A 69,746-nucleotide genomic window follows, 5' to 3' on the forward strand; every position below is an offset into this window, starting at 1 on the left:
CATTCCTGCAACTGCAATACGACTTTATAATAAATCACCTCTGGCCAGATCCTCCTCAAAACTAACATCAATAAACCTTTCACTTTATATTGTAAATGAAGTGCTACACACTGTAGCTTTAAATACCACACAATGTACCTTTTAAATACTATAAACTGTACCTTTAAATGCCACACTGTACCTTTTAAATACTACAAACTGTACCTTTAAATGCCACACTGTACCTTTAAATACTATAAACTGTACATTTAAATGCCACACTGTACCTTTAAATCCTATATACTGTACCTTTAAATGCTATATATTGTATATCTTTAAATATTATAAACTATACCTTTAAGTGCTACACTGTACTTTTAAATCCTGTATACTGTAACTTTAAATATTATAAATTGTACCTTTAAATACTACATACTATAAACTGTACCTTTTAATCCTATACACTGTATCTTTAAATACTATCAAATGTACCTTGAAATACTATAAAGTGTACCTTTAAATGCTACACTGTGCCTTTAAATACTATAAAGTGTACCTTTAAATGCTACACTGTACCTTTAAATACTATAAAGTGTACCTTTAAATGCGATACACTGTACCTTTAAATACTATAAAGTGTACCTTTAAATGCTACACTGTACCTTTAAATACTATAAAGTGTACCTTTAAATGCTACACTGCCTTTAAAAACACCGCCACGTGACTTTAACGTGCCCCGTGAGTGCCGTTCTTCCCGGGGAAGCCAACACGGCAGCTCATGGAGTCCCGGTCCAGCCGGACCTGGACTCCGCTCCGGGTTTCCCCGCCGCCTCCGGTCTCTTTTTTAAAAAGCGCCGTGGCTGTGGGACCAGTGGAGAGTCCCAGTCCGCCCGCAGGAGCAGATGACCCGGCGCAGCGCAGCGGAGGATGGGGGGCACCGGCAGCAGCTGAACCCCGCGGACCCGGACCAGGGGCCGAGGAGGGTCCAGAACCGCTCACTCTTTGGGTCACTTTCTCTTCCCTTTGGATTTACCGGACCCGAACCGACACCATGCCGTTCCCCAAGCGACTCGTGGAGCCGCAGCTGCTGTGCAGGCAGCGGCCCGCGGACCCGGACGCGCCGCCGGCCGAGGACCTGGTCTCCGTGAGTAACGCGGCTCTGGCCCGGGTCCTGCGCCAGCTGTCGGACCTGGCCCGGCACGCGTGCTCCGTGTTCCAGGAGCTGGAGGACGAGCTGGTGGCCATCGGCCTGCGGGTCCGCGGGCTGCAGGGCCGGATCCCCGGGGTCCAGCAGGGCTGCGCGGACCTGGACCCGAAGCAGGAGGCAGTGCGTGAGTGGACCTTCTGTGTTATTGCGCACGCGCACGAGAGTTTACCTCAAGTTGTATACCTGTAGTTAAACCTCCACACGAACTCCTACAGGCGGCTACTCTTATTGTTGTTATCACGCGTTCCCACGCTGAGGGGCGTGGCCTGCGCGGTAGTTACCGGTATTACAGGTTCGACTTTACGTTAATGATCCGTCTTTAAATGACGTCACTGAGTACACAGATCGAACAATAAGGACATGATAATATGAGACCACATGCAGGTATTACAGGGAAACAAAGTGTGTATTGTTCCTGGAACAGGTAAACATATGTATGAATGTATGACATAAATATATTATACTCTTCTTATTGTTCTTAAATAATATGAAGTCTTTAAAAAATAAGCTTGATGCCAGAATGAATAAGCGTGAGAACCAAACTGAAGTTTTTGGGGGCATTTCTGCTTTGACGGAAATATTGTTACTATTATCCTATTTCTTTATAGTATATAACAAGTATATAACTCATGTCTTTTTAAACACATGTAAAGCTAGTGTGTTGTTGTTGTTGTTACCTGTGTGACCTCCGTCAGTAGTTCACCTGGTTTCTGATATAATATTGATTATAGATTGAAAACACAAGTTGTGCTCCTCATGTTCAACTGTGGTTGGCCCGCTGGTGAGAATTCATTACCCTGATAACACAGCCCCCCCCCCCTACCCCCTGACAGGAGGGGGTATTTATGTTTAAACTCTCCAGGAAGCACTTAGGGGACCGATGTGCCTCCCCCCCCCCAGACTGCCCTCCCTCGCTGGGACCGACCCGCAGGATTCACCCCGTTTTAGTTGAGGTTCAGCAAGTCCTTGCATGCCCCCCAGGCCCCCCTGTCTCTGGTCTGGTGGTCTGGGACAGGGTTAGTCCGCCTGCAGGTATTCATCAATAAGCCAGGCCCTGGGCCCTCTTGGACCCGGTCCCGGCGGCTCCACGTCTGCCGAGCCTTTCAGGGTCTCGTTTGCGTCGAGATTTGTAGAATTTTTGTTCACACGGTCGTAAAAAGTCTAAAAAAAGACTAAGCTGAATATTTGGGTGAACTCCTGAGCTGCTGGGTCTGAGGACCAGATGAGAGACTCCTGGTTCCTGAGCCGTTCACCGTAGTTCTGTTCCCAACGTGTTATTAATCTGTGACTCGTGATGAAAGAGGTTGTTACAGCTGAGCCATGTGGAGGAATGAAGTCGAGCTGCAAATTAAATATCACAATAACAACATGACTTTTAATTCATTTAACGGATGCTTTCTGACACTTTAAGTATTCCTGCTTCAAATTAAACAATGTAAAGATATATTTCCGACATTCTTTAGTTTCTTCGTGTCACGTAATGTTTCTTCGTTTCACATAATGTTTCTTCGTGTCACGTAATGTTTCTTCGTTTCACATGTTTCTTCGTGTCACATAATGTTTCTTCGAGTCATGTAGTCAGTTTCTTCGTGTCACGTAATGTTTCTTCGTGTCACGTAATGTTTCTCCGTGTCATGTAATCCGTTTCTTCGTGTCACGTAGTCAGTTTCTTCGTGCCACGTACTCTGTTTCTTCGTGTCACATAGTCGTTTCTTCATGTCACGTAGTCTGTTTCTTCGTGTCACGTAATGTTTCTCTGTGTCACGTAATCCGTTTCTTCGCGTCACATAGTCCGTTTCTTCATGTCACGTAATGTTTCTCCGTGTCACGTAGTCCGTTACGAACAACAGGACCTCATCTGAATGACAATCGGTGTAAATGGGGCAGTTGAAGGCCTGAGAGCTTAGCAGAAGGGGGATGGGGGGCTTTTATTGTGATTCTTGATTGATCCACCATTTTGGATTGTGCATCGATATGAGATATGGACTTCATTGGTTTGGCTTCACCGGCCTGCTGTCTGCTGCTGAGCCTTTAAGTCTTTACCAACAGCACCAGCTGGATGACAGCTGCCGGCCCATATTATATATGTATATATATACACATGCATTCAAAAATATATATATATACATATACAGTATATATATATAAACAGTGTGAAGAAAGGCGGGAGGAGAGATGCATGTGCAGCTTTTTGCAGAGCTTTGGAAACAACTTGGTGGAAATATTGTGTTTTGAGAGATAAAAAGGAAAATCTTGTTCATGAAAAAGTCGTCACACACGTGCACACACACACATGCACACGCACACACACACACCATCACCGTCTGTGTTTACGACCATCGGGGCTCCGTAGTGCCCCCATGTTCAAACACTCTGCTGGGTCTTAGGTTACACCGGCTCGGGGCGGGGGGGTCTGGGTGTGGGGTGGAGGTCTGGGTGGGGGGGCACGGGGCTGGAGGTTCACCACATTCCTCCAGCAGGCTCCAGAGACGGTCTGAATCTAAACAGGGGAGAGTCTCTCGGCTCCACTCAGGAAACAGCTGCTCTACACACAATATATTTAATAAGTCAGAATCACTCTGCAGATATTACGAGCGGCACCGCGGTCCATTTTCTGACCCGTCGGGCGATTCAGAGCCGGTTTTACCCATCATGCATCAGTCGTCTCACAGGAGAGACGTAATCGTAATAAGTATAAATGTGTGACCGTCACGTCGGCTTTAGACTCGTCTCCTCAGCGTTGCGCAACCCCCAAGAATCCCCCGTGGCGGTGGAGCTTCGCCTCCGTCTCGTGAGGCGGAGGAAGGGAAGGAGCGTCCGTCCTCCACGGCCCTCGTCTTCTTCAGCTGCTCTGTGGCTCGAGGCCGGTCCATGGCTGATGCAGGAATTAAAAGGTTTTTATCAGGAATGCAAACAACTAAAATCTATTTAAATGCACCAGTTGGCCGAGAGGTCACCTCTAAAAATAGAATATACCATTTATAATGACAACATTCTGCATCTGTCCTTTTTCTAAGCATGCAGAAACGATTATATACCACAGGATATTGAACCTTTGATTTTTTTCTAACATAACTTGTTTCTCTACTTAAAGGTCATGAAGTAGTTCATGAGGTCTGGGTCTCCAGCTGCTGATGACCTCCTCTAGTGGAGGTGGTTCATGGAGTTTAGAGATTACACCTTCAGTCGGGGTTCATACATCTGGGTTACAGTCCCAGGTCATCTGTGTGATCGCCCCCTGGTGGTGAGGAGGATAACGCGATAACTAAGTCACCGCTTCTTTAAAGAGCCGTGTGGGTCCAGGGTCTCTGGAGCTCTGACTGGGGGGGTCGTTCCTCAGGTGGATGAGCTGAATATGAGTGGATGAATGTGAATGGGGGAACACGGCGTGGGGGCACATGCGTTCCCCGATGGCGTGGAGCCTGGGGGAACAAAGCCTTCAAAGAGCCGTTGCTCCTCGTCTCTTTCATTACAGAACCGTGAGCCGACTCCTGCAGGTCCAGACAGCCTGCCGTGATATCGTACCCGGATAATTATAGAGCGCCTTTCAAAGGCTTCTCATTTACACCCCCCCCAGACAGACGGGGGCGGCCCAGACCTCCGCTATGGGGATCGGCCCGGGGGCGATCACCACGTCAGGAGAAGTCCATTCAGTCAATAACCTGAGAGGCAGAGAAGAGGGCGGAGCCACGGTGAGTCACTTCCATCGCGATGAGGTCAGACATCCGGATGTCCTGATTGGTCCATTTATATTTATTTAATGAGTAAATATTGTGAGCTGAGCGATGATGAAATAACTCAACATAGCGACGCCGCGTCTCCTGGAAGAAAGAAACGGATCAGAAGTATAAAGTCTCTGATTTCTTCATGAAGAAGAGGTGAAGGATAACACAAACTGTGGCTTTTGGAGAAACAACTTTCACTATTTTCTGACACATTTAATGTATAATGAGTAATTCCCCCCCCCCCCTACACACTCACACACACTCTCACCTCCATCAGCTCTGCATGGGTCCCGCTTGTTGAAGTGGTTTTCTGCTTGTCAAGTCAAACATTCAAGAAAGCCACAGCCCCCCCCCACCCCCCCGCCACACATAAACACACACACACACACACAAAAATCCCGCCCACACACACACAAAAACAAACACACACCCTTAAGTTGTCCTGGGTGGTTTGTGTGATGAGGGGAGATGAGAGAGAGAGGGAGGGAGAGGGAGGGAGAGAGAGACCGAGAGACCGACCCTCTGAGGGTTCTTCAGGCTCCTGCAGGTGAACCCTCAGATGAGGGTCTCCGAGGTGTTTTATTCAATAACATTCTCCAGGGGTCATTACTCTTTATGGAGTGGAGAGTGAGTGGGGGGGGGGGGGCAAGTCGTTTACCCCCCGACCTCAAAAGCCTGCTGACCCCCCCCCCCCCCTTCCAACACACAAAAGAACAACCACCCCGCCCTCCATCTTGCTCTTCAATGGGCTTCTAAAGACTCGACCAGCCAATTAGAGAAGACTTGATACGAGGAGCCGCTGAGAATGATTAAACCCTGAAGGTCAACCAGAGGTCGCCCAGAGGTCACCGAGCCGGGACCCATGACCAGAGTTAGTTTATTACTTCCTCATCGGGGGAGGAAGAACCATAAACTCATGTTTACAACGTTAACTGAGGGAATACATCAAGAGAAGTAGAGTCACTATAGAGACTTCTATACAACCAGAGGAGCCCCCTGGTGGTCAGGAGAGAGAATGCAGCTTTAACACATGAAGCATATACTTCTATACAACCAGAGGAGTCGCCCCCTGGTGGTCAGGAGAGAGAATGCAGCTTTAACACATGAAGCATAGACTTCTATACAACCAGATGAGTCGCCCCCTGGTGGTCAGGAGAGGGAATGCAGCTTTAACACATGAAGCATAGACTTCTATACAACCAGAGGAGTCGCCCCCTGGTGGTCAGGAGAGAGAATGCAGCTTTAACACATGAAGCATAGACTTCTATACAACCAGAGGAGCCCCCTGCTGGTCAGGAGAGAGAATGCAGCTTTAACACATGAAGCATAGACTTCTATACAACCAGAGGAGTCTCCCCCTGGTGGTCAGGAGAGAGAATGCAGCTTTAACACATGAAGCATAGACTTCTATACAACCAGAGGAGTCGCCCCCTGGTGGTCAGGAGAGAGAATGAAGGTGGGTGTGACCTCTCCATCCAGCAGACACATATTCCACAACATCTGCTCAGACCTCTGTTCCCCGTGTGTGTGTGTGTGTGTGTGTGTTATTGCTGATCCTGAAGCTTATTTAAATAAATATCTCGTTGCCGTGGCGTCGGCGTTTACGACCTCGTCGCCACATTCCTTCTGCGCGGCAACGCGGTGAAACCTGTGAAGCTTCTCGGGGCCACCTGGATCTCCTCTCCGACTGACCCCGCCCCTCTAGCCCCGCCCCCTCACACCCACACGAAGACTGACTTAAGTATTACGCAACGGGTTCAGTCTGAAAGGATCTCGTGGCGGCGGCAGGAAGAGAAGATCACGCCGTATCAAAGTGCAATTCTTTTATTACAGTGGATGCTCTTGGTCCATCTGGTGGGATAAAGGTTCCCGTTGCCGTGGCGACGCCCTGAGGGGCTCCGCTGGGGAAGTCCAACAGGAAGGAGGAGCTGCAGGTGTTTAGTCTGGATGCTCTGGAATGTCAGCCGGGCGACTCATCACTCATCTGAACGCCACGCACCGCCACACAAGAGGAGGAAACGAGGGAACAAGGGATCAAGGGAACACCTGGGGCGAGCTGAAGGTGTGAAGACGGCTCTCTCTCTCCGAGCTCTCAGGCAGGAGATTCAAACTGAGACCTTTATTTTGAAGGAGAAGGTCGCGTGAAGCTGAGAGGACGCTGGGATCTGATGACGAGGTGTGGAGCTCATGTAGCTCACCAAGTTCACCCTCCTCCTTTTTTCATACCCGCTTCCTCCTCTTCTTTTTTCATAGCCTCCTCCTCTTCCTCACCATCCTGATCCATCTTTTATTCCTGCCAGTAGTTTCTGTGGCTGCTCTTCTCCCTCAGGACTTTACTTTGTTCTTCTCTTCTGCCTCTGAGCTTCTAGGTCTCTCTCTCTCTTCCCCTTCCCCCCCCCCCTCTCTCTCTCTCTTTCCCCCTCTCTCTCTTTCCCTCTCTCTCTCTTTCTCTCTCTCTCTCTCTCTCTCTTCCCCTCTCTCTCTTTCTCTCTCTCTCTTTCCCTCTCTCTCTTTCCCTCTCTCTCTGTCTTTCTCTCTCTCTCTCTTCCCCTCTCTCTCTCCCTCTCTCTCTCTTCCCTCTCTCCCCTCCGCAATCTCTCTCTCTCTTCTCTCCCTCTCTCTCTCCCTCTCTGCATCACAGTTTATATTTGGGGCTCGTCCCTCTGGACTGGTGACCTTCTCTCTGTTGTGCTTTTAATTAGAAGTCGAGTTATCTCATAGAGACTTCTATACAACCAGAGGATTCGCCCCCTGGTGGTCAGGAGAGAGAATGCAGCTTTAACACATGAAGCATAGACTTCTATACAACCAGAGGAGTCGCCCCCTGGTGGTCAGCAGGGAGAATGCAGCTTTAACACATGAAGCATTGACTTCTATACAACCAGAGGAGCCCCCTGGTGGTCAGGAGAGAGAATGCAGCTTTAACACATGAAGCATAGACTTCTATACAACCAGAGGAGCCCCCTGGTGGTCAGGAGAGAGAATGCAGCTTTAACACATGAAGCATTGACTTCTATACAACCAGAGGAGCCCCCTGGTGGTCAGGAGAGTCATGTTCTATAGACTTCTATACAACCGGAGGCCCAGTGTATTTTGGTCATGAAGCACCAATCAGATGAAGAGAAAACATGAAAGCCCGGCCACCTCGAGGGGTCAAGGTCACTGGGGGGCGTGGCCAATCGGGGCGCGGCGATCACGGGACTCCTGTGACTCGGCAGCCGGTGTTTGCACAGTTACCGCGGCAACGCGGCGGCCATTGATTTAAACGTCATCAAAGTCTCATTGAGCTCTTTTTATGGCCTCTTGTTCTCGTTTATCATGACGCCTCCATTTACTAAAGGCACGAGGGCGTCGGCTCGCTGGTCAGGAGGAGGAGGAGGAGGAGAAGAAGAAGATGTTAGTTTTTCTAGCGCAGTGTGTTTTATTTTGAAAGGGCCTTTGGAGGTGGATCAAAGACTGCTTTATTAATAACACTGAAATGAAAAGCACATGCAGGTAGTCGGCCGAGGTGTGTGTGTGTGTGTGTGTGTGTGTGTGTGTGTGTGTGTGTGTGTGTGTGTGTGTGTGTGTGTGTGTGTGTGTGTGTGTGTGTGTGTGTGTGTGTGTGTGTGTGTGTGTGTGTGTGTGTGTGTGTTGTTCTGGACCTGGAGACCATAATAAAGTGCATACCGGGCCAGATTACGCCGGTTTATCTGCAACAGTTTCTCAGCTTTTCTTTCAGCTCATCCGCGGTTCCTCCGGGCCGGAGCCCCGGGCCCGGGGGGCCCCTGCAGATGGCCCCGCTGGGTGAAGTGGGCCACGGTTAGGACCCCCAGGACGGGACAAGGGAGATTACGGGTGTCTGATCTCCTGGTTTTAGGGGGGAGGGGCACTGCCCTGATCTGTTGTTTACCCACTTGGTGGGGGGGGGGGGGGTCATGTGATTATGTAATCACTACAATCCACAGGGGGAGTTGATTGACGTAAACAGACACCTCCAAACCATCGCTGGTCAACTGCCAAAATAAAACTCACAGGAACACGTCATATTATTATTATATCTTCTGATTCAACTTTATTTAAACTGGACAGAAAGTAAATTAAACTCATCAACTCCGTCTTTGCATTTCATTTATTGATGATGAGGATGACTATGAACAGGATGAGTTCTCCTCCATCAGCTCATTGAACTTAATCTAATTACCTCAAATGAGCGTCCTCTTCCTCCCGTGAGGACTCACCTGAGACCTCCGCTCATGTAAACCTGCCGGTGGTTCTTGAGTGTTCTGGTGGATGTGGACCGTAGAGCGGTCGGACTCGACGCTCTACGGGCCTCAGCAGAACTTCTTCCTGCTCAGTGTTTTATCTTTCCTTTCCTCTGTTGGTTTGTTTGAAGTCAAACTCTTTATTCTCCGTTACAGGAGAAAGAAACACTTGTAATTCTTTCCTGAGAGCCGCCAGATGTTCATCTCATTATAAAACTAACTATTTCCAACTGGACACTGAATGGACTCCTCCAGCCGGGTGCTGCTCTCTGATTCCACAGGAAGAGTTTGAGTAAGAAACGTCATCAGAAACCGCTCTGTGTAAAGAACGTCTCCACGAGCTCTGTGGTGGAGGAGCTCTGTGGTGGAGGAGCTCTGTGGTGGAGGAGCTCTGTGGTGGAGGAGCTCTGTGGTGGAGCTCTGTGGTGGAGGAGCTCTCTGGAGGAGCTCTGTGGTGGAGGAGCTCTGTGGTGGAGGAGCTCTGTGGTGGAGGAGCTCTCTGGAGGAGCTCTGTGGTGGAGCTCTGTGGTGGAGGAGCTCTGTGGTGGAGGAGCTCTGTGGTGGAGGCGCTCTGGAAGCTCCTCTGGCTGCAGCGGTTTCTTTTCTTGGAGGCTGTTTACTTTTTGTCCGGTTGGATGAAAGAAGAAAAGAACGTTGAATGAACTCAGAGACACGGAGGCTCCTCCCCCTGCCACGCCAGAACGCTAACGTGACGCTGACTTAACTTTTCTTTCACTTTTCATTGAGATGTTGTTGTTGTTTGTGTTTTTTAGTGGCACATTTACACCTTTTTAGAAAAGTCTTTTCTTTTGAAAATACACTTCCTGTTTGACTTCGGAGCGTGAACGTAGCTGAGCAGGAGAAGTTGTTCAGCTTCTTCCCACAGACTCTTGTTTTCATGACCTCTGACCCCAGAACACCTGAGACATGTGATCTAGGATGAAGGGTCCAGAATGATGGATGTTGATGTATGTTGTTGATAGGGTTGGGTACCGAAACCCGGTGCCAATATGGTACCGGTTCCAATACAACCGGTATTACCCGGACCGAAACGCAACGCACATTTCGGTGCTTCTTTCCGGTGCCTGAGCCGATTGAAATTGAATATTGTTGTGAACTTCTCAGGTGACTCCGCCCTGTCAGCAGGTTGAGCCTCTCATATGTGACTCTGACAGCGGAGGCGTGGCCGTGTGTGACTGTGAGCCCGTGTGGAGCACACCAGCGTCAGGCTGGACGCGACGGGGAGACCGTCACCGGTCCCCTGAACACGGGGAGACCGATGATGATGAGCAGCCTGAACTCAGATTAGTACCGTATCGTTGATTGCAAGTCTTGCATTCATAAAAGTAGCCCAAGAAATAATAAATTAGCCATTATAACCATGCTTAAGCTAGCTCGTAGCTAGCGTTAGCTCGTAGCTAGCGCGAGCTACGAGCGTGACAGTCTGCTAGCAGATGTGTTGGTGTACAGCGGTCCCGGCTGTATACCCGGTGTTACCGGGAATATAATGACTGAGGAATAAAGACCGTGGGGCGTCACTTTGTTTCAGTGTAACTGGCTGTCAGAAGCAAAACTGTATTTGTCACGTGTCATCTTCAGTCCCTCTGATTGGTTGTTCTCTTTGCCCATCAACACAGTGACAGGATTAACACTATAAAGTCTGCACATGACGATACATATCACATATAATGGAGAACATTGTGTATGTTAACAGTCTGATATCCGTTGTGTGTCAGTGCTCCATGATAACAGCTTCTACAGGGAATATGGCCAAAGAGGTTTTTAATGTCCTCATTGTGCGTAAAAAAAAAAAAAGGCACCGTTTAGGCACCGGTATCGTTTTAAAAGTACCGGTTTAGCACCGGTATCGGAAAAAAACCCAAACGATACCCATCCCTAGTTGTTGATGTATGTTGTTGAGTCTGTTGTTGTTGTCTGTTGTTGAGTCTGTTGTTGTTGTATGTGAGCAGTAAACAGGCTCGTCGCGGTGCGTCTCACGGTCTGTTGCTCCGTCAGTGAGTTGAACCTTCAGCAGCGTCTTTATGATGTCCCAGGGGTCAGAGGTCAGGGGTCTCCTCTCATTTAAAGGTGCAGTACGCTTCTTCCTCATGAGGAGCTTCTCGTCTTCTTTTTCCTTTTTTATGTTCTTCAAACTTCTGCAGACTTGCTGCCGCCGCGTCGCTCCGTCACGCTGGGGAGGGGGGGGGGGCAGATGTGTCCCGTCCCATCTGGCCTGCTGCTCACCCTCGAAGGCGTCGTCTTGTCATTTCACTCGTGTTTCCTGTCGCATTTCGCACCTCGAACGCAACGTTTTTTGCGCCGTCAGCAGAGATCTTGTTTCCCTCTGTAAACAAACACACACACACACACATACACATACACACAAAGACACACACACACATACACACACACAAAGACACACACACAAAGACACACATACACACACACAAAGACACACACACACATACACAAAGACACACACACACACACTTTGGGTTATTGAAGTGTCCTATCTCATCTCAGAGCTGCACATGCTCAGTGTGAACCCGCCAGTGTCGTTGTTGTTGTGTAGTGTCAATTAACTTTTCTTTATTTCCTGGTACTTGAATCTGTATCGCTTTCATTTAATTTTTAAAAATGTCTATTTTTTAAAATACATTTATTTTACAGAAAAATATAAAATACATACAAAAATGTCATTAAAATATTTATTTTTATTATAAAATATTTTGGGGAATTTTTGTGTTTTAAAAATGTAGACGTACATGAAGGACAACGGGGATTTGAACTGAGACACGTTGATGACATCATGTCACGTGACGTCCTGTGACTTCCTGTCACGTGACATGTGGCCAACATGGCCTCTCAGTAAACAACACGGTTGTTTACCTCGGACTCTTTAATCCTTAATCTCTCGAGGTGACACACTTCTGTGAAGCATCTGTCTCCGGAATTAATATTCACCCACAAGCTCCGCCCCCAACACCAGTGAGTGACATCTGGTGCATTGTGGGTCACCGACCCAGAGCCTCACTGAAGCCACTCTATACTATCTACTGTAAATAGTTGTGAAACATAATGTTCTTTAAACTTATTTTAATTGAGCAGCTTTTATGAATCTTTAAATAAGTGAAATATGTTCACTCATATTTTAACCACCAACGATGTTAAAGTAACATTATGTAACAATTGTACCTTAAAATAACAGCTTGAAAAAAATTGTGCCGCTACAATGACTTTTAATATGGCGATGTGCGGCTCCGCCATCGGGGGTCTGTGGGGAAATAACTCCGCTCTGTAGGATTCTGGAGCCGCCCGCTCCGGGGCGGATGTACTAAGACCTGCTTTCTGGCAGTGATTACGCAATGTCATAAAGTGCCACTCCACGCTCGCAGCTACAGCATAAGGGGAGCTTTTTTATGTAGCTTTTTGGTGTTGTCAACAATATTGTATTCGATCACACGTACTCCACATTCAAACATTTAGAAAACAACGTATATAGGATGAAAACGCGATCGGTATTTCATCTAAACTAAATGTTGTCATTCTTTTGGTTATGTTGTTTCATTCGCCCTGAGCAAGGGAAAAGGTACAATACGCTAAAAAGGGAATGGGTGGATCTGCGAATTCTGGTGTTAACTCTCTCTGCTCAAATGGTCGTAAAAGAAAAACACACAGTCCATATGCGGAAACCCAAATGTTATTATATTAAATCAAATTCAATGCATCTGAAGCCCCCAAAATGAACACATACACTACAAACAATCAAACCCACTCAAAACGAAGTATAATCCCCGGATCCCGACAGTCCCCAAAGTCTTTGCAGTCCCCCAAAAAAAAAGTAAATGACTGCATGCACCCCCCCCCCAAAAGCCGGCAAACAGCTGACCGACCAGGCGGAAACGTGGCGAGGCGCCGCGTTCAATCCCCGCGCTACTTCACCCTGGTCCGGTCGGTGCTGGGCCAGTTCACAGTGTTCCTGCTCAGTCTTCGTATTCGTGATCCCGCCCGTTGGTATAAATCCAAAATAGAAACAGTCGCCGGATTGCTGCCGTTCTGAGTCCGCTCACAAGACCGCCGCCTGTCAGCGCGCTCCAAAGAAAACAAAAACTCGCGTCACCTCCCCCTCGTCACCTTTTATAACCCGTGACACGTACAAATAATAACAATAATAATAATAATTATTATAATACAGGACAACACATGATACCAACTCAATACAAGTGTATGCGAGGCAGCGTCTATCGTAACTGGTTATTTACGACACTGAAGTAAACGTTAAATACCTCAAAAACTGAAGGGGGCGCTAAAAGGGAAAAACTACATAATGGGGCTTTAAAAGCACATTTTGTGGCTTTTGAATGTAAATGTATGGAAGAAATAACAAAAGATATTTTAATAACATTTTCCTCAATTTAACTGACGGGAATTCAAAAGTCTTCTGGTCGTTTTTAAATAAAACCCAAATGATTATGAAATAAAGTTCTTCTAAAACATCTGATCCCCATCAGAGAGGAAATCATTTGATCTGGATGGAAGATAAAAAAACGTGAAAACGTGAAAACGTGACACCGAGATTCCAGAAGCTCCGCCTCCTCGACCTCGTCTGTCTTCAGGACGAGTTGTGAGAGCTTTGTTGGCTCAGCGCTCACATTCCTGCTGCTCGCTCTCCTTCTAGACCACGGGGGGGGGGGGGGGGAGAGGAGGAGGAGGAGGAAGAGGAAGAAGAAGAAGACCAGAGACATCAGGAGGCCGATCAGTGGGCACCTGACGGTCAATTGGTTCCATCCACAGGAACCCGGTTCCTCCATAACAGAACCGACCGCACAAAGAGACGTTAACGAGGGGGGGGGCCGTCACAGCTGAGCGATGGTCTTTGACGTGAGGAGACAGGAACACACACAGACTGCTGGTGGTCTAGAGACCCCCCTCAAGTCCTCCTGGACTCTGTGGTCCAAATATGTTTATATATATATATATATAATATTTATATACATATTTATTTATATATTTATTGATACATATGTATTTTTTGGGGGTTTTATTCATGAATACTTTCACACAGAATGTGAATATTAAAGTTGGATCCCGTATTCACCGCTGTACAACAGGCTCTCCACATCCACGTCCTCCTTTCACAATAAAAGCCCGAGGCGTAGAACAAAGGGACCTCCTGCTGGTCCTCGGCCTGAATGAATATGAAGACTTGCTTACTCGCATCTCTTTTCACTTGCAGTATGTTGTTGTTGTTGTTGTTGTTGTTTATCAGCCGGCCTCAAAGAGTGTAACTTGAAGTTGTCGTTGCATCTCCATCAAGAGGCTCCGAGTGTTTTAGGACGAGGAGCAGAGGAACTGTCACGGGGTCATCACACCACTTAGTCTGGAGTCTTTTAATTGTTACGGTCTTTTATTTTGGCGGGGCGGTACAGACGGTTGTAATCACTGGAAGCCGAAGGTCAGTCTGGATCCACTGTTTCAACATGGAGGAGGAGGAAGGACACCCAGATTGACTGCTACTCTACCTCTACCTCTCTCCCTCTCTCTCTCTCTCTACCTCTATCTCTCTCTCTCTACCTCTCTCTCTCTCTCTCTCTCTCTCTCTCTCTCTCTCTCAAGTTGGAGGAGGAGAGAAGGAATCTCTGGTTTAGGATCTGTGTGACGGTCTGGACGGGGTGTGAGTGTGTGTGTGTGTGTGTGAGTGTGTGTGACACAGACACACACACACACACACACACACACTCGCCCATGTTTGGTTTCAGAATGAGAACCAACAACAACAACTTTTCTTAAAGTGCTGATTCACTGTTTTTATTTGTTTTCCACTCGAGTGAAGAGATGTTGTTCATTTAAATGTTTAAAATGTTCATTTAAATGTTGATTGAAGTGGTTATGAGGAGATGATCGGAGGAGACAATGACATCATGACGCCTGGATGGCTTCAGGATGGAGGTCAAACCCCCCATGAAGACACACACACACACACACACAGACACACACCACACAGACACACACACACACCACACAGACACACACACAGACACACACCACACAGACACACACCACACACACCCACACAGACACACAGACACACACACACAGACACACACACACCCACAGACACACACACACCACACACAGACAGACACACACACGCACCACACACACACTGTAACAATGCAGAGCGATGCCATTGGCTGACAGGCCACGCTCTCCCGGCCAATAGCATCCCAGGACTGAGAATGTTCAGCCTCTCTTAGTTCCAAACATATAAAACATTTATATTTATGTATAAATCAAAAGCCTCTTCCTCTGGGAGGTGATGTGTTTATTATTTTAAATGCAATGAAACAATCTGACGGATCAATAATCTGCAGGAGGAGAGAGTTGATCAGCCTGGGCTTCACCTCGCTTACATAACGGGGGGGCGAGGGGGCGTGGCCTCCCTCTTCTCTTTCTGGGAAGTTGGATGTTTGAAACACGAGAACTGTGAAGGAAAAACCCTGAAACGCTTCTGTGGTGACGGGAAACTTCAGATGACGTCTATACAACCAGAGGAGTCGCCCCCTGGTGGTCAGGAGAGAGAATGCAGCTTTAACACATGAAGCATAGACTTCTATACAACCAGAGGAGCCCCCTGGTGGTCAGGAGAGAGAATGCAGCTTTAGTGGAGGGAAGAAACACTTATTTGTAGTTTCTTTTTCCTGACCAGCGTGACTAACGATGTGTGTAGAGACGGTTGCTAGAGACTCAGGATCCTTCACGCTTATATAGATAACACTCCTTAGAGAGAGAGAGAGAGAGAGAGAGAGAGAGAGAGAGAGAGAGAGAGAGAGAGAGAGAGAGAGAGAGAGAGAGAGAGAGAGAGAGAGAGAGAGAGAGAGAGAGAGAGAGAGAGAGATTTCTTCATTACGTTCTCTAACTTCTGAAGCGGCCTCGTTTCCCCTCAAAGACAGAAAGTCGCCTCGCTCACCGGACGTCTACGAGAAACGTGTTGCACCGCGTAGAGAACACACACACCAACACACACACACACACAAACCAACACTGTGTTTTTAATGGATTCCTTGGCTTGGGATTTAAATGCCGACTGGGCAAAGTCTGACCGCAGATTCCTGCAGCGAGACGCAGCCAAAGAGGAGCGTCACCGAGGGGAGAGGCTCCTCACTGCTGCACTCCCTCTCCTGACCACCAGGGGGCTCCTCTGGATGTATAGAAGTCTATGCTTCATGTGTTAGAGCTGCTTTCTCTCTCCTGACCACCAGGGGGCTCCTCTGGTTGTATAGAAGTCTATAGAAGCGTTTTACGGAGACGCCCCCCCCCCCCCGATGAGGAAGGTGGGCGTGTCCCTCGTGTGGTTATCTGGAGCTCAGCCAATCAGAGAAGACCGGTAACACCTGACTCCTCAGGTGAAACGTGACCCGGTGGGAACAGAAGTCTCTGGAACTCGACCCGCTCTGGAGAACAATGCATGTGGTGTTTGGGACGGGCAGCCGGGGGGACGCCCGGGGGTCCGCTGCAGATCTGGTTCCTGTTCCCTCCAACACGCCAGAACCTGGACCGGGTGCTGGCAGGAGAGCTGGCTTTAAACTACAGTCCTCCTCTTCCTCCTCCTCCTACTCCTCTTCTTCCTCCTCTTCCTCCTCCTCCTCTTCCTCCTCCTGTGGTTCCACAGAAAGCAGCGAGGCAGTAACAGATGTTGTGTTTTGGGGGCGGAGCTCTTTAAGAGCTCTGTGTGTTTTATTAGTGGAGCTCCACAGGTGCTTTGAGGGGGCGGAGCCTAACGCACTGGTTATTACCATGAAGACTTTCTCTGCTTTGGTGGAGGTTCTTTGTGACGACACACACACACATGTACACACACACAGACACACACACACATGTACACACACAGACACACACACACATGTACACACACACAGACACACACATATACAGATATACACACACAGACACACACTCGTGTTCCCTGCCTCAGAGCAGGGCGTCGTGCTGACCTCTGACCTCTGGATCTGTTGTTGAGCCACAGACTCCAGGTCAGTTGTACATGTGAGCGATGTCATGACCTTTAACCCTGCTCCCAGGAGCGGCCCTAGCACATTTGGCGCTCTAGGCGAGCTTCACGAGTGGCGCCAGCGGGGGGGGGTGCTAGTGAGAGGTGAGTGTGCTCACCTGTGTGCGCGCATCGCGGCTGAGTGGAGCAGCGCGTGCGCTCTGATCGCTCTTTTAATGAAGTCTAGATTTTTTTTAAACTGCCCCCTTTTTTTGCGCCCCCCCTCTGAATGGCGCCCTAGGCGGCCGCCTATACCGCCTGTAGGAAAAACCGCCCCTGCCTGCTCCTCCACCTCGAGGTCATACAGTAGGTCATGAGCATGAGGGGCTACAGGGGGTCTGGGGAGGTCTGAGGGGGTCTGGGGTTCCCTGGTTGGTGGTATCTGATCCTCGGGCATCGGACCCCTCAACATTCCTCTGGGGGTCCACGTGGGGGGTTAGGGACCTGGTCCACGTGGGGGGTTAGGGACCTGGTCCCCCAGGGGGGTTAGGGACCTGGTCCACGTTGTTTCAGTGGTTTGGATTAGAGTCCTCCTGCAGACCATAAACAGATTAGTGGGGGGGGGGTCGGCCATCTGGGGTGGGGGGGCATGAAGGGGGGGGGCAGCAGATGCTACAGTGGAGCTCGGAGGTCAGTGTGGCAGCGGGGGGGGCAAGTCCCACGGTAATGTTCAACTCCCCCGAGGTTGAAGAGAAGCTTTCACCTCCGTCACACGAGCTCCTCTTCCTCCTCCTGCTCTTCCTCCTCTTCCTCCTCCTGCTCCTCCTCCTCTTCCTCCTCCTCTTCATCCTCCTCCTCACAGTGAGACTTTATGACATCATCTTTGTCTTCTGGGTTCTCAGACCGACACTGTAGTTGTTGGAGACGTTCGGCTCAAGTCTGAGATTACAAGGCAGAGCGGAGTCCTGCTCCTCCTCCTCCTCCTCCTGCAGCCCGTGGAGGAGGAGGAGGAGGAGGAGGAGGAGCAGGAGCAGGAGTTGATTGATGGGTCACTTCACCTCTTGGTGAAAGTTCACAGTGACTCTAAATGAAAGAGAAAGAAGACTCAACGTGTTGCTTTGGTCTTCAGGGGGAGTCTGCCCTCCTTTCATGACTCCTCCCCCTCAGGGCTCCTCCCCTCATGACCCCTCCCCTCAGGGCTCCTCCCCTCATGACCCCTCCCTTCATGACTCCTTCAGTGTCTCCAGGCTCGGCTGCTTTGCCCTGACAGGCCGTGGCAGCGGAGCAGTGAGCTAACAGCTGATCTCCTGACTTCCCTGAACCAGAGAACCAAGAAGTTGATCAAGTTTAATAAAGTTTAATAAAACATATTTCACTAAATATGATGAAGACTCGTTCACACAGCATTCACAGCCTCGTGTATATTTGTATTTATATATTAATAGTGTATTAATGGAAGCTGCTGTCCTCCCAGCGGTGTCGGACCTGGATGTGGAGAGCAAGCTGACGGAGCACTTCAGGGCCCCGTGGCCCCTGCAGAGGAGCCTCCTGGGGGCCTCCAGCCGGCCACCCTGCCTGGCCGAGCTCCACCAGCAGGCCGGCCTCAGCCTGTGGACCCCCCACCGAGGTGAGGACCCGTGGGACAACATGGGGTTGTTCTGCCCCCTGGTGGCGGTCTGGAGCTACTGCACTCACATGCTCTCTTTTTTCTGTTGTGGTTGTATGAATTACATTTCTAAAGTTATTTTGTTGTTTAACAGAAATACTCTTAAAGGGCCAGTACGATGTTCTGAAGTGTTTCTATGAGCTTCCTTAAAGGGCCAGTACGATGTTCTGAAGTGTTTCTATGAGCTTCCTTAAAGGGCCAGTACGATGTTCTGAAGTGTTTCTTTGAGCTTCTTCTTCTCCAGAGGTGAAACATGTGGATATTGTTTCAGACCCCCAGAGGAGGCGACCGGGCAGCGCGGAGCGGAGAGTGACCATCTCCACCCCCCCGGTGTCCTCCTGCCCCCCCTCGCCCTCCGGCCAGCGACCGGAGACCCCCGACCCGACGCCGGTGAGACTCGCTTCATATTTAGTTCTTTATTCATTATGATATTAATATGTATTTGTATGTGATCATCAGAACATTTTACACAGTCACGTTTTTTTTCTTCTTCCAAACTTGTTATATAATTCCAATTTTATTCACAACATATATTAATTTATTTTGTTGGTTTTTTTACATTTGTTTTCTATATTTTTCTCTTTTCTTTGGGAATATATATTTTTACAGAATAATCTATTTTTTCAGCTTTTGCAATGAATACCTCAAAGATCGTGTCTAGCTCCCCCAGTGTTGTTGTTGTTGTTGTTGTTACATATCTCCATGCTCATTATTTGTGTTTGGTCTGTAGTTTGACTCCATCCGCTCATCCTCCCCCACCGAATGCTGCCGCTTCTCCCCCTGGAGCAGAAAGGTAGTGGTCCCTCCCTCCTCCTCCTGCTCCTCCTCCTCCTTCCTTCTCCCTCATCCTCCCTCCTCCTCCTCTGTCCTCTTCCTTCTCCTCCCGCCTCCACCTCCTCCTACACTGTGTGTGTGAGTGTGTGTGTGAGTGTGTGTGTGTGTGTGTGTGAGTGTGTGTGTGAGTGTGTGTGTGTGGTGACATGCTTCACTCACTCGTTCGATGGCCGCTGTAACGTCATCCACTCGTTTCCTTTCCTCTCTCCTTGAAACAAATCAGCAAATAAAAGTTCTCTTTTCCTTTTTTCACTTCCTGGTCTGGAGACGTTTCCACGGAAACCACTTTCTCCTCTTGTGACCTTTTCTCCTGCTGGTCTCTCATTGGTCCGTTGGGACCGGAGACAAAGAGCTGCTGGCTTTTAACTGGGGGGGGGGGTATGGGTGGGGGGGACCAGTTGAGCCTGAGAATCCCTCCCAGTCCTCAGCTCCTCTCTGGACCTCGAGGTAAGAAGTGACGAGCCGGTGGACGTTTACTCAGACTTTTACTTTTTGGAAACAACATTTCCTCTTGAACTTTCACTTCCTGTCACTTTGTCCGTGCTTTTCCATTTCCTGTCTCTGAAGCTTCTTTAACAGCTAATGAAACGGTCGAAGAAGATGAAGATGAAGAAGACCTCTGCATGTTTCTCTCTCCGTTTCCTCCTCAAAGCTCCCCGTAACCAAACCTCCTTCTGTTTCAGGCCGTGACCTCCGACCCCGACGCCGACCCGGCGTCTCTGGGCCAGCGGCACCGGTTCCCCGTCCCCAACCCGCCCACCACCCTGGACAAGCAGACCAACTGGGCCGGGGTTCTGCCGCTGCCCACCCCCGAGGACCGCATGAAGACCAGCTCCCTGGGGGTCTCCTCGAGTGTCATCCCCATCAACGTGACGGGTGAGCCGGCCGGGTTCTGTCTGCCGGGTTCTGTCTACTGGGTTCTGTCTGATAGGTTCTGTCTACTGGGTTCTGTCTGCTGGGTTCTGTCTGATAGGTTCTGTCTACTGGGTTCTGTCTACTGGGTTCTGTCTACTGGGTTCTGTCTGATAGGTTCTGTCTGCTGGGTTCTGTCTACTGGGTTCTGTCTGATAGGTTCTGTCTGCTGGGTTCTGTCTGATAGGTTCTGTCTGCTGGGTTCTGTCTGATAGGTTCTGTCTACTGGGTTCTGTCTGCTGGGTTCTGTCTGATAGGTTCTGTCTGCTGGGTTCTGTCTACTGGGTTCTGTCTGCTGGGTTCTGTCTGATAGGTTCTGTCTACTGGGTTCTGTCTGCTGGGTTCTGTCTACTGGGTTCTGTCTGCTGGGTTCTGTCTGATAGGTTCTGTCTACTGGGTTCTGTCTGCTGGGTTCTGTCTGCTGGGTTCTGTCTACTGGGTTCTGTCTGATAGGTTCTGTCTGCTGGGTTCTGTCTGCTGGGTTCTGTCTGCTGGGTTCTGTCTACTGGGTTCTGTCTGATAGGTTCTGTCTGCTGGGTTCTGTCTGATAGGTTCTGTCTACTGGGTTCTGTCTGATAGGTTCTGTCTGCTGGGTTCTGTCTGCTGGGTTCTGTCTGATAGGTGCTGTCTGCTGGGTTCTGTCTGCTGGGTTCTGTCTACTGGGTTCTGTCTACTGGGTTCTGTCTGATAGGTTCTGTCTGATAGGTTCTGTCTGCTGGGTTCAGTCTACTGGGTTCTGTCTACTGGGTTCTGTCTGATAGGTTCTGTCTGCTGGGTTCTGTCTACTGGGTTCTGTCTACTGGGTTCTGTCTACTGGGTTCTGTCTGATAGGTTCTGTCTGCTGGGTTCTGTCTACTGGGTTCTGTCTGCTGGGTTCTGTCAGATAGGTTCTGTCTGCTGGGTTCTGTCTACTGGGTTCTGTCTACTGGGTTCTGTCTGATAGGTTCTGTCTGCTGGGTTCTGTCTACTGGGTTCTGTCTGCTGGGTTCTGTCATGACGCTCAGAACTACTGGGTTCTGGTCTGCTGGGTTCTGTCTGTTTCTGCCCCCCCCGTGACCTTTGTCCTGCTGACGCTGCGACACGAATGACAATTAGTTCGCTCTGAAAAGGCCGAAGCCGTTAATTTACTGTTCACGGAGAAATGAAGGAGTTGTTCCTCCTCCCGAGAGGAAACAGCTTCCTCTGCGTCGTGATAACTTTCTGCACGTGACTCTGAGGCTCTGTGGCTTTAGTCGAGCGTTAGAGAGCCGGAGGAGGAGGAGGAGGAGGAGTAAGAGGAGGAGGAGTAAGAGGAGGAGTAAGAGGAGGAGGAGGAGGAGTAAGAAGAGGAGGAGGAGGAGGAGGAGGAGGAGGAGGAGGAGGAGGAGTAAGAAGAGGAGGAGGAGTAAGAAGAGGAGGAGGAGGAAGAAGGAGGAGGAGGAGGAGTAAGAAGAGGAGGAGGAGGAGGAGAAGAGGAGGAGGAGGAGGAAGAATAAGAAGAGGAGGAGGAGTAAGAAGAGGAGGAGGAGGAGGAGGAAGAGGAGGAGGAGTAAGAAGAGGAGGAGGAGTAAGAGGAGGAGGAGGAGTAAGAAGAGGAGGAGGAGGAGGAGTAAGAAGAGGAGGAGGAGGAGGAGTAAGAAGAGGAGGAGGAGTAAGAGGAGGAGGAGGAGGAGGAAGAAGAGGAGGAGGAGGAGGAGTAAGAAGAGGAGGAGGAGGAGTAAGAAGAGGAGGAGGAGTAAGAAGAGGAGGAGGAGGAGTAAGAAGAGGAGGAGGAGGAGGAGGAGGAGGAGGAGGAGGAGTAAGAAGAGGAGGAGGAGGAGGAGGAGTAAGAAGAAGAGGAGGAGGAGGAGGAGGAGGAGGAGTAAGAAGAGAAGGAGGAGGAGGAGTAAGAAGAGGAGGAGGAGGAGGAGTAAGAAGAGGAGGAGGAGTAAGAGGAGGAGGAGGAGGAGTAAGAAGAGGAGGAGGAGTAAGAAGAAGAGGAGGAGGAGGAGTAAGAGGAGGAGGAGGAGGAGTAAGAAGAGGAGGAGGAGTAAGAGGAGGAGGAGGAGAGAGGAGGAGGAGGTGTAAGAGGAGGAGGAGGAGGAGGTGTAAGAGGAGGAGGAGGAGGTGTAAGAGGAGGAGGAGGTGTAAGAGGAGGAGGAGGAGGAGGAAGAAGAGGAGGAGGAGTAAGAGGAGGAGGAGGAGGAGGAGGAGGAGGAGTAAGAGGAGGAGGAGTAAGAAGAGGAGGAGGAAGAGGAGGAGGAGGAGGAGGAGTAGTAAGAAGAGGAGGAGGAGGAGTAAGAGGAGGAGGAGGAGGAGGCGGCTCATGAGCTCGTCTCAGATTCCTCTCACGCGTGTGGTTTGTAGGCGTCGGCTTCGACAGAGACGCCAGTGTGCGCTGCTCGCTCGTCCACTCGCAGTCGGTGCTCCAGAGGAGGAGGAAGCTGAGGAGGAGGAGGACGGTGGCCGGGGTGCCCCGACAGGTGCAGAGGGATCTGGGTAAGTGACTCCTCTCTCTCTCTCTCTCATTCGGAGCTGCTGCTGTTGAAAGAAAAGAAAAGTTATTCATGTGCCACTGAAACAAGAAGCGTCCCGTTCCCACGCTTCATGTCGTGGAGGTCAGTGTTCTGAAGTAGGTCGACCACGTGAGGAACGACGTCTTCTCAGAATTATTTTGGGTTCTTTTCATGCCGGACAATGAGAAGGATGAGAAGGATGAGAAGAGAAGAGAAGAGATGAGAAGAGAAGAGATGAGTTAATATGATCAAATAAGATGAGATAAGATACAATTAAATAAGGTGAGACAATATGAGGTGAGAGATGAGATGAAATAAAACAAAAGATACGATACGATGAAATAAGATGAGAGCGATAGAAGAGCGATGAGATGAGATCATGTAGATCTCTTAATCCTGAAGCTTCACATCAGAAGAATAAATAAGACCTCAACATACATGAACCCTGTCGTCGTGACTCAGAGGAGCAGAAGTCACTGACATGTGAAACACATCAACACTCATCACCACAACACCGATGTGCCTCAGTGAGGCGGCTGCGTGTCGTCGTGTCCTTAAAGGGCCAGTACTGATGTCCTGAAGTGTTCCTCGTGTTGTAGTACTCTAACGTTCCACTTGGCGGCGCCTCCAGACTCCGACGACTCTCCCGGCTCCAGGCAGCGAGCGGCGGGCGCTCGCCTCGCCGCCTCCACCGAGGATCTGCACCGCCACCTCGGCACCAGAGACTCCGGCTGCCAGACCGAGGACCCGGCGGCCCCGGGGCCGGCGTCCCGGAGGAGGCTCCGGTCCCAGAGGGGCCCGGCGGTCTCCCTCTCGGCGGGCAACATCCTGTTCCTGTCGGACGCCGCCGACGCCATGTTCACCGCCTCCGTGGGCGCACGCCTGCGCTCCCGGAGTCTGCCCAGAGACGGCGGCCGGGCCACGGACGACGGGCGCAGCGACGAAGACGACGACGAGGAAGAAGAGGAGGAAGACCTCTCGCCGTTCGACGCCGAGGACTTCCCGCCCGGCCCCGGGGATCGGATCCTGAAGGACGGGGAGGCGAGCGCGGGCGAGCGGGCGGCGTGCGACCGCCACCTGAAGTACACGCCGCTCCCGGAGAGTCCGGAGCGCGGCTGGACGGCGAGGACCGGGTCCCGGCGGCCCAGGAACGCCGACATGGGCAGCCGCGAGATCTCGTCCAGCTCGGACACCTTCGGCAGCCCCGTGCACTCCGTGTCCGCCGCCGGCGTCCGGACGGAGCACAAGGAGGAGCACCAGTCCTCCAGCGGGAACTGGAGCGGGAGCAGCTCCACCTGCCCGTCTCAGACCTCGGAGACCGTCCCGCCGCCGCCGCCGGGCTCCTCGCACTGCGACTCGGAGCTCTCGCTGAACGCCGCCGCTCACCACCAGGACGACCACGCCGGCTTCCTGCTGGACCACTACCAGGGGCTCAGGACCCACCGGGCCGGCTCCTTCTCCTCCGCGGCCATGGACATATTAGAGGAGGCGGGGGTCGGCGCCCCCGCGGAGGAGGGGTGGAGTTACCCCGATGCGGCGCCGCTCCGGCCCCCCCGGGACTTCAGCCCCGAGCCGAGCCGGGAGGTGGAGAGCAGCCTGGGCTGCCCCAGCTTCACCAGCATGGCCACCTGCGAGAGCAGCTTCTCCGACAAGCCGCCGTCGGAGAAGGCGGACGCCGTGTCGCACTACTCGGTGGACACCGAGGGGTACTACACCTCCATGCACTTTGACTGCGGCATCCAGGGGAGCCGGAGCTTCTCCTACGGCGGCTCCGAGTCCGACGTGACTCTGGGGCGCCGCTGCCTCTCGCTGAGGAAACCGAAGGCGAAGCCGAGTCCGCCGAAGAGGAGCTCGTCCTTGAGGAAGATCTGCGGCGAGGGACACGCCCCCGACGACCGCGAACCAAAGACGTCTTCCAAGGAGAGGAAGCTGCAGCTGGTTCTGTCCAACCCGGCGGTCGGAGAGCCTCTCGCGGTCTGGGGCGCCGGGGGCTTCGGCAATCTGCCCGACTTGGGCGCGTTCGGCGCCACGGACGCGTGTTCCTTTAAGGACGAGGGCGCCGTACAGGCGGACTACGCCGATCTGTGGCTCCCGAACGACCTAAAGTCCAGCGACCCGTACCGGTCTCTGTCCAACTCCAGCACGGCGACGGGCACCACCGTGGTGGACTGCATCAAGTCTCAGGAGAGCTCCGGGTCCCAGTCCTCGCGGTCCGGCTCCGGCGCCACCACCCCCTCCCTCCCGTCGGCGGAGGGCGACTTCCTGCCGACGTCACCGGAGAAGCCGACGGGGCTGACCAGTCCGTCCAGCGGCTACTCCAGCCAGTCGGAGACGCCCACCTCCTCGCTCCCCGCCGCCTTCTTCCCCGGACCGCTGTCGCCGCCCGGCGGCAAGAGGAAGCCCCGAGTCCCCGAGAGGAAGTCGTCTCTTGTGTCGGCATCTCTGCCGCCGCCCCCCCCCTCGCTGCCCGTCGCCCCCTCGCTGCCCCCCTCGCTGCCCGTTGCCCCCCTCGCTGCCCGTCGCCCCCCGCTGCCCGCCCCCCGCTGCCCGCCGCCCCTCGCTGCCCGCCCCCCTCGCTGCCGCCGCCTGCCCGCCCCTCGCTGCCCGCCGCCCCCCTCGCTGCCCGTCGCCCCCCCTCGCTGCCCGTTGCCGCCCCTCGCTGCCCGTCGCCCCCCTCGCTGCCCGTTGCCCCCCTCGCTGCCCGTCGCCCCCCTCACTGCCCGTCGCCCCCCCCTCGCTGCCCGTCGCCCCCCCCTCGCACCTCGATCTGAGTTCCCTGTCGGCGGCGCCCGGGTCCCAGATTCAAACCCTTCACCAGAACCCGCCCCGCCCCGCCCATCCCACGCTCGTCACCCCCTCCGCGCTGCACGCGGTGCGGCTCCGACCCGTCGCCACGGAGCCCGAGGGACGCCGCAGGGACGGAACGCCTCCGGCGCTCGTCGACAACGTCCCCGGCACGCCGGTTCTCTGCGGGGCGTCCGCGGTGCCTCTGCGTCGCCCGCCCTCCGACGGCTCGTGTGAATCCTTGTTCACCTCCGACGAAGAGCTGGCAGATGAAGAGAGTCGGAGTGAGACGGGGGAGGCGTCGGCGGACCGGTACGAAGGAGAGACGGCGGGAACACCCGAGAGAAGTGATGAAGAAGCAGAAGAAGAAGAAGTGGCGGCTCTCTCCATGCAGCACAGTTCACCCGGCGGTCCTGATGAGGCGCCTTCGGTCGCCGGCCAATCGGAGGCGTCGGACGGGAGTCCGATCGGCGACGGAGGCAGCAGAGGGGAGGAGCCTGAGGCGCCAGGGGCTTCGGCCCAAAGAGCCTCTGAGGGCGGCGGCGAGGAGTCGGCCGACAGCAGCGGAGGTGCGTTGGCGCCGGGGGGCTCCGGGGGGCGGGGCCCTTGAGTTTGAGTTCTGTCTTGATGAACTTCCCCCGCTGCGGTTGACATGTTGGTTTGTGTCGGCAGCCGGCGACCCCGCGGCGCCTCCTCTGGTGGACGACCTCGTGTTCCTGACCCCCGCCAAGGCTCGGACCACCGAGGATCTGTTCGCGATGATCCACAGGTGGGCGCTCCGCTCCTTGGCCTCTTCCTCCTCTTCCTTTCCAGAGTCTTGATTTGTTTTGTGTTCCAGGTCCAAGAGGAAACTGTTGGGCAGGAAGGATTCCACGGAACCGAGCGCCAGGAACCGCCTGGGCGCCGCGTCTGGCGGCACGCCGCCCGGCAGCCCCGCGGGCTCCCCGGTGTCCCCGGTGTCGCCGCCCGGCTCCTCCCCCGTCGGGACCCCGCCCGGCCTGCACCGAGTGTCCGGATCCATCTTCAGGAGCGCCAAGAAGTCCAGCACCTCCAACGAGGAGTTCAAGCTGCTGCTGCTGAGGAAGGGCAGCCGCTCCGAGGCCGGCTACCGCATGTCGGCCACGGAGATCCTCAAGAGTCCCGGAGCGCCCAAATCCTTCCCGGCGGACTTCCCCATGGATTCGCCCGGACGGCCCGAAGAGCCCGCCTCCCCCCTCCGGTCCGGACCGGACCGGCTCTCGGGCCACGACCCCCGAGCCGACGCCGAGGGCTTCTCCCCTAAGCCCCTCCTCTCGCCCGCCGCCTCCAGGCAGGGCCGCCCCAGGATCCCGCCGCCCGCCAACAGCAGCCGGTACGGCGCCCGCGGCAGACTGTACCCGGCGCCCATGCAGGCCATCTCCGAGGGCGAGGCGGAGAACTCTGACGGGAGTCCTCCTGACGAGCGCTCGCCTCCCGGCTCCACGGAGGCCTGACAGGAAGCAGCTCGTCAATAAACGGACCACGATGAGTTCTAATATATATTTGATACGTTTGTTTCAGAATAATCGTGATTTCACTAACAGTTTTAAAGACGTCTCATTTTTGGTAATTCTTGTTCCACTTTTAGACGGTTTCCTCCGCGGCGAGTCTCAGAACGATGTGAACCTTAAAGAATAGATAAATGAATAGTAACCCTACGATCTCAGGATGCCGGTCCTCGTGAGGCTGAGAGCAGAATTTATAACGAAGGAAAATTCCAGACATGCAATTTAAATGTATATTTTATTTGCTCCTTTTTTAATGTTTACTCATTTAGCGGCTGGCTACTTAGCGAGCTAGCTAGCATGCTAATTCCACCCCGATGTCGCGCTGCAGTCCCGGGACATGAACTGCTGTTTTTAAACTTCATGGCTACCCTTCTGATTAGATCATGCTCATGTTTAGCACTAATGCTAATCACTAGCATGTTTTATTTTGTCTTATTGCTGTAAAGGGACAAAACACATTTTATACTCTGATTAACATTTGTGAATTTGAGTTTACATGCAAGGCAGCATTACGGCTAACAGCTAAAAACAAATTGCGTTCGCCAATGTCCACCAGCAGGGGGCAGCCCGATGCCTGTTTATAACACATGATGTCGAGATTCAAACACTTTGCACTAAAATGTGACGTTTAGGACCCGAATCCACCAACGACACCACCAAATACACCAACATGGTTTGAGGGTTTAGTTACTCTCTAAAGATAATTGTGTGATTATTATCTTTCATAATTAGATTTGATATTAATTGCCCATCGGCCTGTTTAAAAAAAATCCCAAACCTGCGATCCGACCCTCGTGTTCTTCAAATCGAGCTTTCAGCCAAACATGAAAATAAAATGAACTTAAAATCCGACCCGCTGCAGAACTCTGGCTCCCGTTCACCAACGAGTGTTTCGTGTTTAGTTTATAGTTTATAGTTTATGTTCCATCAGCTCCTTCCTCCAGTGGGTTCGTGTCCGCTCTGCTGTCAGAGGTTTGATCTTGTCAAAGTAGAAGAAATATACTGTGTGTAATTCTGTATTCTGTGAATACCTATGCAACTGTAGACACAACAGACCCCCCCCCCCCCCCGGTGGAGAACCAGCAGTGAACGCCTCGCTGCGTCTGATCACACGGGGTGTTTGTATATTTTACTTTTAAAAGAATCGTAAATCAACTCAAAGACGACTCTCATTATGTTTTTAGAGATTCTGACGCAATAAGACGATTAAATAAAGTCACGAGGCGGAGAGGAAGAGGAAGAGGAGGAGCAACATGAGCAACAGAACAAGGAGGTCACGTGTCGGGGTCAAAGGTCATTTCAGGGTTTGTGCATTGTGTGAAGGAGGCGAGTTGAAAGTGTTCAGGAGGATCGTGTGTGTGTGTGTGTGTGTGTGTGTGTGTGTGTGTGTGTGTGTGTGTGTGTGTGTGTGTGTGTGTGTGTGTGTGTGTGTGTGTGTGTGTGTGTGTGTGTGTGTGTGTGTGTGTGTGTGTGTGTGTGTGTGTGTGTGTGTGTCGGTCGGGGGTTTCGTAGAGGATGTGGAGCTCCAGGTGGAGCCGAGTTTCATCTGTGATGAAGCAGAAGAACTTCTGTTCTTTATTATTATTCCCCATCGAAAACACAACAACCTAAATATATTTATTTGTTGTCAGCGACAGAAACGTTTCCAGAACTCTTTCCTGTTGTTTTAAATGCAGAGAAACGCTCGAGTTACTCAAATCAGACGTTCCGACGTTTTAAATCCGACGAACAGGAAACGACGACGACGACGACAACAACGGCTGCTCTAAACGTTTCTATCTTATCTCTTTAAGTGTATTTCACTTTTTTGGGATCATAAGTTAATTCGTCATCTCAAGAAAAGTTATTCAAACTAAATGTTTCATCATGAGCTCAACGCCAGTGACACTGAAACATATCATTATTATTATTATTATTATTATAAACACACGTGATGACTTCCTGGTTTACAAAGGATGCAAACTAATTACACAAATACACAAACACACAAATACACAAACACACAAATACACATGGAATGAGATTAACTGGATCACTCACAAGATAAAACATCAACAACATCAAACGCTGTAAACATCAACAACATCAATGCTGTTTTCATTTATTTGACACGGGACTTTTCGTGAAGAGGCATCTGTTTCTCTGTTCCTGCAAATATTTAAGATTTAAAATCTGTTTTCATGACCTTGACTTGTGTAGCAACATCAAACTTCTGTTCCGTGACTCTTGGTACTCGATGCATTTCATATTTCATATTTCATATTTCATTTTTCATATTTCATTTTTTATTTTTCGTATTCCGTATTTCGGGCCCAACGGAGACTCCAGATCTTTGTTCTCAGCTTTGTTCTTCTTTGTGTTGTACAGACGTGTAAATACAGAAACTTCTGAGCCGTCACAAAAGGTTTATTTGTTTCTGATGTAAAAAAACTAAAAACCAGAAAGATGTTTTTAAAGTTGATTTTAACCCTTTGTGTTGAGCTGCTGAATCTCGTCTGGTATTTATTTAGCAGTCAGCGTTGGGCGTCCCATAATGAACCAATCACAGGACAGGTGAGCTCATGTGTTCAGGTGAATAAATGTGACCTGAAGACGACTCCGGCTCGTTTGTTCTGATCTGACTTTTTACTTCGTTATACTTTTATCCCACTACATCTCTTGAAGTTACTCATCACTGTACGTACTACGCTTTTACATCAATATATTTCATAACTGCATGAAAAAAGGATGAAAAGTTAAGGATGAAATTACCCATCAGGAAATAAAATAGTAAAACATTTGCTTAATAATAAAAGATATAACGAGTAATTTCACTTGTACTTAAAGTACATTTTAAATAGTATACTTGCATCTTAAACAACATTTGCAATGCTGCTCTTTTCCTTATGCATACATGTAGTTTCTTAAAGGGACAGTAGCATTTAAAGGAGCTTTAGCGGTTTAAAAGTTTTGAGTTGGTTGCAATCTACATCTTCACCACTGGATGGCGCCAGATGCTACACACTGGCCCATTAAAGGGTACCTGTAGTGCAAAACAGCAACGTGCTACATCCATTCGGCGCATCAAATAAATCATATTTACCCCGCTGCTATTGTCAACAAGTCACGCATAGCCCGAGGATTTACATTTATTTGTCAAAATTCCGAATCCGTGGGCGCAGCCATTTTGCTAGTTATTTACTCCAGCTCAAAGCTAACTATGACGTAGGAACGTTGAAAGGAATTCAGCCAATCCGGAGCCACTTCTACACGTGTTGCTTCTTGGGATAGATCGGTGGCCTCAAACCAGTTCACGTCTGGAGTTCACGCCAAGATGGCGCAGTGCAAGGCGTTCGGTTGTCTCAATAATAAACGGAGTCACAAGACTAAAAAGTTCTTTTGCGTGCCCAAACCTACTACAGAGGAAAAGAAGGTGCTCGCGAAGAAGTGGCTGCACAATTTAGGAACCGGGCATACTTTTAAAACATTTACATTCAGCAAAAACTCCGTGGTATGTGAAGATCACTTCGATCCAGATTGCTATGAGAGAAACATGCAGGCCGAATTGTTGGAATATCAGGGCCGGACCAGGTTGAAGCCCGATGCTGTACCAACAGTATTTGTTCATCGAAAAGCAGCAGCATCAGATAAAGGCCGCAATGTTCGTGTTGCGAACAGAGATAAACAAAAGGTAAGTCTGGCATAAATATTATTATGGGACCTGTGATATGTAATGTAAATTTACTTTAATTTGGATGACTAATTTATATTATAACTGACCACGTATCTGTGGTATAATTAGATCTTTATAGAGGAATGTCAATGTGCTTGGCCTATTAATAATAAACATAATTAATTTTATTTGTTAATTAAATTATTATATATAGATTATATACATATAGGCTATAACATCATATGTGGAAATAAGCCATCCTACCATAAGGTATACTTAACATAAAATAATAATTATTATTATAATGATAAATAATCCTAGAAAAATTAGGACTAGCATCAATGTTATCATGGTCTATACAGGGTACCTGTAGCCCAAATCAACAACGTGCTACACCCATTAGGCTTATTTGTAGGTAAAATAAACCAAATTATGACATATATATGTTTGTTTGTAATTGGTCATTTTCTGGTTTACAGTCTCCATAACTATTAAAGTATGGGGTAGAACCATTTATATTACCTACGATCCTCCCACTTTTAGACATTCACAATATACATTATAAATTGTCATTTATTTTTCAGTTTCTTCATGAACTGTCAAAAGCCTCAGCAGCAAGTTCAGTAGCACCAGCACAAAGCCCTCCATCATCAGGTGATTGTGACTCTGAAGAACCAGTTCAGCTGGGACAGCCAGATCCTGTATATCCTGCCAATGTAAGTGACATTTTCATAAAGCTGCTTTTTCTGTTGTGGAAAACATATTAAAACTTAGTCACTTTATTATTAGACCTGAAAGATCCTGCAGTTTATAGAAATCAGACCAGTACCTATGTAATAAATGCAGAACAGAGACCTCTTTAATTTTAAGAATACAATATATTTGAAATTGTTCATGTTACTATATACACACTAAAGTATAGTATCTAGGCTGCTAAGGGAGCAGGCTTACTTGACACTAGGTAGAAGGTACTGGAGTCTGGACTCTGGAGGTACTAGAAGGTACCAGTGAGTTTCCGGTGAGCTCTGCCTACACATATTGCCTTAGGTTTATCGTAGGTCACTGCAATTGTTTTTACAATTTGAATCAGTTCTATATGAATTAGCAACCTTGATTCCCGAAAGCCCAAATCAGATAGCACAATTCTTTTATTTTAATTATCTGTACAATTCTTCTGTTTCAGGTGTGTCATCGTGAGGTCCAGACAGACCCAGTACAGATATTTCCTGCCGAATCATCAATATATGTCCTTGAACCAGGCACACAAATTTTGCTGAGTAAGCAGGCCAGCTACCCTGCCGTAGATGATGACCACTGTTACAGTATGAAGCGGCCTGATGACATTTCAGCTGACGCTGTGGTTACCTCCACACCCGTGATAAATAATCCACCAAAGGATTTCTTGCATCCATGTAGCCCTGTGCCTTCATCATCAAAGGGTTTACAGCTTTGCTCCACGCAGTCAACTGACATACACATAGAAACTTCTTGAGTCCAGTGATATGTATGTGGACACGGACAGTGCAGAGGAACCAACCAAGCTGGAAGAAAAGTTAGATGGTAGCTTTCTAAATGGTTCTGGCGATTCGAACGAGTCCAGCATGGATGACGACAATGGTGAATTCTGGACTCAAGTACAATGTAGAAAGTTTATAGTGTTTGAAGAGTCTATCGACAAACTTGTCAGCTTGACTGTTTGTTCACAATGTAAAAGCCCAGTCCACAAGACTCGTACAGTCATCTCTGGCACAAATATCCTCATATATATAGAATACTTGTGTAACCATAACGAGGTGACCTGGTCAGGCCAAGCATTCATTGGGAAGGGAAATGGCAAAATTGCATCAGGTAATCTTTTGTTAAGTGCTGCTACCCTCTACTCTGGGCTAACATACACCAGAGTAAAGAAGCTTGCAGATTTGATAAATGTTGCCTTCATCTCAGTCAACTTTCTATGGCTTTCAGAGAGATATTCTGTTACCAGTGATTAATGAGAGGTGGGTGGCAGAGAGGCAGAGATTGGTAGATGAGGCACAAGTTTCAAGTGAAAAGTTGACCCTAGGTGGAGATGGCAGATGTGATAGTCCTGGTTTCTGTGCTAAGTACTGCACATACTCCTTCATGGATTCGAAGACTGAAAAAATCTTAGATTTTGAGTTGGTTCAAGTGACACAAACAGGCACTTCTCAATCCATGGAGAAGTATGGTTTTTGTAAGGTCCTGGATAGACTTCTGGAGGAGGGTGTACCTGTTGGCACTGTGGCCACAGACAGGCATGTGGGAATTCGAGCAGTGATAAAGAAGGATTACAGTGGGAGGGGCATTGACCACCAGTTCGATGTATTCCACATTGTAAACAGTATTAGGAAGAAGTTGAAGGAACTTACAAAGAAAAAGAAACATGCAGACTTGGCCCCCTGGGTGAGGAGTATCCTAAATCATGTGTGGTTTAGCAGTAGAAATTGTGAAGGAAACCCTGATAAACTGGTAGAACTATTCACTAGTGTGATTTACCATGTAGCTGGCATACATAGATGGTCAGGGAGCACTTTTGTCAACCAGTGTCCACACAAACCATTGACAAAGGAAGAACAGCAAGAAAGACTGTGGCTGAAGGGTCCCTCTCTGTTGGCTTTGAAGGATATTGTGCTGGAGCCTAAGCTAGTCAGGGACATCCGGCAGCTTAGTTTGTTCTGCCATACAGGGAAACTGGAGACGTTTCATTCAAAACTCTTGGTATTTTGCCCCAAAAGACAAGAGTTTGATTTTCAGTGCATGTTAGGCAGGAACCAGTTGGCTGTGTTAGACCACAATGCCAATGTTGGGAAGGAGCAGGCAGTTGTGCTGGCAGAAAATTCAACATCAGCAAGCGTTGGGAAAGTAGGTTCCGAATGGAGTACAAGAAGCATTCGGGGGCTTATCATGCAAGACCAACTTATGTTGCGACATCCCAGGATCACCTACAAGGTCTTGTGCAGAGGGCACTGGAAGTGAGGTCACGAAGAGTTGCTCTGCCACTAGCTCCCAAACCAGGTGCCAAAAACATCTCTATGAAACCAGCTCCTTCTAAACAGGAGCTCATTCATAAGCAAACATCCAGATTTTAATCTGATGTCGATACTCTGCCAATTAGTTATTTGCTAGAATTTCCTCACTTTTGCAATAATTATATCTGAAATGACAACGATTTTGTTATAAGATTACATATTGAATATACATGGGGATTGTTTGGTTTACAGTGGAAGTGCAAACTATGAAAAAAATAATTGTGTGATTATGGAAATAGCAATAAACAAGATGTGAGCTCTCATGTAGAAACAAAATTGAGGAAGCAATTAACTGTGTGATATTTGTTTACAAGTACAAGGTCATTGAGGGTGTCAAAAGACGTTACAATTGTAAATATATGTTCAAACATACATCCATGTGCAGCACCCAGAACTCCACCTTTGATCTGCCATGGTCCTCCTCAGCAATCCGAAAGGCCTGGTTATTCTTCGGCATTCTTTATCAGTACAGACATTATTTCCCAGAAAATCCTGGGCCAAAATTGTATGGACTGTTTACCTAAAATTCATATGTAAGAAAATTATCTTGTCATGTTAATAGAAACCAGCTGCCTATAAATCGTATGTATGAACACTTCGTTATATTCATAAATAATCAATAAAATAGATAATCTTCACAAAATATTATGACTTGATTTGATATTTGTGTTATTTTATACAGTCTGTATAGCTTTAGTTTGTGATGCACATGCTAGTCCCATCAGATAATGAATGCAAAAGCTTATTTATACCTACATTCAAGAAGCGAGGTTGTGTAAGGATGCCAAGTGGTAGATACAAAAGGGCTCAGTGGTGCTAGGTATAACATGTTTCAGCAATTAGAGGATGGGTCTGAGATATAAATGGAACTATGACAAATAACAAACACACATGCATATATTTCCTTTCTGATATGAATGTATAACAGAAGTTTATTTCCAAATTCAATAACTTGTGAAATACTCGTGAATCAGCACCATGTGTTCCTTCTACCAAGTACAAATTGGCACTGCCCAACAATGACACATTATATATATTACTGGTTCCTCACGCTCAAATATATTTAGGATTGCTTGTACTTTTAGTCATTCACAGTGGCTTTTGAGTACTCCTTGAAACCTGTGTAGTGGCCATCTTCAGAAGGAAACTTCTTATGGATATACTCCACACAGCATGAAGGTAGTGGTCTTCTGACGTGTCTTCCCAAAAGCTCGCCACGGTGGATGTATCTGGTAAACGTGCGATAGGCCATCAACCTGTACTGGCTGAAAAAAAGAGGAAATATTAAAACGTATACTTGAAAACAATGTATTCTACTGACAAATAAATGTCTTTCCCTCTATCGTGAAACATTCGTAGCGAAGAATTACACAATCTATATGGTCAAAATCAATGGAGATACTGCGATAGTATGCGATAGTATGCAGGCAAATGTTAGGCCTCTCGCTATGGGAGAATAAAGGTGAATATATTCAGAATATTAGTAATAATCACACCAACTCTGGTGATCGCAAATTAGCCTACATGAAGCAACTGGCTAACTTACCGATTTGACAGTTCTCCCTCGGGTGCAGGCCCCCGAACATGTCGGCCGATCATTGCATCAATGAAAGACATCTCCAGCGCTGGCTTATGCGCGATGTAGCTATCAAGCTCACGCTTTTGTGTGAAGCAGATGAGGTCTAATGTCACTATATCATCGGACATAAGTTTGTGCTCTTTACAACAAATGCACTCTATGTCTGTTTTTTGTGGCACACATTTCCCACAACTGCACCAAACGTCCGCCGACTTGCGTGCACGGTCCGCACGGTGAAGCATCTGGACCGGCGGTCCTTCGGCATCAACTTCATCAGAATCATCGCTATCATCGCTGTCACAATTCACTAAATGGGGATAGTCTGCTTTTAAAGGTTCAAACAAGTATCCAGTTGCTGAATCAGACAATCTTTCATCGTCCATATTATCAATCTCTCAGCATTTGTTTGCGAGCGCTCGACGTTGTTTATATTGGTATCTGAACACATCCGCTGTGGCTGGCTGTCGATCTATCAACGTTCCGACGTCACACCACCCGCGACATATTCAAGCTCCAGTGCACTGTCGCATGTCGGATTTGAGCACTTTGAACAGCCTAAACTACGTATTGTTATTGAATACTGGACCGTCAGTGCATGAATAACCTTTAGAAACACATTATCTTTTGATCTGGCTACATAGTGATTTGCACTACAGGTACCCTTTAAGTCAAGTATGTGAATTGTTTCTGGTTCTCTTCAATCAAATGTTTATGATATTATTAAAACTAGAGAAGTGGTTAAAATAAACAGTTTAATATGATCTCAGATTTATACAAAAAAATGTTTTAACTTTCTAAAGAAACAAATGTCGTTCTATTTTTTCTACAGAAGGGTTTGTTAATTTATAATAAATGTATTCATAAAAACTATATATTATGAAGCACATTTATTTATATAAACATGGAGAGAAGGCTTTATTTTATGATTTAGAGAATGCCTCATTTGCATATTTATACATAACATTATTAATCACAATAATTAGGGGATGTTTATTTTTTTGTTATAGTTATTAATCTGTAACATCTCTCCTTGAAGGGAAATAAATAAATAGCTTAATATTGTGAAACGGCATCTGATGTAAGAGGAAGGGCCACAGGAGGATTCTGGGTAATTTAATGCAGATTGGCTGTGAATTGAAATCAGGCCTCTTTGTCTTCGGTGAAGCTCTCAGCCGAGTCGTCAACGGGAACGCCTCGCTGGGAGGAAGGGAGGGAAAGAGAAGGAGAGGAAGAGAAGAAGAGGAGGAGAAGGTAAACAAGGCTCTGGTCTGTTTGGAGCGCGTCACAACGACCTCATCCTCTGATTTATGTGAAGATAGAATCACAAAGCTTCTCAGATGTGAGGGCATTCTCACTACTCACCACCAAGGGGCGACTACTCTATATTTATAAATGATTTATCTTATTTATTTGCACATAAGACGTGTTATTAATATCCAGATGATAAGCAAAACATACATTCACAAAGATAGAAAAAAGGGAAACAAAATCACAACAAAACAAACAATAAAAGCAAACAATAAAAACAAAGAAATTAACTTTAGTTATATATGCATATATATATATATATAAATATGATTTAATATACATATTTAAATATAAATATGAATAATATACATATATACAGGACTGTCTCAGAAAATTAGAATATTGTGATAAAGTTCTTTATTTTCTGTAATGCAATTAAAAAAACAAAAATGTCATGCATTCTGGATTCATTACAAATCAACTGAAATATTGCAAGCCTTTTATTCTTTTAATATTGCTGATTATGGCTTACAGCTTAAGAAAACTCTAAAATCCTATCTCATAAAATTTGAAACAAACAGCAAACAGCAAAACAAAATCAAACATTTGAAAATGTGTTTCCAGGTGTTTCGAGTTAATTAGACGATTCAAGTGATTTGTTTAATACCCTACTAATATACTTTTTCATGATATTCTAATATTTAGAGATAGGATATTTGAGTTTTCTTAAGCTGTAAGCCATAATCAGCAATATTAAAAGAATAAAAGGCTTGCAATATTTCAGTTGATTTGTAATGAATCCAGAATGCATGACATTTTTGTTTTTTTAATTGCATTACAGAAAATAAAGAACTTTATCACAATATTCTAATTTTCTGAGACAGTCCTGTATATATAAATGCACCAGCTTGTATTGTGAAGCTATATATATGTATATATATAATATAAATATATATACTATTTAATATACATATTTATATTTATATATATGAATAATATATATATATATATATATGTATATATATTATTTAGATGACATGGCCATATGGCATCATCTCACCTCCTCGTGTGAGTCAGCGTGGGGGGAGGAGCTAAGAGGAGGGCCCTCTCCAGAGTCCCCACCGGGCCACCAGAGTGCATTGTGGGTCTCATTACGGAGCATTAAACAGCCTCCATGGAACAATGAGGGGCCCCGGGGGCCCCGAGGCCGAGCCCCGGGCTGCCTGGGACTGATATGGAGACCCAGGGGACCCGGCTCACCCACAGCTGCCGACTCCTGCTCCTCTTCCTCCTCTTCCTCCTCCAGGGTTCCACTGAATGAGGAGTCATCCAGAGCTTCCTGTTGCTCCTCAGACACTCAGAGGTTGTCGGTTCATCTCCACACATCAGGTTTAATATGGAGACTTTCACCTGGTGTGTTCGAGGTCCGTCGTATTTCTGAGCTTTAAATTCACAAGAAAACGATTGAAAGGCCAGACACCCGCTGCGCAGCGTGTCCGTCGGCTCGGTCTGTGTGAGTTTGTTTGTCCTATCTTTTTATTTCCTGTTCATAATCTCGCGATCCCTCTGGACTTAACCCCGTGACCCCCGGTGGGGCCCCGACCCTCAGGTTGGGACCCCCGGCCGCACTAAGGGGCTTAAGTCCCTCTCCCAGGAGGACAGGAGGACATTCCTCCCTTCGGGGAACAATCTACTTTAAATCAAGTCTCCGTCTTATTCTGACCACATTTAATCTAAAGAGGAGAAACTTTGAGTTTTATTATTAAGTTAAAAACAAAACAACTAATAATATTAAACTACATTCATGTAGTTATATAGGCCCACATATATATGTATAATTATATACGTGTAACCAAACAGAAGGATACTCATACTAATAATAGTAGCAATTTATAACCGAATTTAATTTTAATTTTACATTATTTCACGTATCCACCTTTAATTATCAATATGTATTAAATGTGTTCAGAGAAGAAGAAGAAGAAGAAGAAGAGGGGGAGGACCCCGCTGACGGAGCTGCGCGCGCAGCTTCAGTCTGGCGTCGCTCCTGAGACGGAGGAGGTAAATAAGAGTCTTTATTCATCTCTTGATGTTCCGGTCTCCCGGTTCCCGGTTCCCCGTCGCCGACCACCGAGCAGCGGCGGCCGCCCCGGAGGAGCCGCCGACCCCCCGGTGAGTGACCGGAGCTCCACGCGCTTCACACGGCGGAGATTAACGGAACGACCGGAGGCGAGCCGCCGGTCCCTCTGATCTCACGCGCTGATTCCTCCCCCTCCGGTCGGCGCGTGCGTTCACCGGAGACCCGGAGACCCGGAGACCCGGTCCTGCTGAGCGCACGAGCTCGTTATAAGACATGATGAGTTATAACCTCTATAAGGGGCTCGGGTCTCCGGTCCCCTGTCTCCGGGGCTCGGGTCTCCGAGTCTCTAAGGGGCTCGGGTCTCCGGTCCCTGGTCTCCGGGGCTCGGGTCTCCGAGTCTCTAAGGGGCTCGGGTCTCCGGTCTCCGGTCCCCGGTCTCCGGTCTAGAAAGACTAGAATTCAAAGAGAAGCAGAATAAAGCTTGTTGTGATATTCGCGTCACGCGCCCCGATGCCCTTCATGTCGCCGCCGTGCGCGTTCACGTCACACAAGAGCCTCTGTGCGCATTCACGGCGAACGGGGGGGGGGGGGGCTCATTGTACTAATACTACTACAATACCAGTACTACATGTACTACTAGTTCACTGGTACTAGTACAATACTAGTATTATTAGGACTACCAGTGTAGTGGTGCTACCAGTGTAGTGGTGCTACCAGTGTAGTGGTGCTACCAGTGTAGTGGTGCTACCAGTGTAGTGGTGCTACCAGTGTAGTGGTGCTACCAGTGTAGTGGTAGTAGCACCACTACACTGGTAGCACCACTACACTGGTAGCCCTACAGTCTAGTACCTCTGGGTCATGTGTGTCTGGAGACGTCCTCACATGAACCCGATGGTGAGGCGTTCAGGGCCCTTCAGCAGCCGGAGCCTTCAACTGTTTTATTGACGCTATTGATCTGAAGCTCTATTGATCTGAAGCTCTCTTGATCTGAAGCTCTATTGATCTGAAGCTCTCTTGGTCTGAAGCTCTCTTGATCTGAAGCTCTCTTGGTCTGAAGCTCTCTTGGTCTGAAGCTCTATTGATCTGAAGCTCTATTGATCTGAAGCTCTATTGATCTGAAGCTCTCTTGATCTGAAGCTCTATTGGTAAAGACACTGCACAGACTGTAAGGAGCTACGCCATCTTGGATTACCCCGACACCATGGAGTGACCAGAGTGTCTGGTACCTGTCAATCACCCTGTAGCCCCGCCCCTAAGCATCAGGAGAGAGGCATAGACTTCTATACAACCAGAGGAGCCCCCTGGTGGTCAGGAGAGAGAATGCAGCTTTAACACATGAAGCTTAGACTTCTATACAACCAGAGGAGTCGCCCCCTGGTGGTCAGGAGAGAAAATAGACTTCTATAATTTAAATTAAAGGTAAATATAAGAACAAAGTGAATCTGCAACAGGACGTGAAGCTCGTGATGAGGTGTCATGTGACTCTGTAATGAGATGTAATTGGCTGTTGGAGGTGTGTTTTGGGGTGGGGGGGCTTTGTTCCTCTCAGCTCCAAATCCAACAAGGAAATTTAAAGAGACTCTCCTGGCAAATCTCTGACACCTTTCCTCAAAGTGTTTTAACTTCTGTTGTGACCTCATCATGTGACCTCATCACGTGACCTCATCACGTGACCTCACCATGTGACCTCACCACGTGACCTCATCACGTGACCTCACCACGTGACCTCATCACGTGACCTCACCACGTGACCTCACCATGTGACCTCATCACGTGACCTCACCACGTGACCTCACCACGTGACCTCACCACGTGACCTCATCACGTGACCTCACCACGTGACCTCACCACGTGACCTCATCACGTGACCTCATCACGTGACCTCACCACGTGACCTCATCACGTGACCTCACCACGTGACCTCACCACGTGACCTCATCACGTGACCTCATCACGTGACCTCATCACGTGACCTCATCACGTGACCTCACCACGTGACCTCACCACGTGACCTCATCACGTGACCTCACCACGTGACCTCACCACGTGACCTCACCACGTGACCTCATCACGTGACCTCACCACGTGACCTCACCACGTGACCTCATCACGTGACCTCACCACGTGACCTCATCACGTGACCTCATCACGTGACCTCATCACGTGACCTCATCACGTGACCTCATCACGTGACCTCACCACGTGACCTCATCGTGACCTCACCGTGACCTCATCGCGTGACCTCATCGCGTGACCTCATCGCGTGACCTCATCACGTGACCTCATCACGTGACCTCATCACGTGACCTCACCACGTGACCTCATCACGTGACCTCACCACGTGACCTCACCACGTGACCTCACCACGTGACCTCACCGCGTGACCTCACCGCGTGATCTCATCGCGTGACCTCATCGCGTGACCTCATCACGTGACCTCATCACGTGACCTCATCACGTGACCTCACCACGTGACCTCATCACGTGACCTCACCGTGACCTCATCACGTGACCTCATCATGTGACCTCACCACGTGACCTCACCACGTGACCTCACCACGTGACCTCATCACGTGACCTCACCACGTGACCTCACCACGTGACCTCACCACGTGACCTCACCACGTGACCTCACCACGTGACCTCATCACGTGACCTCACCGTGACCTCATCACGTGACCTCATCACGTGACCTCATCACGTGACCTCATCACGTGACCTCATCACGTGACCTCACCACGTGACCTCACCACGTGACATCACGTGACACCACGTGACCTCATCACGTGACCTCATCACGTGACCTCATCACGTGACCTCACCACGTGACCTCACCACGTGACCTCATCACCTGCCGAGCAAGAGAGACTTTTATTCTTTCATATTTTATTCTCGTAGAAAGACTGAGAGCATCGGGCCGGTTCCCCACAGCTCCTCCATCATTCATACCACAACAACCACGGGCTGCAGCCGGCCTCTTCCTGTGTGAGCCCTTAAAGGGCCAGCGCGCGGCTGACCGTCTGAAACTGAGCCAGCGCTGTTTGCCCCCCCCCCCTGAAACAGAGACGAGGTCAGCAGCCCCCCGTCTGGTGCAGATTCCTGGTGTAATCCATCAGACGCATCACAAGGTCTCATCTATGCTGAGGGACAATATAAAACCAGCCTGGGGGGCAGAGGGCTCCGGGGGGCCACCCGACACCACATGAAGGGGAGGAGGGAGGGGGGGGCTGCATTTAATTGAGTTTTATTTATTCATGTCAAATGTATGGCCGGCCTGTTGTCTTAAAGACGACTCGTACCGGGATGAATAATTGACCTCGCTGGCCCTCGAGGGACGTTTTATCTCTGCAGACAATGTAATATATATATTATAATATAAATAATATATTATATATAATATATATAATATATATAATATATTATTTATATATTATATAATATATTATTTATATAATATATAATCTTTTTAAAATGTTCTTGTGTGTCTTTTCTCATCTTTCCTAGAGAAGGTATCATCTCATTGGTTCTTTTTCGAGAGAGAGAGAGAAGCTTTGAGTCGTGGATGTCTCACTCTGTTCAGAATATCAACTCCTCTCACAAAAAAAAAATGTATTCATTTGTGTTCTCGTCATTTGAAGCTCCATCAAAAGGTTTTGAGTCGTTACATTTTGTCTTTTCGTTGTTTCAAACGACTGAAACATTTGAACCTGAAACATTTTAAACTTTGCGTTTCCCGTTTCAGGGCCGGAAGAATAATGGACGAGACCCGTCAGTAGAACCCGACCAAGACCTGGACGACTCCTCCAACTGATGGAGGGAAGAGACGACGCCCAGCCGGACGAGCTGGGAGGAGGAGGAGGAGGAGGAGCGAACCCGCTCGCTGCTGCTTCCCGCGACAGCAAAGGGGCGGAGCCTCTTGCGAGCCCCGCCTCCGACTCTCCGGGAGGCGCCGCGCTCAAAGTGGCCGCCGCCGTGCTGCACCCGGTGTGCCTGGGCGACGGCCCGCTGATGCTGCCCATCCACCTCCAGGTGGGCGGAGCCACCGGCGCCCAGCTGGGCCAGATGGGGGCGGCGCCGTACCTGATAGCGAGCCAGACCCCGGTGTCCCTCCCGCTGGTCCTGGCCGCCGGCGGCCCCCGGCTCCAGGCCGACGTCCTGTGTCAGAACCCGTTCGCCTCGCCGCCGCCGCTCGACCACAAGACGGCGGGCCAGACGCAGGACGCCAACCTGCTCTCGCTGCTGCAGAACCCGGCGTTCGCCGCCATCCTGCAGGACCTCTTCCCGCCCCAGGCCGGCGCCGCCTCCGCCTGCCAGTCGCCGGGCTCCGCCTTCTTCCCGCTCCCTCCCCTCGCGCCCTCCTACGCCTCCCCTCTGGCGCCCCTGGTGCCCCCCGCCACGCTCCTCGTCCCGTACCCGGTCATCATCCCGCTGCCGGTGCCGCTGCCGCTGCCGCTGCCGGTCCCGGTCCCCGCCCCCCCGGCCGAGGACTCCAAGGGGAACATGCCGAAACCCGTTTGCACCGCGAGTAAAAGCACGCAGACGTCTCCTCGGGACGCCGCCTCCCCCCCGGCCGCGCGGCGCCTCGGGCCTTCGCTCGCGCCGCGCCACGCGCCGCCGCCGCCGTCCTCGCTGCCCGGCGACGACGGCCAGGCGCTGGACCTCTCGGTGCGGGCGTGCCCGGTGGTCCTGAAGCAGGAGGACCCGGGCCCGCAGCAGGACGACGTGCTGGACCTGTCGGTGCCGGTGAGGAGGAAGTGCGTCCAGTCCGACGGGGGCGTGTCTTTTCGCGGCGGTCCGGGCGGCGCCGCCTCTCTGTCTCTGGGCGTGGACTCCAAGCTCCTGGGCGGTCTGGCGTCGCTGGACTTCAGCCGGCAGCACCGGTGGGCGGTGGGCGGCGCCGCGGGCGGGTCCGGCGCCCTCGGCCAGCAGAGCGCCGCCGGAAACCCGGAGGCGGCCAAGGTCATCGTCTCGGTGAAGGACGCCATCCCCGCCGTCCTCTGCGGGAAGATCAAAGGCCTCTCGGGCGTCTCCACCAAGAACTTTTCCATCAAGCGGGACGGCGGCCAGGCGGCGGCGGCGGCGGCGTCCCTGCAGCAGCTGTACGGCGTGCCGGTGGCGGCGCACGACCCCGACGACCCGCAGAAGAAGCTGCCCAAGAACAGGACCATCAAACTGAAGAAGGTCGGCTCAGAGATCCACTTCCTCCCCATCAAGAAGCAGAGACTGGCGGCGCTGCTCCCCAGGAAGTGAGAGCGGGGAGGGGGCGGGGCTTAGGGCCGAGAGGGGGCGGGGCTTCGGACCTTCTGTCATTCACTGAGGTCATGAATGTCTCAGAGATGCTTTCTGACTTCCTGTTTGTTTGTGACGCACTGATCCACACTGGGAACCAAGGGTTGTTGTTGTTGTTGTTGTTGTTGTTGTCTGCTAGCTTAAAGGGACAGTACCCATGTTTCTATGAGCTTCTTCTCCTCCAGAGACTATATTTATAACGTCTCCTCTGACTCCTGAACTAAACCTTTAAGACAAACAGACTCCGCCCCCTGCAGAAGAGCCTCCCCCTCACCCGCCGGTCCCTCTCCTGGTCCTCGTGGCTTTGAAGACGTCTTTTATAAACCAGGTGTTTTGGGATCATGTTTTAGTTTAAAACCTCACCTGAAGCTTCATGTGGTCACTGCTCAGCAGGTTTCCTCTCTTCTGATTGGTCTGAGCTCCCTGAAGAAACATGCGAGCGAAGAGGTCAGCGAGCATGAAGCTCCAGAACCTCGAACGGACTCATGCAGGTTCTCATGAGGACCAGAAGGTCCTGCTGGTCTTCTTCAGGTCCTTTAGATCAACTGGTCGGTCTCTTCTTGAAGTTCATTTATTTAAAACATCTTCTGTTCCTCCATGATGACCAGAGTCACTCAACCAGAGGAGACCAGTGAAGGTCTGGAGGACCAGATGAGGACCAGAGGAGGACCAGAGGAGACCTGTGAAGGTCTGGAGGACCAGAGGAGGACCAGAGGAGGACCAGATGAGGACCAGAGGAGGACCAGAGGAGACCTGTGAAGGTCTGGAGGACCAGAGGAGGACCAGAGGAGACCTGTGAAGGTCTGGAGGACCAGAGGAGGACCAGAGGAGGACCAGAGGAGACCTGTGAAGGTCTGGAGGACCAGAGGAGGACCAGATGAGGACCAGAGGAGACCTGTGAAGGTCTGGAGGACCAGAGGAGGACCAGAGGAGGACCAGAGGAGACCTGTGAAGGTCTGGAGGACCAGAGGAGGACCAGATGAGGACCAGATGAGGACCAGAGGAGGACCAGAGGAGACCTGTGAAGGTCTGGAGGACCAGAGGAGGACCAGAGGAGACCTGTGAAGGTCTGGAGGACCAGAGGAGGACCAGATGAGGACCAGAGGAGACCTGTGAAGGTCTGGAGGACCAGATGAGGACCAGAGGAGACCTGTGAAGGTCTGGAGGACCAGAGGAGGGACAGACCTTCTTTATTTATACTCATGCACCTCCTCCTCTTCCGCCTGTGTTGTTGAACGTGGGTCGAACAGGTTCCTCTAACGTATTCACGTGTTATTTATCTGAAGCTCCAGAGGTCAGAGGTCAGGTGTGTGTACAGTTTGTGTTTCAAGTGAACTTAAACATCTCCGTGTCTCTGTTGTATTTATCTCTCTAAACGTGTTTGTGTTGATGGCAGTGGTTTCACATCAGAGAAACATTTTATGAATTTACTCGTTGAAAAAGTTCTGATAAAAAAATTGTCAGCATTAAAAAACTGAAATAAATATGTTTTACTCTGCTAATAATTGCACAAAAGAAGAAGAAGCACTAAAACCAACATCTCCCATCACTCAATGAGTCTTTACAGGCTTTAAGTTTCACAGTATAAGCATCAAAATACAAAAGTATAATATTAATATTAACACATGATGCTTATATAATAATTCTATATAAATATAATTATTATATAATAATTATATATAAGTATAATTATTATAAATAAAATTATTATTATATAACGTGTGTATATATATATATATATATATAGATAACTCACTGTTGATACAATATTTAAATTTTGAGTTACAAAGTCATTAATCAAAATAAATGTTTTATTATCCACGTGTCTTGGTACACTGTCTCCCTATTGGCTGTCAGGGTCGGAGGCGGGGCCTCATCTCACTCAGCCGTTAGTTTGAAAAGGGGGCGTGTCTTAGTGGTTGATTGGCATCAGGTGTGAGACCCGAGTTCTCTGAGCGGAACCGTTACTTCGCAGTTTCTCTTCATCCTTTTAGTTAGCTTCTCTGGTTTCTGTCCGCGCGCTTCGCGCGTACAAACGTGTACGAGCGTGTACAAACGTGTACGAGCGTGTACAAACGTGTACAATAAACTGGAGAACCGGGGGACCGCAGCACCAGCTCACCGAGGCGCGAGGTGAGTGACCCGGATGTACGTTCACTGAAGCAGTGTCTAATACCAGGAAGAAAACAACATGACTATTGAATAAATAACAGCATTATTTATACAAAAATATAAAGGGTTTAAATTCTGAAATTAATGAATATTTTCTGGTTATGATCAATATTTGTGTTGTTTTAATGTAACTCAGTGAAAATGGAGAATAATATATATTTTTTTGTATCCTTCAAGCAATTCTTAACAAGGGGACATATTGGTCCTCTAATATTTAAATTGTTTTATTTTTATTATGACAATGTTAAATGTATGCATCCATGATTTGAAAAAATATTCCACCTTATTTAATATACAGAAAATAATTCAGAAAATTGATAAATTAATCAGAGTTGAGTTGGTTCAAAGATATATTTTAGTGAAGGTGGAAATTAATAATAATACATGGTATTTTATCAATTTTAACAAGGGGCATATTTGTGTGCAGTTTTAACTTGTCTGCATCAAAACAATTCATTATTATTAAGACTGAAAAAATAATTTAGTATAAAACAAAAAATATATAATTAAAAATTATATTAATAATGTAATATACAGTAAATAGTGTTAAGTCAGTTAAAAGGTTAACGTTCAGAAAAATAAAGAAATGAATACATTATTGGTGTAAATAATCAGTCAGTAAAAAACACATGTTTTAGTTTTTGGCAAGTTTATACAAAAAAAGCAAAAGTAAATACACAGCATCATAAACACACTTTGTTTAAAATGACAAGTGAAGATCGAGAAGAGTTTCGTTCTGTTTTAAGACCTGAAGGAAAAGAAACGGGAAACTTCTCCTTTAAACACTTGAGACCACGTGGACCCGAGACCACGTAGACCTGAGGTCTGAAGCGTCTCGGTGACCCATGAAGAAGAAGCCAGTTTAATACCATTTAAAAACATCTTTTCTTTTCTTCTTCACATTTCTAACTCGTTATAATTGATCTTCTTTTTAAAATATTAGGTTTCTACAAAAATGTACATTCTGTTCGCTGATATTCATGGTGAAACCCATAAAAACTGTACATGTGTGTGTGAGTGACACAACCAAGAGAGAAGCCGACGCCCTCTTTAACGAAGCCGACGCCCCCTTCGACTTCTAACAAAGCCGACGCCCTCTTCACTACGAAGCCGACGCCCCTTCATCCTTCACTAACAAAGCCGACGCCCTCTTCACTACGAAGCCGACGCCCCTTCATCCTTCACTAACGAAGCCGACGCCCTCTTCACTAACGAAGCCGACGCCTCTTTTCTTTAACAAGGAACACGGCAGGAAGAATAATTAATTGATTGATCAATTAGTTGGCAACTATTAATTTAACCACCAATGTTCTTGTTTAATCGATGAATCGATCAGAGTGATGTTAGGAGTCACGTGAATATTTAGTTTTAGTCGTGGACTAAAAACACATTTGATGACGTCATCAACGTTTTATCAAATGATTGAGAAAACGGTCATCGGATTGGTCGACGATGATCGCTCAACTAAATGAACTGGCAGCCGTTTCGTTAATTGATTAACGAGTTTTGAGTTATTTGATATAAAAAGTAAAAATTCTCTGATTCCAGTTCAAACTGTAAATCTTTGAAAACATTTGAGGAGAATATTCTGGACTTGGAAACACTGTTGGACATTATTTCTACAACTAATTAATTAAATCGAGAAAATAATTAAATTAATGGCTATTTGCAGATGAAGAATTAATAGTAAAATGTTATTTATTAAAAATCCACGAACACTGCAGGCAGGAAGAGAAAGCTGCAGAAGTATCGCAGGGCTTTTATTGTGAAAGAATCAAAAGGAAGTTAAATGTTTTAAATCTGCCGTTTCTCTTTTTAACCACAAAATAAATATGTGATCGACATCCGGCCGAAAGGAGACTCCTCAAGGGAAGGAGAGACTCCTCAAGGGAAGGAGACTCCTCAAGGGAAGGAGAGACTCTCCAAGAGAAGGAGAGACTCCTCAGGGGAAGGAGACTCCCCAAGAGAAGGAGAGACTCCTCGGGGGAAGGAGAGACTCCCCAAGGGAAGAAGAGACTCCCCAAGAGAAGGAGAGACTCCTCAGGGGAAGGAGAGACTCCTCAAGAGAAGGAGAGACTCCTCAGGGGAAGGAGACACTCCTCAAGAGAAGGAGAGACTCCTCGGGGGAAGAAGTTTCAGTTTCTCTCGGTTCCTCCGATGGGGATAAGAAATGATTTTGAGGAGAACGGTTCTCCGTCTTTGGGGGATCCATGAAGTCCAGATCAGAGGATTTCATCTTGTGTACTGAGGGTCTGTCCCTTTAAGGGGGGGGGGGGTCCTGTGCCCCGCCCCCATGAGTCCTGGTCCCGCTCAGGGTTTCCCGTGTTTCAGCCGCTCGATGTGGTGACACAGCTTGAGGGCGGGGCCTAACTTCAGCCCCATGTACTTCATGATCATGTCGCTCCGCAGCAGCATCAGAGCCTTACCATCGATCTCCTGAGGAGGGATCAATACATCAATACATCTATCAATACATCAATCAATACATCTATCCATCAATACATCTATCAATACATCTATCCATCAATACATCTATCAATCAATCAAAACAAAGATAATGATTTTAAAGCATTTTTAGTTTCTTCAGCTTTTTTTTATTTTTATTTTTTAATATAATCTTTTTATTTTATTAATGGTTTAAATGTATGAATCCTAAACCACGGCGACGTGATGTTAGAACAATGAAACACATGAATGAGTCTCAGCCGCTCCGCTGAGCAGGAAGTGAACTCACGTGTTTGCGGAACAGCTCGGCGTGCGGCGCCAGCGCCGTGGGGTCGGCGTCCCGCACGAACTGCATGACCTCATCGATGGACCAGGAGGACGGGGGCCGGCCGGGGGGCGGGGCCTCGGGGCCGGTGGTGGAGCTCGCTGCTGCCGGAGCACACACACACACACACTGAGCACCGGAACACGCACACAGACACATACACACACACAACGCCAAGCACACACACACACACACTGAGCACCGGAACACACACACACACACTGAGCACCGGAACACACACACAGACACATACACACACACAACGCCAAGCACACACACACACACACAGACACACACACACGTACCTTCTACCCGTCTGAGCGGCTGCTTGGAGCCGAGCTCCGCCGGGTTGGAGGAGAGGCGGCGTGCGGCCGGCGAGCCGTGGCGGTAGCGGGCGGCGCCGTGGGCGTGGAACTCTGAGGAGCCGCGCGGCGCCGCCTGAGGTCGAGGGGTCACGGAGATGGAGGCGGAGTCCATGTAGCGCTGTTCCTTTAAGAGGCCGTTCTCCTCATGGGGAAGAGTCTCTGCTGGAGGGACATGGACAAGTCATTTCATAGAGGCTTCTATACAACCAGAGGAGCCCCCTGGTGGTCAGGAGAGAATGCAGCTTTAAGTAATGAAGCATAGGCTTCTATACAACCAGAGGAGCCCCCTGGTGGTCAGGAGCCAATGGGGTGGTTGCTCCGTACCTTCTGAGGGTTGAGCGTCGGTTCGTAGATGTTTGGGCGACACAGGAGCCGTGTACGGCGGCGAGGCCCCCGAGAGACTCCGCTTGGCCCCCCGAGCCGGAGCGTCCGGCGCCTCCTCTTTCACTGGAACACAGAGGAGGGGTCAGTTCCTCGCCATGGGGAGCGTTGGCGTGGCGCTGGCGTGGCGTTGGCGTGGCGCTCGCGGCCTCACCTGGCCGGCTGCGGTCGTAGCCGTGGTGGCTGAACGGCTGGCTGCTGAACAGGTTGTCGCACTGCAGCTGGCGGCACATCGTCTCCAGGAAGCGCAGCACGGAGAACGCGCTGGAGGCCGCCGGCAGCTTCACCACGCGGACGCCGCCGTCGGCTCGCACTGCGGGGGAGGACATTCAAAAGGACCTTTATTTACACGAAGACGCTGGAGTAGCGTCAAACAAACGGGGTGGCCTCTCGAACTGAGAATCCGGATCTCAAACTTTAAAGAGACGTTCTCTTCTTTTAAAGATGAAGAACTCGACACACGTTGATCTGGTCTTCATCAGGGTCCATCTGCTGGACCCCCACCTACCTCTGACCACCTCCCCTCCCCCCGAGTGGGTCTGCAGGGCGCTCAGCAGGACCTTGGGCTGGTACGCACAGTCGATGCAGGACTGGACCACCAGCTGCAGCACCGCGTTCACCGGGCCCGGCCCGAAGTGGTCCGGGAGGCGCTGCATCTGCTTCCTGTCCAGGTGAGGGCCGCAGACCCCCTGCTTGTTCAGGTAGACGCAGACTGGAACAACACGGGGGGGGGTAGTGTACTGGTTTTAAATGCATAGCTGGTTATAGAGGGTCTGGGGGGTCTGGGGGGTACCTGTTGAGACCACCGAGGTGAGGCTGCCGTGGCTCTCTAGAGGAACCTGGATGCTCGACAGCTGAGACGAGTTCTGGAGGAGCTTCGACTTCCTCTGAAAGAAGGATGCATTCATTAGTAAAAGAGTGATGTCATCATGGGGGGGGGGGGGGGGGGGGGAGGGCTCACCTTGCTGCCGGGCTTGGGCCCCCTCTTCTTGTACAGCCGGGGGACGAGCGGCGTGCCTTCGGGCGCCGCTCCGTTGAGCGCGACGCCTCTGGCGGCGTTGGCGGCGTTGGCGGCCGCCGCTGCCTCCGCCGCGGCCTTCAGCAAAGCGATGGTCTCGCTCTTGGGCCGCCGGCCCCGGACCCCCTTCCTGACGGGCAGCGCCGGCAGCGGGTTGGGCAGCCGGTACGGAGACTGCATGGAGCGCCGGCTCGGCTTGGAGGGCGACGTCGGGAGGGCGGACACGGCTTTGGGAAGGCTCGCTGGAGGGGGCGGAGTCACAGGAGTTCATGAGGACTGGAGGTACATCATGAGGTTCTCATGGTGCGTTCAGGCTCTGCTGAAGGTACATAAGGTTCTCATGGTGCGTTCAGGCTCTGCTGAAGGTACATAAGGTTCTCGTGGTGCGTTCAGGCTTTGCTCAGTGAACATGAGAACTGAAGGTACATGATAAGGTTCTCATGGTGCATCCAGGCTCTACTGAAGGTACATAAGGTTCTCATGGTGCGTTCAGGCTCTGCTGAAGGTACATAAGGTTCTCATGGTGCGTTCAGGCTCTACTGAAGGTACATAAGGTTCTCATGGTGCGTTCAGGCTCTGCTGAAGGTACATAAGGTTCTCATGGTGCGTTCAGGCTCTGCTGAAGGTACATAAGGTTCTCATGGTGCGTTCAGGCTCTACTGAAGGTACATAAGGTTCTCATGGTGCGTTTAGGCTCTACTGAAGGTACATAAGGTTCTCATGGTGCGTTCAGGCTCTACTGAAGGTACATAAGGTTCTCATGGTGCGTTCAGGCTCTACTGAAGGTACATAAGGTTCTCATGGTGCGTTCAGGCTCTACTGAAGGTACATAAGGTTCTCATGGTGCGTTCAGGCTCTGCTGAAGGTACTTAAGGTTCTCATGGTGCGTTCAGGCTCTGCTGAAGGTACATAAGGTTCTCATGGTGCGTTCAGGCTCTGCTGAAGGTACATAAGGTTCTCATGGTGCGTTTAGGCTCTACTGAAGGTACATAAGGTTCTCATGGTGCGTTCAGGCTCTACTGAAGGTACATAAGGTTCTCATGGTGCGTTCAGGCTCTGCTGAAGGTACATAAGGTTCTCATGGTGCGTTCAGGCTCTACTGAAGGTACATAAGGTTCTCATGGTGCGTTCAGGCTCTGCTGAAGGTACATAAGGTTCTCATGGTGCGTTCAGGCTCTACTGAAGGTACATAAGGTTCTCATGGTGCGTTCAGGCTCTGCTGAAGGTACATAAGGTTCTCATGGTGCGTTCAGGCTCTGCTGAAGGTACATAAGGTTCTCATGGTGCGTTCAGGCTCTACTGAAGGTACATAAGGTTCTCATGGTGCGTTCAGGCTCTGCTGAAGGTACATAAGGTTCTCATGGTGCGTTCAGGCTCTGCTGAAGGTACATAAGGTTCTCATGGTGCGTTCAGGCTCTGCTGAAGGTACATAAGGTTCTCATGGTGCGTTTAGGCTCTACTGAAGGTACATAAGGTTCTCATGGTGCGTTCAGGCTCTGCTGAAGGTACATAAGGTTCTCATGGTGCGTTCAGGCTCTGCTGAAGGTACATGGTGAGGTTCTCACCGCTGTTGCCGGGTAGCTGCAGGCTGTGCCTGGTTAATGAGCACCAGCCCACGGGGAACACGTCCCGGGACTCGTACCGACACCAGTAGTCGAAGGCGCCGCGCCAGCCGTCGAACATCACGAAGACCTCGTCGCCCTTCACCTCGCCGACCGTGGCGGGGCAGATGAGGTACGGGTTCTTCTTGTCCACGGCCTCCAGCTTCATGCCGAACCGGAAGAGGTTCTGCGGGGGCCTCGGGGGTTCCTTAGAGAACAGACAGACGGGTCACAGAGGTTCTGTGGTTCCTGAGAGAACAGACAGGTCTAAGAGGTTCTGTGGTTCCTGAGAGAACAGACAGGTCACAGAGGTTCTGTGGTTCCTGAGAGAACAGACAGGTCTAAGAGGTTCTGTGGTTCCTGAGAGAAGACAGGTCTAAGAGGTTCTGTGGTTCCTGAGAGAACAGACAGGTCTAAGAGGTTCTGCGGTTCCTTTGAGAACAGACGGGTCAACGAGGTCTCAAACCTTCTTGAAGGCGGCGGCCGGCGCCATCTCGGCCCCGTTCAGGGTCCTCAGGAGGAACATGGGCCACGAGGAGGCGTTCATCCGGAAGCCTGCAGGGGGCGGGACAAAGAGATGAGGCGTGCGTTCCCATTGGCCGCCCGGCCCCGTGGGTTTGACTGACGGCTGCTGCTCACCCAGCGGCGGCTGCAGCATGTCTCCGTTCTTCTCGCAGCTGCCGATCGGCTGGATGTCGGCCGAGTCCACGAGGCGCCAGAAGTCGTTGCTGTTGTCGCTGCCGTCCAGGCGGAGGCGGAGCCTAACGCCCGTTAGGCCCATCACCGTGGCGATGCACACCGAGGTGGAGTTGCGCGGGTCGTGGGCCTCGAGCTTCATGCCCACCTTGAAGTCGTTGGAGAACGGGACTCGAGCCTGCGGACGCGACGCCGGAGAGCCGTGAGCGGCGGTGCGTTCACAGACATGTCGGATGTTTGAGTAACGCGCAAGAAGAAAACGTTTTATAAATCAAACCTGTCGAAAACATCCCGGTGGAGCCGGCAGGGAAGACGTCTCCTTCAGGTACTCCTCCCAGCTGAAGGCATCTGAACAGAATACAAACGGATCGACTTTAACCCACTCAAGTAATGATATATTAATATCTCATATCTGAAGAGTAGTGGGAGGTTTAGTGTTTTTAACGTTAGTATTTCCTCAGCCTCTCCGACCTTTCGCGGAGGCGGGGTTGGACTCCGTGAGCGGAACCATCCGGCCCGGTTTCTCCTTCTTCACGTCTTTCTGATCTAAAAGTGAATTGTTTTTATTAGATATACATTTTATACGTGTAGAATAGCACAAAATGATTTATTTAACTTTTTATTTACGGCAAATCAACAACTTTTGAACAATTAACATTTTTCATTCGTAAAAACTTTTACAAAAAATAAGTTAGTAAACAAATGTAATAAATTTGGATTTGAAACTTTGAATAATATCAAATGTAACTCTGAAACTCTTTAACCCTAAAAACAAGACGTCACATTATTAACAACTCAAATAATAAAATAACCTGAAGTCATGAACAGTTAAACGTGGTAGACTTGCCTTTTAGTGGCGTTTTCCCCATGGTGACTGACGACCAATGGCAACGCTCCTGTGATGACGGACCAATGGTGACGCTTCTTAGAAGACCGACCAATGGCGGCGCTTCTACTGTGATGCCCAACGACAACAGGTCCGCTTCCAGTTGTTTTCTAAAAAGAAAACATCATAAAGGGGAAATTATTTCCAACAGAACACACACACACATACACACACACATATATACACACACATACATACACACACACATACACACTAGGGCTGCAACAACGAATCGATAAAAAACGATTATTAAAATAGTTGGCAACGAATTTCATTATCGATTCTTTGTGTCGCGCGATTATTACGGCGCTCAATAAGTCACGGAGTATAAACAAAGTTGAGTTGAGCGCAGAGCGGCGCAGGAGAAACCAGAGTGGAGGGAGAGACGGAACGCTGCGTTGTGAGAGCCAATCAGCGCTGAGCTGCTCCTCTGTTGATGAGTCTAATTGGCTGCTGCTGCTCACGTGGCGCTGGATGCGGAAGTCCTTCACGTAGTCGGAGACATTCACGGAGCTGAGTGCGCCTCCGGGTGACGTCATGACCCCAGACACCAGGGCGCTACATGTCACGACGTGTGTGGCATTTCCACAAGAGGATAACGTAGAAAACGTGGTTATTTATTCCGTGGCGGATAGCGGAAAATATTTTTCCACGGAGAAAGGCAACGGAGATAAGCCACGCCCCCACTCGCTGTGAGCGCTGCGCGCTCAGACAGCGTTTAACGGAGCGGAGCAGCGCGTGCGCTCTGATCGCTCTTTTAATGAAGTATCGATACTAAAAATATGCTAAATCACATCGTGTTTAACGTACGGGTACTTTGTTAGCATCGCTACACCGTGCAGCAGCAGATGTAGCGGACTAACATTCAAGCTAACCTAACTTCCCAAACGCTGTGGACATCTGAACGCTGATTGGCTGAGACGCGACACGTCCCATCAAAGATGTTTTATTGCGAAGAAGAGCACCACTCCACATTTTTTCCGCGTCTCACTGCAATCAACGGCAGCGGGCCAGGTGAACACAATAATACATCGGAACGAGTCTCTGATATTGATCAGGGGGCGGGGCCACATGGGGACCACTGCTCAGGAGAGGAGAGCTGTCAGTCTGTTTGTGACGGTTCATCACCATGGTGACCAGTGAACAGGTTCATCACCATGGTGACCAGTGAACAGGTTCATCACCATGGTGACCAGTGAACAGGTTCATCACCATGGTGACCAGTGAACAGGTTCATCACCATAGTGACCAGTGAACAGGTTCATCACCATGCTGACCAGTGAACAGGTTCATCACATGCTGACCAGTGAACAGGTTCATCACCATGGTGACCAGTGAACAGGTTCATCACCATGGTGACCAGTGAACAGGTTCATCACCATGGTGACCAGTGGGTCTCCAGGAACTTTCCATGACTTTAAATCACATTTCCATGATTAAACATTTTGTGAGAACTCTGTCTATACGTGACAAAGTGAGAAGATGTAGTATTTAAACTAACAATGAGAATTCCAAAGCATACCGTATATATACCGTGTAAATTAACATTTGAATAAAACAAATTTGCATTACTTTTCCAAATATTTTGGGATTTTATTTTTTTCAATTACTTTTCTAGGCCTGCTAATAGCCATTTAAAAATTCCATGACTTTTCCAGGTTTTCCATGACCGTACGGACCCTGTTTTGAATAAAGGGTTGAAAATTAAAGTGTTTTTGTTTTTGTATCCGATTAATCGATTAATCGATAAAATAATCAACCGATTAATCGATTATCAAAATAATCGTTAGTTGCAGCCCTAATACACACACACATATACACACACTCACACACACACATATATACACACATATACACACCCTCACACACACACATATACACACACACACATATATACACACATATACACATACACACACTCACACACACATACACACACACTTATACACATACACACACTCACACACACAGAGTTCATGTAAACATATAAGGAGTTAGAGACCACCCAGTCACTAAACAATGCAGTAAATAACTTCTGAAACTGTTCTTCTGCACAACGAGGGCTTTTTAACTTTTAAGCACATGTTGATAAAACGTAAGTACTTTTGATTCCAGTGATATATAGAATGTACTTCATCTCAGTGTTAGTACACGGTAGTAATACAAGTACACCAGCAGATACTCCTTCCAGCAGCGGAGCAGGAAGTAGATCAAACGTCTCCTTTGGGAACTTTGTGTCCCATGAGTGACAATAACAGTAAAAACTAAACTAAATAATAAATAACTTTAATTATTTAAGGTTAACGGTCAAAATAACAACTTATTATAGATAAATAGTTTCTCTTTTAATCTTGCAAGGGGAAATTGTTTCACAACAGCAGCTTTTATAGATACAGGTTAGCAATAAAATGTCAAAAATATATAATATATAATACAATAGAATAATAAGAACAATGTACAGTAGAAAAAAATACTATAGAAAAATGAACACTGTATTAAAGAATATAATATTACATTTAATGAAAGAAGCTGCCTGACCGGGTCGAACCGGATACTCAGGGCGTGTATTATTAAATATAACGTGTTGATATTAATACATAGGGAGACAATAGTCTGCACACTTTACAATGTTTTTCCCAGCCAGCTAACGTTCAACCACCTGGTGACGTCACCACACCAGCCCTCAGATGGTACCTGAGCTCCAACCCGAGATAAGTGTAACAACACGTTACTTACGAGGAAAGAGAAACACTAATTAACACTTATTGTTGTTTTTAAACTGCTTATTTCGCTGCTCCGCGCGAGCAGCGTGACGCGGCTCCAGGTGATAGTCCGGGCCTCAGTGTTGACAACATGGGGTCGTCTAACCCGCGCGCGCCTCCCGCTCACCTTCTGCCCGGAAGTCTTCTATCGTACGAGTCCGAAGAAAGAAACTTACGCGTGGCGTGTTTTTGTTGTTGTTTTTGTTGTTGTTCTTTCCTCCTCCGAGCGAAGATCCTCACACTTCTCTCTAATCGTCAGCTGCCATTTTTCTTCCTTCTCCACGAATGATATTTTGTAGGAGGAGCAAAAGATAGTGTACTTCCGCGTGCCAAGCAGTCGACCAATCGGGTGGCGCGATACTCTTGCCAACAGCCAATCGGGCGACGCCTTGCTCGTTTCTAACCAATTGGCGTCTGTTCCACTCGGGCTGTAGATTGGGATCCCGGAAAGTAAGAGGAGTGATCCATCTTCGCTTCCACATTCTCTGAAAGATCTTTCTGACGCTGTGACTAAAAATGTATTTAAAATAAATGATATGTAATATTAACATATGAAAATAATCTTATAGTTTCTATAAGTTTAGTTATAGTTTCTTTACAAATGTATATAGATATATATTTTAATTCGTTTTATCTTCCATTTTTTTGTTTTTGTTTGTATATATAATTTGGTACTGTTGGATTTGCTTTTGTATTTCTGTGTAGATTTCTCTCCATCAGAATAATGTTTATCAAAATGCAGGCAATGTGCTGCAAAGATCAAGACATACAATATATATATATGTCATAACAATACTGTAACAGATGTGCAATAGAATTGTTGGTGATAGTATTGTTAGTGTAATGAAAATGATTTTGTTTTTTAAATCTAGTGACGAGAAAAAAGGCTGATATTTAAAAATATGTTTCATTAATAAAAATACAATTTAATAATGTTACACAGTGAATTAAACTAAATGAAATGCTATACTTGCATATTAATGCTTCAGTAATACTAATCAAATATAATGTATTTACACTTCATGGTCATTGCCCTGCATTCTGACCTTTTACTTTTCATGCTTTAAGTACATTTCACTGATTAATTAATTAATATAGCTTATGCAGGACTTTATGTCATGGATTTTAACATTGCTGTGAATATTCCCCCAGGAACATATAGGGTTGAGGTGACTCATTATTATGAAAATCATTATTATTAATAATAATGTTATTAGATTTCATCAATTAAGTAAACATTATGGAAATACTGAAATAAACTTCAATTTTTATAGTTTGGGGCAAACTGCACATGACCGACTCTTCAGATACAGTCTGAGGTTCATCCACTAGGTGGCAGCAGAGATTCACGTGTTATCACATTTAGTTTTAAACATCTAAAGTTCATGTTTGGTTTGAATGACATTGAGTCCTGATGACGACACTCAGGAACCTCTGAGCACTTTCCTCCTCACAATGAAAGTGTAGGCGGCAAAATAAATAATGATCTCTTCTCTATTCACCGAAAACAGACGAATTATCTCTGATTATGACATTTGAAATGAGACTTTGGATGAAACAGGATGCCGAAAAGAGAGAAAGAAGAAGAAGTGTCCACCAGGGGGCCCTTCAAGTGGAGAAAACGGGATGAAGTGCATTCTAAGGGTCCTTGAGCAGAGAAAACAGGATAAAGTTTGTTGTAGTGTGCCCTTGAGCGGAGAAAATAAGAATAAAGTGCGTTCTAGTGTGCTTGAGCGGAGAAAACGGGATAAAGTCTGTTCCAATGTGTCCTTGAGCTTAGACAATTTGATAGTGTCCACTAAGGTGCTCTCCCAGTGGAGAAAACAAGAGAGTGGCCTGGAGGGCGTCCTTTGAAAGTGAAAGTGATCATGTGCCGTCTAGTTTCCCCTCTTCAGTGGAGAAAACAGAACCCTCTCGGGTTCTTTCTTCGTGGAGACAGCGTGACGAGGCCAGTGCTCCCCTCCAGTAGAGAAAACGTGATGGTGTCCACTCGCTCCAGCCAGGAGCTGCAGCCCTCCTGGTGACGCGGCGCCACGCAGTGGAGAAAACACGACGCGTGTATGAAGGCTTCCCCGGCTCCACGCCGGAACGTTTCTGAGGCTGCTGCCCACGACGTGCAGCTGCTGCCCTTTACAAGCCGGCCTCCCCCTCACACTGCTTCACTGAGGGAGAGGAGACATGCTGCCCATGAGCAAGGCACAGAAAAAAAACATTTAAAAGACACATTAGTCTGTCTATGAATGTGTTGCTTCATATTTAAATAACGCCGTTCAGTGTATAAACAGGAGAGAGCGTGGGTGTTATGTAATTGAGAAATTAGAACAATAATATCCCACCTCAGACCGCAACACAGCTGACCCCGCCCCCTCGCTCTCTGATTGGTCCAGCCGAAGGGGGCGTGCGCATCAACAAGCGCTTCGCCCCGTTGTGATTGGCCGCCGTCCCGCCGCTCAGCCCGTTGCCAGGCGACCCGCTGGCTCGCTGCTCGTCACCGGAGCCGCAACGCGACCACCTCGCTGGTGGGTGGAGGCTCGAGGGGCCCGGTACCGACGCGTCTCCCGGAGCACGGACCCGGTGAGGAGCTCCACCGATCACCTCCCGAGGACCGACGGCATGTGGACCTCTCCGCGGCCCGAGGCGGCCGGCTTCAGGTCTGTTGCTCCACCATGTTGTTGGATGTTAATGTGATGGAAGCTGAACGACGTCTTCCCGCCTTGTTGCCGCCGGGCTGCAGAGACTCAGGAGGCGGCGGGTCGCGTCTCTGTTTCATCCAGTGGGGAAGGCGGAGTTAACGCGCGCACCTGAACGCAACGTGAGTCAAAACAATCGCGTTCAAGCGGGTGAAGGACGAGATGACAGGGAGCATGGAGTCACGTGATGTCCCAACCACGTCCATGTGTCATGTGTTTACATTGTTGATGTGGAAAGTCTCTTCATGTTGGGGACTCAGTCCACTGGTCCAGGTGTAGGTCCAGGTCTGCTGGTCCAGGTGTAGGTCCAGGTCTGCTGGTCCAGGTGTAGGTCCAGGTCTGCTGGTCCAGGTGTAGGTCCAGGTCTGCTGGTCCAGGTGTAGGTCCAGGTCTGCTGGTCCAGGTGTAGATGCAGGTCTGCTGGTCCAGGTGTAGGTCCAGGTCTGCTGGTCCAGGTGTAGGTCCAGGTCTGCTGGTCCAGGTGTAGGTCCAGGTCTGCTGGTCCAGGTGTAGGTCCAGGTCTGCTGGTCCAGGTGTAGGTCCAGGTCTGCTGGTCCAGGTGTAGATGCAGGTCTGCTGGTCCAGGTGTAGATGCAGGTCTGCTGGTCCAGGTGTAGGTCCAGGTCTGCTGGTCCAGGTCTGCTGGTCCAGGTGTAGGTCCAGGTCTGCTGGTCCAGGTGTAGGTGCAGGTCTGCTGGTCCAGGTGTAGGTCCAGGTCTGCTGGTCCAGGTGTAGGTCCAGGTGTAGGTCCAGGTCTGCTGGTCCAGGTGTAGGTCCAGGTCTGCTGGTCCAGGTGTAGATGCAGGTCTGCTGGTCCAGGTGTAGGTGCAGGTCTGCTGGTCCAGGTGTAGGTCCAGGTCTGCTGGTCCAGGTGTAGATGCAGGTCTGCTGGTCCAGGTGTAGGTCCAGGTCTGCTGGTCCAGGTGTAGATGCAGGTCTGCTGGTCCAGGTGTAGGTGCAGGTCTGCTGGTCCAGGTGTAGGTCCAGGTCTGCTGGTCCAGGTGTAGATGCAGGTCTGCTGGTCCAGGTGTAGGTCCAGGTCTGCTGGTCCAGGTGTAGGTGCAGGTCTGCTGGTCCAGGTGTAGGTCCAGGTCTGCTGGTCCAGGTGTAGGTGCAGGTCTGCTGGTCCAGGTGTAGGTCCAGGTCTGCTGGTCCAGGTGTAGGTGCAGGTCTGCTGGTCCAGGTGTAGGTCCAGGTCTGCTGGTCCAGGTATAGGTCCAGGTCTGCTGGTCCAGGTGTAGGTCCAGGTCTGCTGGTCCAGGTGTAGGTGCAGGTCTGCTGGTCCAGGTGTAGGTCCAGGTCTGCTGGTCCAGGTGTAGGTCCAGGTCTGCTGGTCCAGGTGTAGGTGCAGGTCTGCTGGTCCAGGTGTAGGTGCAGGTCTGCTGGTCCAGGTGTAGGTCCAGGTCTGCTGGTCCAGGTGTAGGTGCAGGTCTGCTGGTCCAGGTGTAGGTGCAGGTCTGCTGGTCCAGGTGTAGGTCCAGGTCTGCTGGTCCAGGTGTAGGTCCAGGTCTGCTGGTCCAGGTGTAGGTGCAGGTCTGCTGGTCCAGGTGTAGGTCCAGGTCTGCTGGTCCAGGTGTAGGTGCAGGTCTGCTGGTCCAGGTGTAGGTCCAGGTCTGCTGGTCCAGGTGTAGGTGCAGGTCTGCTGGTCCAGGTGTAGGTCCAGGTCTGCTGGTCCAGGTGTAGGTCCAGGTCTGCTGGTCCAGGTGTAGGTGCAGGTCTGCTGGTCCAGGTGTAGGTGCAGGTCTGCTGGTCCAGGTGTAGGTCCAGGTCTGCTGGTCCAGGTGTAGGTCCAGGTCTGCTGGTCCAGGTGTAGGTGCAGGTCTGCTGGTCCAGGTGTAGGTGCAGGTCTGCTGGTCCAGGTGTAGGTGCAGGTCTGCTGGTCCAGGTGTAGGTCCAGGTCTGCTGGTCCAGGTGTAGGTCCAGGTCTGCTGGTCCAGGTGTAGGTCCAGGTCTGCTGGTCCAGGTGTAGGTCCAGGTCTGCTGGTCCAGGTGTAGGTCCAGGTCTGCTGGTCCAGGTGTAGATGCAGGTCTGCTGGTCCAGGTGTAGATGCAGGTCTGCTGGTCCAGGTGTAGGTCCAGGTCTGCTGGTCCAGGTCTGCTGGTCCAGGTGTAGGTCCAGGTCTGCTGGTCCAGGTGTAGGTGCAGGTCTGCTGGTCCAGGTGTAGGTCCAGGTCTGCTGGTCCAGGTGTAGGTCCAGGTCTGCTGGTCCAGGTGTAGATGCAGGTCTGCTGGTCCAGGTGTAGGTCCAGGTCTGCTGGTCCAGGTGTAGGTCCAGGTCTGCTGGTCCAGGTGTAGGTCCAGGTCTGCTGGTCCAGGTGTAGGTCCAGGTCTGCTGGTCCAGGTGTAGGTCCAGGTCTGCTGGTCCAGGTGTAGGTCCAGGTCTGCTGGTCCAGGTGTAGATGCAGGTCTGCTGGTCCAGGTGTAGATGCAGGTCTGCTGGTCCAGGTGTAGGTCCAGGTCTGCTGGTCCAGGTCTGCTGGTCCAGGTGTAGGTCCAGGTCTGCTGGTCCAGGTGTAGGTGCAGGTCTGCTGGTCCAGGTGTAGGTCCAGGTCTGCTGGTCCAGGTGTAGGTCCAGGTCTGCTGGTCCAGGTGTAGATGCAGGTCTGCTGGTCCAGGTGTAGGTCCAGGTCTGCTGGTCCAGGTGTAGGTCCAGGTCTGCTGGTCCAGGTGTAGGTCCAGGTCTGCTGGTCCAGGTGTAGGTCCAGGTCTGCTGGTCCAGGTGTAGGTCCAGGTCTGCTGGTCCAGGTGTAGGTCCAGGTCTGCTGGTCCAGGTGTAGGTCCAGGTCTGCTGGTCCAGGTGTAGATGCAGGTCTGCTGGTCCAGGTGTAGATGCAGGTCTGCTGGTCCAGGTGTAGGTCCAGGTCTGCTGGTCCAGGTCTGCTGGTCCAGGTGTAGGTCCAGGTCTGCTGGTCCAGGTGTAGGTGCAGGTCTGCTGGTCCAGGTGTAGGTCCAGGTCTGCTGGTCCAGGTGTAGGTCCAGGTGTAGGTCCAGGTCTGCTGGTCCAGGTGTAGGTCCAGGTCTGCTGGTCCAGGTCTGCTGGTCCAGGTGTAGGTCCAGGTCTGCTGGTCCAGGTGTAGGTGCAGGTCTGCTGGTCCAGGTGTAGGTCCAGGTCTGCTGGTCCAGGTGTAGGTCCAGGTCTGCTGGTCCAGGTGTAGGTCCAGGTCTGCTGGTCCAGGTCTGCTGGTCCAGGTGTAGGTCCAGGTCTGCTGGTCCAGGTGTAGGTGCAGGTCTGCTGGTCCAGGTGTAGGTCCAGGTCTGCTGGTCCAGGTGTAGGTCCAGGTCTGCTGGTCCCAGGGGGCCTGAGCCGGTCCTGGTGAGCTCCTCTGACTCTGTGTTTCCATGAGTCACTGGACCCCAAAGACAGGATCCACACATTCCTGAAGGGAGCTTCAGGACGGAGGCCGGCGCCACTGAGGAGGAGGCTGCTCTTCTTCTTCTTCTTCTTCTCCTGCAGCCAATGTCTTGCATCATCATCAAGTTGACCTTCAGTTTTCTCTCAGTTCTCTGGCGTTGACGTCTGAGTGAGATGGAGGAGGAACAGAGAGGATTCTGGGGGATCAGTTTATTTTGGTTGCACAGGTTGTTTTGGGGGGTGAGGAGCTCCTGAGCCCCCCCCCCCGTGTGGCGTGGTATCCTCTCCATGGTTATCGGTCCAGTGCGCTGCAGGCGGCTCTGAGCCAGAGACTCGTTGTGTCATCTCTGAGGCTCTGGAGGAGATCTCCTCAGAACACAGGAGAGCCTTGTCTACTCCCGGGATGCAAGTTAACTGTTTCCTGTACAAAGTAAAATGTCCATCGTAGTGACCGCTAGCCCGCTGGACACGAGCCGACCGTCAGCATGGTGGAGGTAGCTAGCTTGTTGTTTCCACCATGCTGAACAGAGTGGTCGCCGGGAGGAGAGTGAGCGCGGTTGGCTAGTTAGCTAGTTAGCTTGCTAGCTTGCTGATTGCACAGACTGGCAGCTCGCTGGTGGGCTAATGTCCAGAGTAGCACTAAAGCATGGTGGCATTAGTAAGCGAGCTAACTTTCCTCATCTAAATCTTGGCGCCAGGTTCTGTCTGAGCTGCTCGAGTTCTCGGTCGCCTGCATCCGTTGGTCAGTGTTCTTCTTCCTGCAGGTGACCACGGGAGGAGGCGACGGCCGGCCGCCTCGCGTGTAGCCGGACCGAGCTCCTCACGCCGCTCCTCCTTTTGACTTCATGAAGATCCCTGACATCGGTGATGTGATGAATAAATTCGAGGTCCTTGGGATTGTGGGTGAAGGTGAGTTCTCCTCTGATGGTTTCCGTGTTTATATTTATTGAATCCGCCGCCTGAACCGAACGCTGCTCGTGATTGCGCAACTCGATAAGGTCAAGGAGGCCGTGCTTTGTTTTTAAATGAAGATGCTTTGACCTGAGAGGTCATCCTCCTTGTGGTGTTGTTGTAGGAATGAATAGGTGGATTGTGGGATACCGTTTCTTTGTTGTAAATATCAATTAATTAATTAATATCAATTAGTTCAGTCCCCAAAACCCGAAAAAAATGCTTCTTTTTTTCCTCGAGCCACTTGGTGGAAACACTGTGTGTGTGTGTGTGTGTGTGTGTGTGTGTGTGTGTGTGTGTGTGTGTGTGTGTGTGTGTGTGTGTGTGTGTGTGTGTGTGTGTGTGTGTGTGTGTGTGTGTGTGTGTGTGTGTGTGTGTGTGTGTGTGTGTGTGTGTGTGTGTGTGACACCGTTGGGTAATATTGTCCCTAAACGTCAGTAATTGCGTTAGTTTTTTCTCTGGTTATTGTTGGTAAATTAAAAACAAGTCTCCCTGTCCTCCTCCTCTCCTCAAGGTGCCTACGGTGTCGTTCTGAAGTGCCGACACAAGGTAAGCGTCTTCACCTCCATGTTTCATCCGTGTTCCTCAGTTACAAACGGTCTTCTCTCACTGGCGACGCGCAGATGAAACGATTCTCCCTGAATCTGACGCTTTATTAATTCTCCGTCACACAAAAGAAACTGACATGTTGTCTTCAATCGGTTCTCGCACCAGAACGAGTAAACAAACAAACAAACAAACAGAGGCTGAGCACAGCACCTGAGTCTCGTCGTCTCGCCCCGTTCAAGGACCGGGCCGTTTCAGGAAAAGGCAGCGCTGCTGCGCTGAGGGAGGGCGTCCGGAGGGTTTCACAATGTGTCATTCCACCGCGAAGCTCACGCCGGGTTTCCGTTAGCCGGGTTTCCGTTAGCCGGGTTTCCATCCAGCTCGGCGTAGTGCGACAACCGAGATGCCGAGGTCGCACACTCGGAACCGAGGGAAGGAACAGGACAGCGGCCTCTAGTTACGGCTTCATCACCCCGACGGAGGCAGCTGCCAAATGACTCGTTCCCTCCACTGAGCGCCGCGTCGTCTTTTATCTGTCGCTGTGTTTGTGCCCAAATGCTCCGCCGGGCGTAGCGGAGCGTTTCAGGCCCGACGCCGGTCCGTCACAGAGTCCCATGAATCCCAAGGAGGTCATTCCATCACCTTCATGAGGGACTTTCCAGATGTTTTTGTTGCCTTAAATCAAAATGTATCTCGTTTCCTGTTTTAAATTTGCTTTTATTTTGAAGGCGACTCGCCGAGTTAAAAAGGAAGTGGCCTTGTGCACAGAGTAACTGTAAAAGGTCCGAAGACTTTGATTATGAAGGCAAATAGAGACGTACGGTATTCTAGCGGCTAACGGTCAGTTCATGTGATAACTGTGTATGTTATGCTAACGGTTAGCTTGTGTCAGGAAACTATCGGGAGTTCTTAAACACCGACGCCATCATCGGGCTTCAGGACAACACGACCGCTGCTCTGAGTGGGAAAGGACACGACTGTTGACCATGAGCTGTTTCCTGGTCAGTAGAGCTTCGGCCCTGACGATGTTCAGGCTCCTGGACTCGGAGCTCTCTGGGCTCTCGGGACTCTCGAGGCTCTCGGAGCTCTCGGGGCTCTCGGAGCTCTCGGGGCTCTCGAGGCTCTCTGGGCTCTCTGGGCTCTCGGGGCTCTCGAGGCTCTCGGGGCTCTCGGAGCTCTCGGGGCTCTCGGGGCTCTCTGGGCTCTCTGCCTGGCCTCGAGGCCTCGGGCCTCGAGGCCTCGGGCCTCGGCCTCGAGGCCTCTGGCCTCGGCTCTCGGAGCTCTCGGGGCTCTCGGAGCTCTCGGGGCTCTCGGGGCTCTCGGGGCTCTCTGGGCTCTCTGGGCTCTCTGGGCTCTCGGGGCTCTCGGGGCCGGCGGTCGCTCGGCTTTGAGCTTCTTGAGAATCGGTCTCAGGTCATCAGACGGGAGGCTCCGTCCTCTAAAGGTGTGCCACAAGGCTGTGTGTCAGGTCCACTTGTATTTACTGTTTATGGAAATATTCTGGACCAACATGTGGTGGATGCTAACTGTCCCCGTTATGCTGATGACACTGTGATCGATGGCTGGGCGACAACTCCTGTGCAGGAAGTTGATCTGGCAAAAAGCTTTTAATGTAGTTCAAAATACCTTCAGATGGAACTACAGATGAGACTCATGTGGTCCTCAAACTGTCGGAGTCAGACCATCCCTCAGTGCAGCGCAACAGAACACACAGTGTTGAGATGCATGAGGTCAATACAACTGCCTCTTGTGGTCGCTGTGAGGATTACACCAACAGAACTGAAGTACTAGAACGTGTTCCTGCAGGAGAAAAGTATTTCACCTCAGACTGAGATTAAAGTCCTCTCATTGGCCGCCGGCGTTCTCACGACTCTATCGGACTTTTAATTTAGAAAGATACGTTTTTCTTTTTAATTGGCTCGTTACACTTTCATTATCTCGTGTGTGTGTGTGTGTGTGTGTGTGTGTGTGTGTGTGTGTGTGTGTGTGTGTGTGTGTGTGTGTGTGTGTGTGTGTGTGTGTGTGTGTGTGTGTGTGTGTGTGTGTGTGTGTGTGTGTGTGTGTGGCTCAGATCAATCTGGCCCAGTGGCATCTGGAAAGTATCGTATTTTCGGTGTGAATGAACAAAAGGGCTAACTCACAGCTCTATGCTGCATAATCGTGTGTGTGTGTATATATAGATATACACACACACATATTTACAAAGCACAACAACACACCAGCTTCCTGGAGGACAAACGTCTGCATTTGTTCAACAACTCGCTCGCAGCTGCTCTCAGGACGGACACGCCCCTCACATCTGGTTCATACGGTATTTATACGCTTCATGTATTTATCGCCAATAATTGGATGCGAGCGAGGGCCGTGGGGAGGACCGAGACAGGATGGAAGCAGGAGAACGCCGTTCATCAGCGTCCGGGTGGTAATCTGAGTCTATTTACGAGGCGCTGTTTGCGTCCGCCCCCTCGGGCCGCCGGCGCCAGAACTCTGTGTGTAGCAAATGTCAATACAATCATGTGGCGTCGCAGTGTGTAGTAACATTTTTATTTATTTAATTTAATTGTATTTGTTTATTTGTTTATTTTTTATTCAATTTTTATTTGTTTAATTTTTATTTCAAATAAATTTATTTAATTTTTTTATTTTATGATTTGTAATGTTCGAACATGTACAGAACAAACCGTTTCTAAGTCTTCTGGGTTCTTAATCAGCAAATTCAAAATCCGGTCAATAGTTTTCCGGCGTTTCGCCGAAACTAGAGAAATCCTCGCAGAGAGGAAGCCGGCCTGTCGGCCTCTGAGGTCACGACACGAAGGAGCGTCTACAAAGCTCCACGTGTCTGTTTGAGTTCACACGCTCTCCAACAAATTGAATATTAACAGAACACGGAAACCTCAAATGTAGTTCAGTGTTCGACCAATCAGACGGGATCGCTCTCTGTGTGAGGAAATACACACCGTTGCTTTATGAGCGTTCAAATTACATCGATCGAACATTTATTAACTTTATATTCATCATTAAATTAATAAATCTTCAAATTAAATGTCCACAGACTTAACACATGGACACCAGGCTCCTTCATTGTCATCTGAATATTTGCTTCTTTACACATTTCTACTTAAATGAAACCGTAAAATGTATTGAAGGAGACGTTTAAAAAACTGGAGGCGGTAAATTGAGTAATATATTTGTTCAGAATTTCCTCCCACACAACACTGGGAGCCGTTGATTACTTTGAGCCTAACCGTTCCTCTTGAAGTCGAACACAAAGGCTGCTTTCTGAGCTCATCTGGACCCGTGAGCGAGAGGTTGTTTGTTTAGGCGGGAAAACACACCATGTATATGTTTCGGCGGGAAAACACACCATGTGTTTGTATAGGCGGGAAAACACACCATGTGTTTGTATAGGCGGGAAAACACGCCGCTGAGTGTGTGTTTAGGCGGGAAAACACACCATGCGTTTGTTTAGGCGGGAAAACACACCATGTATATGTTTAGGCGGGAAAACACACCATGTGTTTGTTTAGGTGGGAAAACACACCATGTATATGTTTAGGCGGGAAAACACACCATGTGTTTGTATAGGCGGGAAAACACGCTGAGTGTGTGTTTAGGCGGGAAAACACACCATGCGTTTGTTTAGGCGGGAAAACACACCATGTATATGTTTAGGCGGGAAAACACACCATGTGTTTGTTTAGGTGGGAAAACACACCATGTATATGTTTAGGCGGGAAAACACACCATGTGTTTGTATAGGCGGGAAAACACGCCGCTGAGTGTGTGTTTAGGCGGGAAAACACACCATGCGTTTGTTTAGGCGGGAAAACACACCATGTAGGGGGTGTTTAGGCGGGAAAACACATCATATGTTTGTTTAGGCGGGAAAACACACCATGTAGGGGGTGTTTAGGCGGGAAAACACATCATATGTTTGTTTAGGCGGGAAAACACGGCATGTATATGTTTAGGCGCCTCAGGAATTCGTCCCGTGAGCCTGTTTCCCTGGACGCTCCTTGAGGAGGAGCGGCTCCTTGGCCGCCTCCTGGAGGAGGACTCGGTGTGGACGGTCTGCAGTGTTTCTCTGGTGCCTCTTTACAAAAAGCCCGGTGAACGTGCCGCCATGTTTGTTGTTGTTGTTGACGGCGTGCTCGAGGCCTGCCTTGGCAAACTGCTCGTATGAGATAACACGTCACAGCAGAGGAGGAAACGGAAGCAGCAGGTTTATGTTCCATGTTTCATATCCAGACGTTTATATCGGTTCACATTCACCTCCTCACAACGCACCACGACGCTCCTCTGCTCGTCCACCAGCGTCTCGTATGGAGACCAAATGAAGACCAACGAGAGATAGATAGATAGATAGATATATACTTTATTAATCCTCAAGTGAGTCACTTGATCACGTGAGTCACTTGATCACGTGAGTCACTTGATCACGTGAGTCACATGATCACGTGAGTCACTTGATCACGTGAGTCACATGATCACGTGAGTCACATGATCACGTGAGTCACTTGATCACGTGAGTCACTTGATCACGTGAGTCACATGATCACGTGAGTCACTTGATCACGTGAGTCACTTGATCACGTGAGTCACTTGATCACGTGAGTCACATGATCACGTGAGTCACTTGATCGCGTGAGTCACTTGATCGCGTGAGTCACTTGATCGCGTGAGTCACTTGATCACGTGAGTCACTTGATCACGTGAGTCACTTGATCGCGTGAGTCACTTGATCGCGTGAGTCACTTGATCGCGTGAGTCACTTGATCGCGTGAGTCACTTGATCGCGTGAGTCACTTGATCGCGTGAGTCACTTGATCGCGTGAGTCACATGATCGCGTGAGTCACTTGATCGCGTGAGTCACTTGATCGCGGAGTCACTTGATCGCGTGAGTCACTTGATCGCGTGAGTCACTTGATCGCGTGAGTCACTTGATCGCGTGAGTCACTTGATCGCGTGAGTCACTTGATCGCGTGAGTCACTTGATCGCGTGAGTCACTTGATCGCGTGAGTCACTTGATCGCTGCGTGAGTCACTTGATCGCGTGAGTCACATGATCGCGTGAGTCACTTGATCGCGTGAGTCACTTGATCGCGTGAGTCACTTGATCGCGTGAGTCACTTGATCGCGTGAGTCACATGATCGCGTGAGTCACTTGATCGCGTGAGTCACTTGATCGCGTGAGTCACTTGATCGCGTGAGTCACTTGATCGCGTGAGTCACTTGATCGCGTGAGTCACATGATCGCGTGAGTCACTTGATCGCGTGAGTCACTTGATCACGTGAGTCACATGATCACGTGAGTCACTT

The 69,746-nt window shown here is 49.5% G+C and overlaps 4 protein-coding genes and 1 long non-coding RNA gene across 9 annotated transcripts in view; 4 read left to right on the forward strand and 1 right to left on the reverse strand.

The window, feature by feature from the left end:
* The first annotated feature begins 916 nt into the window (after positions 1-916).
* On the forward strand, positions 917-29,937 carry nhsa (Nance-Horan syndrome a (congenital cataracts and dental anomalies)). The gene is made up of 10 exons (XM_056413958.1): positions 917-1,310; positions 18,620-18,772; positions 19,083-19,201; positions 19,542-19,604; positions 20,329-20,521; positions 22,883-23,014; positions 23,663-25,696; positions 25,746-26,384; positions 26,488-26,584; positions 26,654-29,937. The coding sequence occupies exons 1-10, from the start codon at positions 1,031-1,033 to the stop codon at positions 27,285-27,287; spliced, it is 4,344 nt and encodes a 1,447-aa protein (XP_056269933.1). The 5' UTR covers positions 917-1,030; the 3' UTR covers positions 27,288-29,937.
* A 980-nt stretch (positions 29,938-30,917) lies between these two features.
* Positions 30,918-32,363, forward strand: LOC130193528 (uncharacterized). Its single transcript, XR_008831659.1, has 3 exons — positions 30,918-31,011; positions 31,578-31,709; positions 32,177-32,363. It is a non-coding gene; the product is annotated as an uncharacterized LOC130193528 (long non-coding RNA).
* A 6,502-nt stretch (positions 32,364-38,865) lies between these two features.
* On the forward strand, positions 38,866-45,763 carry LOC130193903 (retinoic acid-induced protein 2-like). Of its 2 annotated transcripts, none has more exons than XM_056414733.1 (2): positions 38,866-38,928; positions 42,690-45,763. In XM_056414733.1, exon 2 carries the CDS (start codon positions 42,758-42,760, stop codon positions 44,195-44,197), a length of 1,440 nt encoding a protein of 479 aa, XP_056270708.1. In that variant the 5' UTR covers positions 38,866-38,928; positions 42,690-42,757; the 3' UTR covers positions 44,198-45,763. The 2 variants fall into 2 exon arrangements, with proteins under 2 accessions (XP_056270708.1, XP_056270707.1); XM_056414732.1 differs by lacking the exon at positions 38,866-38,928 and adding an exon at positions 38,952-39,039.
* A 1,255-nt stretch (positions 45,764-47,018) lies between these two features.
* LOC130194274 (sex comb on midleg-like protein 2) lies at positions 47,019-57,181 on the reverse strand. Of its 3 annotated transcripts, none has more exons than XM_056415206.1 (15): positions 57,064-57,181; positions 54,087-54,235; positions 53,711-53,785; positions 53,517-53,587; positions 53,183-53,417; positions 53,010-53,098; positions 52,508-52,751; positions 50,886-51,184; positions 50,718-50,811; positions 50,433-50,636; positions 50,079-50,237; positions 49,868-49,990; positions 49,484-49,702; positions 49,143-49,282; positions 47,019-48,844 (listed from the first exon to the last, which is right to left on the reverse strand). In XM_056415206.1, the coding sequence occupies exons 2-15, from the start codon at positions 54,106-54,108 to the stop codon at positions 48,719-48,721; spliced, it is 2,100 nt and encodes a 699-aa protein (XP_056271181.1). In that variant the 5' UTR covers positions 54,109-54,235; positions 57,064-57,181; the 3' UTR covers positions 47,019-48,718. The 3 variants fall into 3 exon arrangements, with proteins under 3 accessions (XP_056271181.1, XP_056271182.1, XP_056271180.1); XM_056415207.1 differs by having other exon boundaries at positions 49,143-49,279; positions 49,484-49,705; XM_056415205.1 differs by having other exon boundaries at positions 49,484-49,705.
* A 2,048-nt stretch (positions 57,182-59,229) lies between these two features.
* The window catches only part of LOC130193820 (cyclin-dependent kinase-like 5), a 24,470-nt gene continuing 13,953 nt past the window's right edge, over positions 59,230-69,746 (forward strand). For both annotated transcript variants that reach the window (XM_056414578.1, XM_056414579.1), the window contains exons 1-3: positions 59,230-59,538; positions 63,694-63,838; positions 64,395-64,429. In XM_056414578.1, coding sequence (XP_056270553.1) covers positions 63,775-63,838; positions 64,395-64,429 — 99 coding nt within the window. In that variant the 5' untranslated portion in view covers positions 59,230-59,538; positions 63,694-63,774. The remainder of the gene's footprint in view (positions 59,539-63,693; positions 63,839-64,394; positions 64,430-69,746) is intronic.

The sequence above is a fragment of the Pseudoliparis swirei genome, chromosome 5, assembly GCF_029220125.1.
Source record: "Pseudoliparis swirei isolate HS2019 ecotype Mariana Trench chromosome 5, NWPU_hadal_v1, whole genome shotgun sequence".
In the NCBI taxonomy this organism is placed as follows: Eukaryota; Metazoa; Chordata; class Actinopteri; order Perciformes; family Liparidae; genus Pseudoliparis; species Pseudoliparis swirei.

What these genes read in the sequence shown, in the direction of transcription:
- nhsa (XM_056413958.1), top strand. Translation starts at nt 1,031, where the DNA reads ATGCCGTTCCCCAAGCGACTCGTGGAGCCGCAGCTGCTGTGCAGGCAG. An exon ending in CATCCCCATCAACGTGACGG is followed by an intron (nt 20,522 to 22,882) that starts GTGAGCCGGCCG and finishes TGTGGTTTGTAG; the next exon opens with GCGTCGGCTTCGACAGAGAC. An exon ending in CTGTTCGCGATGATCCACAG is followed by an intron (nt 26,585 to 26,653) that starts GTGGGCGCTCCG and finishes TTTGTGTTCCAG; the next exon opens with GTCCAAGAGGAAACTGTTGG.
- LOC130193903 (XM_056414733.1), top strand. Translation starts at nt 42,758, where the DNA reads ATGGAGGGAAGAGACGACGCCCAGCCGGACGAGCTGGGAGGAGGAGGA.
- LOC130194274 (XM_056415205.1), bottom strand. Translation starts at nt 54,108, where the DNA reads ATGGGGAAAACGCCACTAAAAG. An exon ending in CATGCTGCAGCCGCCGCTGG is followed by an intron (nt 53,099 to 53,182) that starts GTGAGCAGCAGC and finishes CGCCCCCTGCAG; the next exon opens with GCTTCCGGATGAACGCCTCC. An exon ending in CTACGACCGCAGCCGGCCAG is followed by an intron (nt 49,991 to 50,078) that starts GTGAGGCCGCGA and finishes TCTGTGTTCCAG; the next exon opens with TGAAAGAGGAGGCGCCGGAC.